At 35.8% G+C, this 72,089-nt stretch overlaps 1 protein-coding gene across 4 annotated transcripts; it reads left to right on the forward strand.

Moving 5' to 3' along the window:
• Positions 1-8,151: 8,151 nt before the first annotated feature.
• On the forward strand, positions 8,152-43,644 carry LOC127871689 (ethanolamine kinase 1-like). Of its 4 annotated transcripts, XR_008045514.1 has the most exons (10): positions 8,152-8,377; positions 16,613-16,744; positions 19,912-20,033; positions 20,337-20,474; positions 22,819-22,961; positions 29,502-29,585; positions 30,517-30,677; positions 33,676-33,749; positions 40,653-42,668; positions 42,703-43,644. XR_008045514.1 is itself a non-coding variant. In XM_052414819.1 (9 exons), the coding sequence occupies exons 1-9, from the start codon at positions 8,228-8,230 to the stop codon at positions 40,723-40,725; spliced, it is 1,077 nt and encodes a 358-aa protein (XP_052270779.1). In that variant the 5' UTR covers positions 8,152-8,227; the 3' UTR covers positions 40,726-43,644. The 4 variants fall into 4 exon arrangements, 3 of the variants coding, with proteins under 3 accessions (XP_052270779.1, XP_052270791.1, XP_052270800.1); XM_052414819.1 differs by having other exon boundaries at positions 40,653-43,644; XM_052414840.1 differs by lacking the exon at positions 8,152-8,377 and adding an exon at positions 8,434-8,643 and having other exon boundaries at positions 40,653-43,644.
• The last annotated feature ends 28,445 nt before the right edge of the window (positions 43,645-72,089 follow it).

Below are 72,089 nucleotides of genomic sequence, written 5' to 3' on the forward strand. Positions count from 1 at the left end.
TTATTTGATGCTTAGATCTGAAATCATGTTGACAAGAATGGGTTTATATGATCCGTTATTTCTTATTACATTGTACAAGATCTCCCTGGGGCATTTACGTACAAGAAAACAGATCAAAAGTTACGGTGTAGCGCATTTGAAAGACAATTTTAAAACTGTGATCAACAGTCATTGATGGATTATTTTGGTGCCAACCTTCATTGAAAGCTTCAAGACTGGCAGCCGTCATGAGTTGGTTTGGAAGTTGATTCCACAGTCGGGAAGAAGGCGTGCCTATGGTAGTCAGCCCTTCAGTATGTTATGATTTACCTGATACTGCTGCATTGTTTGGATGATATACCAGGGCGGAGATTGGGGTCCGATGGAACATCAATCAGGTCATTTATGATACGGTACATCAAAGTGACCTTAGCTGTTTTACGTCTCTCTTGTAGGGGCTACCAGCAAATGTCACCAATCATCTGTGAGCCGCTGCTTGTGGTTCTACATTCCCCGTGTACGTAACGAGTAGCTCGGCTTTGAACGGCTTCAAGCGGGTCAATTCACGTCTTTGTGTGTAGGGGAACCATGCAGTTGCAGCTAATCCAATGTTGGTCACACTAAAGCAGTGCATGTTCGAGCTTTGGGTTAGGTGGGCAGCTGGAAAGGTTGCCACGCAGAAAGCCAAGGATGTTGCTTGCCTTATAGCTGACTGCTGCTACATGAGATTTCCAAGACATGCTCTTCGATCGCGATTGTCACTCCAATGTATTTCCTTTCCTAAACAGCTGCAAGCTTCTGTCAATGGAATACATTTCCGGACTAATTGGGCTGCACTTTTTGGGGATATGCAAAACTTGGTGGATTGAAGGACATCTGCTAGTATTTTTCCATTTTCTGCAGGATGTCAAGGTCGAGTTGAAGTATTCTTGAATCCTAAGATTTACTAATCTTTCTGTACACGTGGGAGCAGTGGTCTAATGGTAGGACGCTGGCTTGGGGATCGAGAGGTCCCGGGTTCGAATCCCGCCCTGACCGCTGAAATTTCCTTGAGCAAGAAATTTATCCCACATCTGTTCCTCTCTACCCAGGTGTATAAATGGGTACCCGCGAGGGAAATAAGTCAATGTGCCGTGGCTGCCTTGTGCGCCATATGTAAACGGACGACTTAAATCCCAGTGATCGGGGGGTAAATGTCAAAGTCGATTGAATCATAGTGAGTAATCAGACTATAAAAGCATGCCTTTACCTTAACAGAAGACTGTCGTCGACAAAGAGCCGTGTTTGTATGGTAACAGTGCCTGGTAGGTCGTTAATAAACAAAATAAATAGCAGTTGTCAAAGGACAGAGTCCGGAGGGATGCTTGGTATAACGTCGGCCAAGTTTAAGAAGTGTTCTTTAACTATGACCTGTTGGCTTTGTACAGTTTGGACGCTCTTTATCCATGTTAGGACATGCACTCTGGTACCGTTTTGTCTCAGTTTCACGATGAGTAGCTGATGCGGGTGAGCATCCACGGATTTGGAAAAGTCGAAAAGAATTGCAGCTATCTGTTCACCAGCGTCAGGGGATGCAACAAAGCCCTGTATGGTGAAGCTGCGTCTTTGTCGATAGCCGTGTTGTTGATTGACCAGGATGTTGTTTTTGTCTAATTTAGAAATGATCTTGTTGGGGAGGATGTGTTCCATCAGTTTGCAGCAAACGGACGTTAGGGAGATTTATCGATAGTTAGTCGGGTTGCTCCTGTCCCCTTTCTTTATGACTGGGGTCACATACGCCAACTTCCATTCAACTGGGACGTGTTATTGCTGTAGTGATGCGAAAAAGACTAGAGTAAGCGCCGGGGCTTTTTCTATTGCAATATCCATCAGGAATCGTATAAGGATCGCGTCAGGTCCTGTCGCCTTGTGGGAGTGAATGGGGCCTCATAACTTCCTCGATTCCAACAGATAATAATTTTATTTTTATATATGTACATACAATTAAGGAAGCCCAGACAAGGCCGCGAATGACACCACCATGAATCAGTAGGGGCGTCACACGGACCATACCATCAAGACAATATCCTGGAGCTTAAATTGACTGAAACAAAAATTGTTAGACGTAGACTTTATCGACCATCTACAACGATTTGATATACATGTAGTTTTATTTTCTGAAACATGGTTAAATAAAAAATAATTCTTTTAATTTTGAAAAACCAAAGAAGTGAACATTGCTAACATATAAACTTAAAACACATTAACCATTAACGTAATTTACACGTAAACTAAAACGTAAATTATGACGATGTAGCGGTGGAATATCTGTTTATTTCAAAACATGTTTAAAATAGACTCGCGAAATTTAGTAATAATTTAAAGAAAAAAACACTTACCATCAAGCCAACCGGAAAGCCAAAACAAGTCGTCTCGTGTGTCTGTATTTCGAAGTGTATGATATCTTTCCGCGCAAGAGGCTGCTGTATGATATCCTTCCGCGCAAGAGGCTGCTGTATGATATCCTTTCGCGCAAGAGGCTGCTGTATGATATCCTTCCGCGCAAGAGGCTGCTTTATGTGACGATCAAGAGTTTGCCCCAGCACTCCTACCTAATGAACGTACTAGACTAGCTTAAATTTGAATACAAGTCTGAAATTGTACAACAAAAAGATTGATTCTGCTAATTCGTTTCAAATTGAAAACAATTACACAGCCTCCACCTGATAATATCTTAAATTTCAGAATGTAGATATCACCGAAATATGTTATTATTGGTTTGGCGTAGAAATATCGGAGACAGAACTACGTTCATCGATCAATGCTCAAAACAACAATTAGAGTCCTGGGATGGAACAACAAGCAGATTAAAAAAATATTGTGTCGATAGTATTATGTCAATAAACGTTATACAACCCTCTTTTATTAATTCATTAGTATCAAAAGTCGTGGGGTTAAATAACCATTACCCTATTTTCGAGATATGTGACCCTACAATAACATTGATATCCAATCAGTTTGGATTTAAAAAAATCAATTTCCGGCCGTATTTTTATTTTTAATTCAAGTATTACAAACGTTCTTTGTGAAAATAATACATTATGTTTAGTGTATTGGTCGATTACCAACAAATGTTCGTCATTTTTTAAAAATAAATTATATTATAAAAATGGTTCATATGAAGACTTTCTAGGAATTGTATGCATTAGTAATGTGAACTCATTAATGCTTCGATATGAAGATGGTATTGTGTTTAGCCGGTTTTCGCCAAATTACCAGAAACGCTTTTTTCTGCGCAGTTCTTAGCTACATCATAAGCAAATCGGGGTGTTGCGCCAGATTTCGTGGCTTATTTTGCTTTATGTGATATTATTTCTCAGATATCTATATTTACAGAATAGAAAAACACAAGAAACATGAAAATAAACGAGTGCATATAGGTCAGCCGGCAATACTCGAATCTTATTTAATTGCATAATTATAGTATAGTGAATTATTGTGCTCATGCTTAATAAACTGGTCTAAATGGATAAATATTTCTAATTATTTTTTTCAAAATTGGTCCTTATCATGCAAATGTTGAAACCATATTAAAAATCGATTGACATACCACAATAATATCGCCGAATATCTTTATTTAGTATCTTTCTGATCAAAACAGACTTCAAGTGCACAGAGTTTACGAGACGGCGTTTATATAAAGATTTCTGCAACTGACCGCAAACTGACCTTGATACCTTGCGGATTGGAATGCAATGCATTACAGTCACTACGTTATTGTCAGTAAGACCGGTGTAACACAATGATCGCAACCCCTTCTGCGAACTCCGGTGATGAACAAATGGCCGCGAATTGACCCGAAACCTCGCGGGTTGAAATGCAATGCAAGTAAGTACTAAATATGACAACATTGCCTTTAGTATAAACGCTTTTGCGCTGGTAATTCTCTGAAAATAAAAGGTCAACGCACAAACTGTATTTATGTCGAAAATTGATTGTAAAACTGTTGTATCTATTGAGCCTTTTCATTAGAGATAAAATTGTTTCATGCAGTAAAACAGTGTTACAAAGACGCGGATATGTTTCCAATGTTCTGGTGTTATACTCAAATCAGCCAATGGAATAAATGAAGTGTATTTATTCGTACCTAGCCGCGGGAAATTTTATATGAGTATTATTGGACACTTACAAAGGTCAAGTGAGGGTGAAAAGCTGGCTTAATACAGCTTACGCCGAAAAAACGCCCCAACAGAGGGATTAAGTCCGTGACGTCCCAATCGTTAGACGGACACAATAACCACTACACCCGGACTACCTATAGATATATTGTATTTAAAGGGGCCTTTTCACGTTTTGGTAAATTGAAAAAATAAAAAAAAATGTTTCAGATTCGCAAATTTTCGTTATAGTTATGATATTTGTTAGGAAATAGTAATACTGAACATTTACCATGCTCTAAAATAGCCATAATATGCATCCTTTGACGATTTGAAAACCTGAAAATTATAGAGCGTTGCAACGCGAAACGATTGAATAATTTGGAAAGTTCTGTTGTTGTCGTTACCTTTTGTGGAACTTCGAGGATTGCATAAATAAAGTAAAAAATACATCCACTCGATCGTAGCATGAGTACGGATGGCTGAGCAGGCCCGTACCTAGGCCATGGGCCCAGGGGCCCGGGCCCCCCAGCTGGCTGTCGAACTATTATTTTTTTTAATGATCGGCCCACTGCAATTTTTTCTCTCGTGCAAGGGCCCACAGTACACTTTCCCTCAAAACAAAAGAGCAGCTATGTTTTATTGTCCCTGATAAACAAGGGGATTAACGCTCGCCAATCGAGATAAGCCTCTAGGCAATGTTTTCTTGTCGCCTTGTACACACATCCCCGATCAGTCTCCCATTGTGATCATGAATGCTTCATCTATCGATGGTTGGTGAAACATGTATTTTGATGAGTGCAGCGAATCGAAGCAACTGCTACAGGAGGTCGTAGACTATGGTCTGATAATTGACATGACGCCTTATCAGTGATCGCTCCGCCCACTTAATCACGTGGCTCAGCGGGAAGAAAACCTAGACAAGCTAACACCAAAATGGCTTCTTTGCCTATAGACTGCATATAGATTTACGCGATATTCCGGATGATTTTATGGACTTGTTTAACACCATATTACACTTGTAATGGGGTTGATGCCATTTAGTTATTCTGCAAATGCAAAAAATATAGGATTAAAGAGAACATCAGCTATTTATAACGGGTAAATCGGTACATTAAACACGCTCTCAAACGCTTGCGCGCTTACCGAAATCGAACCCGTTATTACGTGTAATGGTGGTATTTGCAATAAATACACACTTCACCGGTATTTACCCGTGTTATTAACAAAATTATTACCGAAACATTCCCAGCTACCCGTGTATTTGACACGAAAAAGCGCTTTATAACTGGGAATTCGGTGAAGTTTTACGCGCTTTCTGACGCCGGTGTGGGTACCTCAATCCCACATGTTATTGCGTATAAAAGTGATATTAATCATATTAAACATTGCTTATGGGACATTTATCAATCACTATAATTTAAAGCGTAAAAACAACACAGTAAGTATGAACATTGTCTGATATAAAATTAGTGTTGTACGAAATGGAATACGGTCAGGCTATTATAAATTAATAATGCTACCAATATCAGACGCTCGCGCAGGTACCGACTTCCCCGAAGTTACCGCATTTATTGGTTAACTAATATCAGTAATAATAACTCTTTTACAATAGCATTTATCGATACGTCTTTATTAAAATAATAACAAAATGGTTTTCACTTGTTTCTGACACACACAGAAACGCGATTTTTAACGGGGATTTCGTAACGTTACACGAATTGGGTACCAAAATTCTCAATTATTTTACATGCACACGTGACATAATACAAACTTAATAATGCTTTGTTATTGCTTATATGACATTTCAAGTTTGTGAAATAAATTAATGTTCTATAGAGGAGATCTCGGTAATTCTTGAAGCTTCCACTCGCTCTTGTCAAGACCGCATTGCCGCGTTGGAAATGGTATAAATTTAAATCATCTAACTTATCTTTCTGGTTACCAAATGTCAAAGTTGCATTAACCCTTTTTACAACGTTTTTGCCATATTTCATTTCCGTTTTTTAATCCGAACAAAATAAACGAAACTCGTTTAAAAAATGAGATCCAGGCATTCGAGCTCCTAGTGTGGACTAAAAGCCTTTATTGGTGACACCACATGACTGCAAATGTGTAGATACCGTTAATAAGATAATATATCACATGTCACCTTCAAATAACATGTATGATGTCAATTAAGTGCATTACTATCAGAGTAATAAAACACAGCATGAATTAGGCTCCATGCTGGGGTTCAGTTCTCGTAAAGTAATGCAGATGAACCTCGCTTCTGTATATTAATGACCTACTAACTAACTATTTAAAAAAACGTGAAATATTATGTGATAATCAGATCGATAACATTAACTATTTAAATCTGCTAGTATATCCTATACAAATATATTATTATTTTCTTTGACAGTGTTGACGTTCAGATGTTCGTGGCGACGACCGCATGCATTTATACATCTCTTACACTTCTCAAGATCTCTTTTCGGCTTTGGAAACGATATAAATTAAATGTCACCAACTAATCTTTCAAGATATCGATTGTCCGAGTTACATAATCCCCATTGACACCGTTTAACCATTTTTAATCGTTTTTTTAAAGAGGAAAACAAAAGAAACTCGTTGGAATAAAAGTGAACCTAAACATGTAGCTTGTCTAGAAAATGGCGGACAGGTCGTTGCTAACGAGTGCGCCCGATTAATCGATCGCTGATTGGTGGATCAATTCTAGTGGGCGGAGCGATCATAGATAAGGCGTCATGTCAATTGCCGACGCAGGTTTTTTCCTTCTTTGAGAAGGCCCTAGACGTATTTTTCCCTTCTAAAAGTTTAATTGTTTTTTTTGAAACCTTTTATTGGGAATTTTTAGGTCCCAATATATACTTTTTGCATTGAGAATTTGAACCGAAACAAAAACACTGACAAAGGTTTTAAAACTGAGTATTTATAATTTTTGAAAGGAAATCACTGAAAAAGACTACGATGAGATAGTTAACATGTTTGTTTAAAAGAAAAACAGATTCATAAATTGGCAAAGCAACAGATAAGAATTTGGCAGAATTCAGTATTTAAAGTAATTGAGTACCGAGAATTGAGTAATATTAGCCTATTAATGGCTCATTGGTAAAAAAAATGAAAATTGAATCAACAAATCGATCTCATTATATAAGTTAACCTGATCCAGTGTAGAAAAATATTGTATAATTAAATTATCTCTTTTCTTGAATGTGTTTAAAAACAGTAAAATATGTTAAATTGATTAGTTAAGACTTTTATTATTTCCCCAAAAAATAAGCCGTTTCGCGCATTATTTTCCCTCAAAAATGTCAAGGTCTTTCCCAAAAAATCAGATAAAAAAACCTGTGATGTTATTGATTTGTGAAAAAAATGGTGGAAGCAATACGAGAGTTGATGTGAATAATCGTCAGTTTAAACCTGTAAGTTTCGGAAATCTAAAGCTTTTAATATTGTTGTGAATTCACACCAATGTTTAAAGCTTAAGACTTCCGAAATGTGCTGATTTACTTGTTATATTCCTTTAATTCATATCACAAAATAGGTTTTTATAAGCATTAAAATTCACCCTGCAAAGTGCCAAATTAAAAAAGCATATATATATAGGGAGGGGGGATCCCTCCCAAACCCTCCCCGGTTGGGCCCCCAGTAAAAAATCCTGGGTACGGCCCTGCTGAGTACGTGATGTGAGCGTAAGACTTACTCCAGGACTCCAGGGGTCAGTGGTTCGAGCCCAGTTGACGGTTACTTTTTTGTATTCTTGTTTTTTTTGTTCTGGATATGTTTATGTCTAATGTTTAAATTTATCAATATAAAGCATTTAATGACAAACTTCAATATATGCCAAAATCTGTGAAAAGGCCCCTTTAAGTGATTTGTTCCTAAAACGCGACCCGAACTTATACAATGTTCATCGGTTTTGCAACGCTTAATAAACGTAGATTATATTCTTAGACTTATTATAAACACGGAGAGGAGTTTTGTTAGGCCTATCTTTGAACACTTTCCATAACCTGGTATTTACAATATTTAGGTGTCGTTATCGTGATTAGTGTACAGGACAAAAAACATGTAGTGTTATCGGTACATGTATCATACATGTAGCAATGATACCCGACGTTGTAAACGTAGAAATTACTATAGATCCGTTGGAAATAAAGCGAAATTCTTTCAATGACTCAGTTTTGGAAGTGATCAAGGCTGTAAGACCTGCGTGGTTTGCAGGCGGCGATGTGCAAGACCAGGTGAAATGCAAGGTAGGGGCATTCTCATTTTCTACCCGTGTAAAAAGTCCTACGTGTCACAGCCTACTCCCACCTAGTGGGATAATATTATTATTTTCTTCTAAAATGCTTTAAAATAAAAACAACTATAACAAATATTCTTAGTAAAATAAAGTTGTGAATATTGATATTTGTTGACAGCTATTCTAATCTTTGTCATACAGTATATTTAAAATTTTTACAGCCTGTGCCCTTTGGATTGGAAAATATAGCGTGATAAACCAGGAAATGCGAAAAAAGTAAACATTATAAATATGATAATAAATAAAAGTACTTTAATTCCAATGGTTTTTAAGTGCATGTTCAACTGCATCGAACAATTTTTATTTTGAGTGATTTTTTTTCCGGCCCTAAATTACAGCCACTTACAGGCAATTTCCCAATGTAAATCATCATAACTAAATGGCAGGTGTTTTTATCTGATTTTGGGGAAAGGGCCTGGCCTCTTTTGAGGGGAATAAATTACCCTGAACGCCGGATTTTGGGGAAGATAAGTAATGTCTTAAACAATCAATTTAACATATTTCACTGTTTTTAAAACAAATTCAAGGCAACAGATAATTTAATTATGCAATATATCCTCCAAGGACCGAACATCGTCAGTGTCCGAACATCGTCCCTCTTTCTAATCTAGCGATTTTATCTCTTGATTTTGTGCTGTGAGGTCACAAACACTACGGTTTGTTGACATACGGTGCAACACAAAATGCAAAAACGAAAACATGCGTACAAAACAGGTAATACATGTATTTAAGCCCATTAAACACACAGTAAATACATTTTTTGGTACATAATTCAAGCTTTAGTATGCTTTAAAATCTATTGTTTACATTTTTGACACACATTCGTGTCGACGGGTAAGTAAGTCACGTCATCAAGTTGATGCAAAAGCTCATGACGTATTTGGGCCCAACACGGGGTATTTGTATTGTGCGCATTGCCTTTAACAGCGACACAGTTAATTAAAATCCAATTTAAGCGCTAAGACACCGTATCTTAGAATCTTTGAAGGAAATTCCATTCCAAGTACAAGAACTATTTTTTAGGAAACGTTTTTAAAGCAGTGGTTGAGGTAGAGTAAACTACGATCGATCCGTTGGGCTGCCCAAGAATATGGCATTCCATACAACTGTCAGGAAGAATAAATCATTAACCCATATGTTTGGGTTTTTTGTTACGTGTTTTTAATGTTAGGTTTAAAGTTGAATTTTTTTGACATTTGAAACCAATAAAAACTTAACATTTTTTAGAGTGGCCTGAACTACTTGTGGTAAGCTCCTTTGTAATTTGATTGGTCCGTTCAAGTCATGTGATGATGTTTGGACCCTGCAAATGGCGGACATTTTGTTTCATAATAGTGTGTTTGGAGACAGACTTAGGACTTGTGTGCATGGATTTCGATGAAATAAACTTGAGATATGCATGCTAAAAGGGATTTTCACCCAGTAAAGTGTACTTTTGTACAAATTGTCTTTATTTATACAAGATATTACTTGACCTAATTCTTAGCGTGACGATGTTAGGGCTCGGGAGGATATTTCTATTTTCTACACTGGATCAGGTTAGGGAAAATTCACCTGATGAGGGGAAAAAAATCCGAGGGGAAAGGGCGGTTTTTCGGCGGGTCACAAACAAGGAAAAAAAATCCTGAATGGCAAAAGTAACATTTTCCCCTAGTTGCAATAATCCAACTCCCAGCTTTTGACCCTCTGGGTTGCATTGAGCTGTAGGTACCTCATATAATAAAAAATGTTTGTTTTTTTTCTATCATATTTGGGGCTGGTATTTTGCCCAATTCCTAATGGAGGAAAAATTCCCAATTAAATGCCCACCCAGTTCCTAGGGTGAACTCCTCTACGATAAAATTGTGGCAAGTTACCTAAGAGACTGATATGGAAACGAGTTTAATCCTCATGGAAATTGTGCTTTTCATGCATACTATTTTCTAAACATTGTTTCGACACGTTAAACGTTTTAGCAAATTATCCTTGAAATCATAAGGCACGGCTATAAATTTATTGTCAAATTCTCAAATGACCATAATTAAATTTCTAATCCCACACTTAGTGCTACCTTGTGCTTTATAATTCATCTGTGATGATTGGACACTTTCACACATGGGAAGGTATATTTCTGTATAATCTTTTGCGAGGGGAAGTGTTGTAACATCTCAATGACTGATCGGCATGCAACTTGCCAAGTTTGCGGTTGTGCTCTTGAATATCAATCTGAACCATATTGTTTTAAAAAATAAATTTTATGTTTTCATGGTGTAAGAACCCAATGATGAAATTGAAATAAAATTTGAATTATATTGCATTAGAATTTTCCTTATTTCCATGTTCTGAGAAAAATCATGGAGAATATAAATATATAAAGCCATGCATGAGAAATATAGGTCTGTGATTTATTAACTATGAAACTAACAAAACAGAATGCTTCGATAATGGTTTTTAGTCCTAATGTTCAGCGATTTTTTAAACCCAATTGGGAAAAATATCGGTACCAATAGGAAAAATTGTGCGCAATAATCCCTGAAATTGGGAAAATTTGTGTCGTAAAGTCATCGGTCATATTGGAAAAATGGTGTATGCCATTTTTTGGTCAAAAATACTTTAAAAATGATTATTAAATTTTGTTAAGTTTTCAATATTATTATGCCCCCCTTGGTAGAAAAGGGGGTATATTGTTTTGCCAATGTTGATCCGTCGGTTGGTCTGTCCACCAAATGGTTTCCGGATGATAACTTAATAACCGTTAGGCCTAGGATGGTAAAACTTCATAGGTACATTGATCAAGACTGGCAGATGACCCCTATTGATTTTCAGGTCACTTGGTAAAAGGTCAAGGTCACAGTGACTTGAAACTGTAAAATGGTTTCCAGATGATAACTCAAGAATGCTTAGGCCTAGGATCATGAAACTTCATAGGTACATTGATCATGACTGGCAGATGACCCCTATTGATTTTCAGGTCACTAGGTTAAAGGTCAAGGTCACAGTGACTCGAAACTGTAAAATGGTTTCCAGATGATAACTCAACAATGCTTAGGCCTAGGATCATGAAACATCATAGGAGCATTGATCATGACTGGCAGATGACACCTATTGATTTTCAGGTCACTAGATCAAAGGTCAAGGTCACAGTGACTTGAATTAGTAAAATGGTTTCTGGATGATAACTTAAGAATGCTTAGGCCTAGGATCATGAAACTTCATAGGTACATTTATCTTGACATGCAGATGACCCATATTGATTTTCAGGCCACTAGGTCAAAGGTCAAGGTCACTGTGACTAAAAACAGTGAAATGGTTTCCAGATGATAACTCAAGAACACTTAGGCTTAGTCACTTCCTAGGTACATTGATCATGACTGGCAGATTACCTCTATTGATTTTCAGGTCACTAGGTCAAAGGTCAAGGTCACAGTGACCTGAAGCAGTAAAATGGTTTCTAACGTTTACAAAATGGCTGCCACTACAATTGACAGCCCATTTTGGGGGCATGCGTGTTTTACAAACAGTCCTTGTATTAATTTAGGTTCAAGCAATTGAGCTACATAGGGAAACTAACTAAATGTTGAATTTTATTAAAATGTTTATTTTTTGTTGAAACCTTCAATTGGAGATTTTTTTGACCGCAATTGGGAAAATGCTGTTTTCAGGAATTTTATAAAGAAGGAAAAAAATCGCTGATGTTAATCAAGCAATCATCATACATAATAGAAAATAGTATATGTTGAAACCTTACGCGAATTAAGTTAATTAAATGTAAAAATTATTGAAATGCATTAAATAATTTTGTAATGTAATATACATACTGTAACAGATATTGAACATCAGTCACTTGGAACTTTGATCTGGAAACAAGCATGAAAGAAAAGTCCAGTGCTCCCACTAGCCTTCAGAAAATAATAGCCATAATTTTTTTCCTTAAAAAAATAAAAGCCAAAACAGACGCGGACTTTTCAGCAAAATGGTTCTGAAGGCAAAAAGAAAAAAACAATGAATCTCATTTTATCTATGTTTTATTAAATGTTTATCTATTGAATTTAAGTTATATATATATACTTAAAAACAAGCATAATATCAGTGTGCTATTTTCTTATAAAATATTATCATGGCTTTACAATAAAGAATACAATCAAGGTTGTGGATGTGACTTCATAAACCAGATATCAGCTACAGTTACATACACATTAGAATAAAGGGCAGAGCCCCCACTCCACCCAGAGCCCTTACTTATTATACTTTTTTAAATAAATTATATCAGTTGCAATTTCTGGTGAATAAAATTTGAAATATTATAAACCACACCTTCCGCATCACCGCATGTGTATTCGTCATTCTATTTTTTCTATTATGAATTTTGAAAATAAATCATAATCGACGAAAAAAATACAGTATCCAAAATTTACGGCAATCGGAAAAATTGTACGCGTTTTGCACATGAAATTAAATGTGCATATCGTTTGACTGCTTTATCTCTTAATACGACGTTTGCCATGAGCCGCTATATTGTAGGCAGAGGCCAATATCAACTGTAAATGATTTGTTCCAACAATAACACTTTTGCAATGACAATCATGTTTACATCAAATAACATCACAGCGCGTGAGTTGAAATACACTCCCTCAGTGTAATTCCAAACACGTGTTTCGTTAAAATTACTGGCCATGACCCATATGCCGGGTCCCTTTGAATTTGGAAAAATTTGCAGCGTTTTGCATTAAAGTGGTGGATTTGTGTTGTTTCTGTTTTGCTAAAAAAATGCTTCAAATTGAGAATAGAAGTGTTTTTCAGTATTATTTTTAACCAAATTACATGGTTAAAAATTGAAATCATTATCACACATCAAGAAATGTTAAAGCAGACAACAAACATTGGTTATTACGGGGATAATTCGTTGATGGCGATAAAATAATTATTTTATCAAGAAATGTTCAACGTAATCTAATTGCAGAAAAAAACGGTGTGTAAAAAAACAAAACAAGCCGACAATATTCGCTGCGATTTTCAATAATGACATTTAAATTATAATTGGCGAAAAAATAAAAGATCTAACAGTTACAGATAATTGGTAAAGCACTGGGAGATTAAAGACGTTTTTTCCGAAATATATTACTGCTGTCGGACACTGAGAAAGACACTCTAGGCCACGATGTCGCAGAAGTTATTGACGCGTGTATGACAATACACAGGGTCGAGTGTGTACACAGGTAATCTGGTTATTAATTTTTCCTGCTTGATGACCCGATTTACAGGCGTTTTGCACTCACCGGACAACTTTTAATGGCAATTTTTTTATATAGGCGGATAAAATAATAGCCAATTTTTTCTAGACAATTTTAAGAAATAGCCAGTTGGATAAAATAATCGCCATTGGCGACAATGTCTGGCAGCAGCGTGAGCACTGAAGAAAAGCCTAACATATCTGTTTCATGGATTGACATGTGTTATGACCTGCAAAATACTAAATGAAGAAAAGTTAGTGTCAAACACTGAACAATGTATTTCTTCTTCAAAAAAAATTGAGAATTGAGAATAAAAGTGTTTTTCAGTATTATTTTTAACCAAATTACATGGTTAAATATTGAAATCATTATCACACATCAAGAAATGTTAAAGCAGACGACAAACATTGGTAATTACGGGGATAATTCGTTGATGGCGATAAAATAATTATTTTATCAAGAAATGTTCAACGTAATCTAATTGCAGAAAAAAACGGTGTGTAAAAAAACAAAACCAGTCGACAATATTCGCTGCGATTTTCAATAATGACAATTAAATTATAATTGGAGAAAAAATAAAAGATCTAACAGTTACCGATAATTGGTAAAGCACGGGGAGATTAAAGACGTTTTTTCCGAAATATATCACTGCTGTCGGACACTGAGAAAGACACTCTTGGCCACGATGTCGCAGAAGTTATTGACGCGTGTATGACAATACACAGGGTCGAGTGTGTACACAGGTAATCTGGTTATTGATTTTTCCTGCTTGATGACCCGATTTACAGGCGTTTTGCACTCACCGGACAACTTTTAATGGCAATTTTTTTATATAGGCGGATAAAATAATAGCCATTTTTTTCTAGACAATTTTAAGAAAAAGCCAGTTGGATAAAATAATCGCCATTGGCGACAATGTCTGGCAGCAGCGTGAGCACTGAAGAAAAGCCTAACATATCTGTTTCATGGATTGACATGTGTTATGACCTGCAAAATACTAAATGAAGAAAAGTTAGTGTCAAACACTGAACAATGTATTTCTTCTTCAAAAAAATTGAGAATTGAGAATAAAAGTGTTTTTCAGTATTATTTTTAACCAAATTACATGGTTAAAAATTGAAATCATTATCACACATCAAGAAATGTTAAAGCAGACGACAAACATTGGTAATTACGGGGATAATTCGTTGATGGCGATAAAATAATTATTTTATCAAGAAATGTTCAACGTAATCTAATTGCAGAAAAAAACGGTGTGTAAAAAAACAAAACCAGCCGACAATATTCGCTGCGATTTTCAATAATGACAATTAAATTATAATTGGCGAAAAAATAAAAGATCTAACAGTTACCGATAATTGGTAAAGCACGGGGAGATTAAAGACGTTTTTTCCGAAATATATCACTGCTGTCGGACACTGAGAAAGACACTCTAGGCCACGATGTCGCAGAAGTTATTGACGCGTGTATGACAATACACAGGGTCGAGTGTGTACACAGGTAATCTGGTTATTGATTTTTCCTGCTTGATGACCCGATTTACAGGCGTTTTGCACTCACCGGACAACTTTAAATGGCAATTTTTTTATATAGGCAGATAAAATAATCGCCATTTTTTTCTAGACAATTTTAAGAAAAAGCCAGTTGGATAAAATAATCGCCATTGGCGACAATGTCTGGCAGCAGCGTGAGCACTGAAGAAAAGCCTAACATATCTGTTTCATGGATTGACATGTGTTATGACCTGCAAAATACTATATGAAGAAAAGTTAGTGTCAAACACTGAACAATGTATTTCTTCTTCAAAAACCAAATTTGTCCAATAAACTCACTAATTTGTATATTGAGTTTATTTTTCAGGAATATCAATCATTATAGTACATACTTTATAGTATAGATTTAAAAATAGAGTTGTTTTAGCAAATTATTGAGTTGATCATAAAAAAAATGTGTGGATGGGGCGGGGGGATGTTAGTCAGATTTTTTTGGGGAAAGCTACTTTTTGACATTACGAAACAACAGATAAAGGGCTGTAATTTTGCACAAAAATAATAACTGGTATAATACCCTCCCCTTTTCAAAGTTATAAAACATTCATTGACTAGTGTGTTATTCAGGAAATTACTGGTGGGATATCTAATATACTGTTTGGGTACTACCAGAGCTGGGATGATTGTTTTTTTTTCAGGTATTTACTGGTGGGATATCTAATATACAGTACTGTTGTGGTACTACCATTGCTGGGATGATTGTTTTTCAGGAATTTACTGGTGGGATATCTTATGAACTGTGTGGAAACTACCAGAGCTGGGATGATTGTGTTTTTCAGGAATTTACTCGTAGGATATATAATATACTGTTTGGGTACTACCAGAGCTGGGATGATTGTGTTTTTCAGGACTTTACTGGTGGGATATCTACATGTGTTATGTACTGTTTGGGTACTACCAGAGCTGGGATGATTAGTTATTCAGGAATTTACTGGTGGGATATCTAATATAAACACTGTATTATGTGAATTGGGAATAAGACATCAATTTGGGAATAAATTGTGTTTTATCAAAAGTGCATAATATGCAGTTTTATATGTTGCATTTATCTAGTTTTACAAATTATAATTTAAACATATACTATATCATTTAAATTGATTTTACTTCAAAACTGGATTTTTTATTAATTTAATAAAAAAATCCTCATGAAATGAAACTGTGTCCATGCCGCGCATGGACACAGTTTAAAAATACACTTTAAATGATACAAATTCAATCACTGTTAATGAAAAAGTCATGGAAAATTGCTTATTAAGCTTGAAGTATAGATAAAATAGTACAAAAATAAATTCAGATCATGAAATTTGTTTGAGAAAATCATCAAAATGATGTCCATTCCCAGTTTGATGTCTTATTCCCAATTCACATAATACAGTTTTTATACTGTTTGGGTACTACCAGAGATGGGATGATTGTGTTTTTCAGGAATTTACTGGTGGGATATCTAATATACTGTTTGGGTACTACCAGAGCTGGGATGATGTGGTGCTGATGAGGGTGTACGGGGAGGGCAGTGGGCTGATGATCGACCGCGACCAGGAAAAAATCAACATCCAGGTCTGAACTGTGGCTGTCACCCTTTGCTCAGAAAGATGATTTAACTTAATGATATCCAGTCCTTCCTAAAATAAAAATTTATTGCCGGCTAGAAGGTCCTATAATCATGCAGCATTTGTCGGCCCAGACTAATTATTGCCGGTCCAAAAATAAAAATGATCATTAAAGACAAAAAAATGATATTTGTTATCAATATTTTAATATTATTATAGAAAGAAACTATTTAATATCAATATTCATAAATGTCACTGACAAATAATTAAAGTTAATTCTTTTTAACCAAATAATGTACGCCTGAAAGCTTCACTTTATTTATGACATTGAGAAAAAGTTAAAAATTCAATTTATTACTTGTTGTTGTGTTCATTTTTTAAATTAATGTAAGGAAACTGTATTGTAACTCCTGTGGCGATGTTGAGGTTTTGACAGTTTGCGATAATTTCACAATGACCGTTGTTTTGTGCCCTGCTTAGGTATGAATTAATCTAATAAAACGGGAGCTAAAATGCACATGTATTGATAGTAGTGCTGCAACAATAAACTGGTATTGGTATATATCGCAATATGCAATCTGCATATCGTATTGCGATACGATTTTCATCTTACCTGTACGAACATTTTACAAAAATTCATCCACATTTCGTCCAGAAAAGCCATCCGATAATGATATCAAGGTAAACAAAACAAAGCGGTGTTTTGTAAAAATAAATTCTTACGTAAAAATATTATTCTAAAAAGTATATTATATGGAGTAGCGTTGTTACATGGGAGCGTTTTTTGATGCTTTTGAACAAATTATCATTGAATTAATTATGCAAAACTGTAACTTTTTCTTTCGATTCTGAAATGAGCATTATTAAATTTGTAATCCGAATTCCGGAAACACGCTTTCGAATTTTAATGCTAACGCAACAACAAAAAATTCTAGCGTCAAATAAAAAGTGCTTTATCCTTTGTCTCAATAAAAAGCGCGTGAAAATTATGCAGACATGTAGAACGTCGCATGGAAAGTGTCAGTGGGTGTTTTTTGTGTTGTATTAAAAACGGGAACATCACGTCAGGCAATTTACGTGTGTTCAGTGGGAAAAAAACGCCCCGATAGGACGTAATTTCATCACATTTTTAAATAGTAACAAATGCCAAAATGTATTTGATACTTAAGAAAATTGGCGAATACTTAAGAAAATTGGCGAATGTTTGTGTTTCCTGTTATTGTTGAGCACTTGTATAGTAAATATTTACCAGAATTTGCTTTAAAACTGGAGTATACGGGATTATCGGGTAATTGGCGAGTTATACTTCTGGTACAAGTCAGCAATATATTGCGATATATTGCAATACGGGTTTTTGAACTGACAATATATTGCAATACGCTTTTTGGCGTATTGTTGAAGCACTGCTTGATAGTGATGACATAGAGTGTATTTTGCTTTGACGACGCGGCAAAAATCTGATACTTTCGATATAAAAAATACAACCAATAAAAAAGCATCAGAAAAATCCGAGGACCGACTGTATTTCGGAAGGACTGGATAACTGTCTGTATAAAATTTCAGAGATATGAATCGGGGTGAAAGATTTGAAATTGGTACAGAGTTTTGTATGTTAGTCAATTTTAATCTATATAAGTTTAATTATTTGATGTTTTTATGTCCCCCACTATAGTAGTGGGGGACATATTGTTTTTGCCCTGTCTTTTGGTCTGTTGGTTTGTTTGCGCCAACTTTAACATTTTGCAATAACTTTTGCTATATTGAAGAAAGCAACTTCATATTTGGCATGCATGTGTATCTCATGAAGCTGCACATTTTGAGTGGTGAAAGGTCAAGGTCAAGGTCATCCTTCAAGGTCAGAGGTCAAATATATGTGGCCAAAATCGCTCATTTTATGAATACTTTTGCAATATTGAAGATAGCAACTTGATATTTGGCATGCATGTGTATCTCATGGAGCTGCACATTTTGAGTGGTGAAAGGTCAAGGTCATCCTTCAAGGTCAGAGGTCAAATATATGTGGCCCAAATCGCTTATTTTATAAATTCTTTTGCAATATTGAAGATAGCAACTTGATATTTGGCATGCATGTGCATCTCATGGAGCTGCACATTTTGAGTGGTGAAAGGTCAAGGTCAAGGTCATCCTTCAAGGTCAGAGGTCAAATATATGTGGCCCAAATCGCTTATTTTATGAATACTTTTGCAATATTGAAGATAGCAACTTGATATTTGGCATGCATGTGTATCTCATGGAGCTGCACATTTTGAGTGGTGAAAGGTCAAGGTCAAGGTCATCCTTCACAAGGTCAAGGTCATCCTTCAAGGTCAAACGTCATATAGGGGGACATTGTTTTTCACAAACACATCTTGTTTTACTTTATTTTTAATGACTGTTAATGGATTTAGTTTTTCTTTATAGTGTGGATTCTGTTCAAGATATAAATAAGAATCTTTTGATTTTTGTAAATGTAACAACTGGACAAATTGTAAATGTATACATGTATACAGAGTAAGCGTTTTCTATGCAATTCTCTAAATAAGGTAATTGCTACAAATTTACCCATCTGGCTAAAGAACACTGCTTTGGCTTTAACAATTTTGTCATAAAAAACTCACCAAAAGATACAGTGCAAAGAATTTTCCTATAGTGAGGCAAACTAAGCTACAGTATAGATAATTTTGAGCAGGGGAACCCCCCCCCCCCCCCCGGATCTAATGATCGGGGGTATATTGTTTTTGGCCTGCCTGTCTATCATTCTGTAGAAAACTTTAACTTTAACCTTGGCAATATTGAAGATAGCAACTTGACATTTGGCATGCATGTGTATCTCATGGAGCTGCACATTTTGAGTGGTGAAAGGTCAAGGTGTTCCTTCAAGGTTAAAGGTTATTTTTTTTATTCAAAGCGGCGCAGTAGGGGGTATTGTGTTTCTGACAAATACATCTTTTGTTAATTAAGGCTTCACATACCAGTATAATACATCTTTGTTTGGAAATTCCGAATAGATAAATAATACTTATAGGAGAACTCCTTTTCAATTTGTGTAAAATAAAGGCAACATGTAAGACATGATGGTAGTTTAAATAACATGTATTTATATGAAGCATTTACATTACGGTATTAATGCCCTTATTTAGCAGATAGGATAAGTTCACATTTTTGCTTTGACAGATACTTCATGCAGCTGGCAGATGTGCACCATTGTATGGCACGTTCAATAATGGCGTATTGTACGGCTTTGTCCAAGGGGTGACATTGGAAGTGGACACAGTTCGAGATGAACAGATTGGAAAGTATGTCACATAGATTAATAAGAGTAACATTATAGGTAACTTATGATGAAACTTGGTCAGAACATTTCATCATTTGTTCTAATAATATCTTGGGCTGCCTAGAACAGGCCAGTCCCTTTGTATCTCAGGTGAGCCAAATCGGGCCTTTCAGGCCCCTGTTGTTTAAAAATCAAGCCCTTTGGGTCAAAGCTGGTCATCCCCTTGGAGTCACCTGATTTAAATTAATTACTTTTTTTTATAACATTAATATTAAAAAATTCTGAAGCCTCAAGGGTCAGGGGTTTTATAATGTTGTATTTGCAGATTAATAGCCCAAGAAATGATAGAGCTACATAAAGTAAAGGTGCCAAACCAGGAGGTCAGATCTGGTCTCTGGAAAAAAATGAGCAGATTTCTGGACCTGGGACCAGATGAGTTTGCAGATCCTGAAACTAATAAGAGGTAACACTGTTTTTCAGAACCATTTACTGTGCTTTGGTGGGTTGTTTGCTTTAACCCTTTGCATGCTGGGAAATTTGTTGTCTGCTAAAATGTCATCCCCTGAATTTCTAAAATTAGCATTTTCTTTGATTTTTTCCAAAGAATACTATCAGAATAGCAAACAGTTTGGATCCTGATGAGACGACATGTTCTGTGGCGTCTCATCTGGATCCAAACTGTTTGCAAGGGCCTTAAAAATTCGGTTCCAGAACTGAAAGTCTAAGTTAAGCTCACGTGAGCATAAGATGATCATAATGATCTGTTGGGATATAGTTTTATCAGTCAACTCGCCTTCAGTTGGTTTGCTTGTGAACAGTTTCTTCAAACAACATCTCCGACATAGCCACTGTGCAGAACTTGACAAATTTTCATTGAGAATTTCTTCTTCAGCAGTCGTCTTCTTAAAGTCTTCTGCAATCAAATCATATTCCTTAAATAGCATAATGTAAAGGTCTTCTGCAATCAAATCATTTTCCATAAATAGCATAATGTAAAGCCTAAGGTCTTCTGCAATCAAATCATATTCCATAAATAGCATAATGTAAAGGTCTCCTGCAATCAAATAATATTCCATAAATAGCATAATGTAAAAGTCTTCTGCAATCAAATAATATTCCATAAATAGCATAATGTAAAGGTCTTCTGCAATCAAATCATGTTCCATAAATAGCATAATGTAAAGGTCTTCTGCAATCAAATCATATTCCATAAATAGCATAATGTAAAGGTCTTCTGCAATCAAATAATATTCCATAAATAGCATAATGTAAAGGTCTTCTGCAATCAAATCATATTCCATAAATAGCATAATGTAAAGGTCTCCTGCAATCAAATAATATTCCATAAATAGCCTAATGTAAAGGTCTTCTGCAATCAAATAATATTCCATAAATAGCATAAAGGTTAAAGGTGCGGTTTATAGTCTGCTTCTATATACATATTCAGCTGACTTCACAATCAACCCCCCGATCACTAGGATCTAAGTCGTCTGTTTACATATGGCGCACCAGGCAGCCACGGCACATTGGCTTATTTCCCCCACAGGTACCCATTTATACACCTGGGTGGAGAGGAGCAGATGTGGGACAAATTTCTTGCTCAAGGAAATTACAGCGGTCAGGGCGGGATTCGAACCTGGGACCTCTCGATCCCTACACCAGCGTCCTACCATTAGACCACTGCTCCCACTGCTCCTAGCATAATGTAAAGGTCTTCTGCAATCAAATCATATTCCATAAATAGCATAATGTAAAGGTCTTCTGCAATCAAATTATATTCCATAAATAGAATAATGTAAAGGTCTTCGTCAATCAAATCATATTCCATAAATAGCATAATGTAAAGGTCTTCTGCAAAGTTACTTTAAGTAATGACCTTTGGATGGCCAGTGACCTCCCCAAGGGTGTCATCAGTTTAACATAGACTTTTATATGTTAAGGTAAAATTTTGAAAAATCCTTTGTGTGGATATGCAAAGCCCATTTTATATTTGGCATTTTGCATCATTTTCAAATTCTTTGTCAAGTTTATTCAAATTGCGTCTCATGCAGGTGTTATAAAAACTGACCATGCTTAAGGGGTCACATTTATAATACAAACATATAGGAAAATAAATTAAAAATCTAATTGTAACAATAACAAGGATCCTCTGAAAAGTTGGTTCAAATGATAATTGATGCCTGTGTTGTCTTAATTGGCCACGCCCCAGGATTCTCAATATTTATTTAGACATATATAGCAATGAAACATTTTAAAATCTCTTAGCAACAAGGCCTTGGTAAGTAAAATCATATTAGGTTTCTAATATAAGTTTGTTCCCCTGAAGCCAAAAAGTAGTACCGAACCTTAGGTCTTGAGTATTATACCACTGAGCTCCCATTTCTCAGGTGAGCGTTAAAGATTTTTTTGTATCGTTTTGTTTAGGAAGTTTGCTTAAAGCAGATAAGCTTATTTCCTTTTTGTGAAAACCTGAACCACTTGCTAAGGTTTATGCACTGCAACTCTGTTATATTAGGGTCGGTTATATCATGATGTTCAGTGTATTGCGACTCAGCTGTGGACACCATTTTTTCAACCACTTTAATTTTCTATCTAATCTGACATTCATAACTAAATCCAGTTTCGTCTAGATTGTTTGCCTTCATTGTACATCACATTCAAACTTGTGCGACAAACAATAACCCCTCTTGCCTTACTTTGAAGGTCATATATGACCTGAAATTGTTGCTGGTATGATAACATTCATGACAAAGTGGCATGCCACACTTATTGGCTTCCTTACAGATTAAATGCTGTTATTGTTTCAGGTATAAAGAAACTGTGAAATCAAAGGGAGAGCTTCGTGAAGAATTGGCTATGTTACAATCTCACCTTGAAGTTTTAGACTCACCGGTTGTGTTCTGTCACAATGATCTATTGCTCAAAAACATTTTATATGATCAAGATAAAGGTAAGATATACATAATGTTTTCTTTGCCTCCTTTATCAATTATTAGGAAGTGCACAGATTTTGCCCCGTTTGTGCGTACGTATCGAGGGACTAGCATTCAGAATGAGCCTGTTGTATTTAAATGTATGAGCTGGTTTCTGAGGAAACGAGACTTAATGCTTATGTGCAGTGCTTAGTCTTCATAAACAAATCAGATACAATACTGTCTGCTAAGACAAGATTTTTGTTAAGAAGAGTGTTCTTTTTAACAAAAAAGCAGAAAATGTCGTCCCAGAATAGTTGGTGTTGACTGCATGCATTTGGCCCTGTTTTCAAATAGACTGACTTAAATGTTTAGCATATACTACAGTTCACACACAACCGTAGATTTTTCTCTGTATGCGTGTTGGTGTCCATGTTTGCATTCTTATCTTGACAATATAAGTCGTGTTCTGAGAAAACTGGGCATAATGCATGTGCGTAAAGTGTTGTCCCAGATTAACCTGTGCAGTCAACACAGGCTTATCAGGGACGACACTTTCCGCTTTAATGAAATTTGTTTAAATAAAGTCTCTTCTTAGCAAAAATCCAATTTAGGCGAAAAGTGTCATCCCTGATTAGCCTGTGTGGATTGCACAGGCTAAACTGGGACGACACTTTACGGACATGCATTATGCCCTGTTTTGTAATAGACTGACTTAAATGTTAAGCATATACTACAGTTCACAATCTACCTTAGATTTGTCTCTGTATGTATGTATGTATGTATGTTGGTGTACTTGTTTGGATTCTTATCTTGACAATCTGTTTGGCCAGGATTGATAGATGATCATATAACTTGGCATGAATGTTAAGCCTTGTTATTTGTTCTGTTAAGTTAATAATAAATGATACTTTCTCTCAATGCCAAATGTTTTAGAGGAAACACACACAAATAAGAAATGTACAGATGCCTCACTTCTCTTTGAAATGATCGTGAAAGAAACTCATGAAGTGATATTTATAATGAAATAACTATTGATTTTTATCATGCCTTTTACAAGAATGTGGTCTGAATACATTGATTAAGATACTTATTATAAGGAGTGGGGATGAAAATTAGTTTTCTGTGGGGCAGATGCAACAGATGGTCACATGTGAAAATGTATTCATACTTGTTCAGTGCACGCCATGACTGCCTTTTTATCAGCTTAATCTTCTATCAAATGAACCATGCGTGGGTGATTTCATACAGAATTTATGTAGGTTTGTTACATAAGAACTCACTTATTAACGACAAAAATCTGTGCTATCATTTAAATGTTGTAAATACAAACCTATCAAATGCTTGAAAACTTAACCCTTGTTGTGCTGCATTGTTGATGAGGTTATATATCCCATTGCTGACTTGTTTAGGCCTGATTATTCTAAATGTACCTTCTTCACTTGCATACCATGTTACATTAGTTTTAACTGTCCAATAAATACACAATTTGCCATGTGAACTGGTCACACATTTTATTTGACAATAATCATACCGTATACACATTTGATTGTTCGGTTGCCATGGTTACCATAGAAACAACAACAAAAACCAGGTTTTTTGTGTTTAAATCATCGTTATAACAATTACATTGTCAGTTTCAATCTTATTTCTAAGAGGACATCTATATATACATCTACATATCATTTGTACTTTTGTTAAGTTCAGATATTGATAATACATATTACAGAAATTTCATAATATAGAAGACATAGTGAACAGATTCTGCACCAAAAAATGTACAAAGAATAAGATACAAACAGTAACTTTATAACTAAACTTTATTTTCTGAAATAAACCATGGTCTGTACTTCAAATGTAGTTTTAAAGTCTTTATTCAAATTGGAGCATATCAATAATATTATGAAAAACACAATTAGTTATTCCCATAGCAACGGAACATGTTCTATTTTTCATATACATTCAAAATGTGGATTTTATAATACATTTTAGTAGACACTTAAGACCTTTTTTTACAAAAATGTTACGACAAACTTACATTTCATAAAACACTCTAAAATTTCATAATATTACAAAATAATCTTGCAATATTAAATAATACCATAATACTGTGATAGTGTAATAACACATTGTTATTTCTAATTGAATTTAATTCCCCTTATCAAATCATAATACATGTAAGTGGTTGTTGCTTATAATATAGAAAAGCTTTTACTGAAAAAATACACTGATAGGAAAATTTACATTAACCCTTCCTGTGCGGCGACCGGAATTATCTGGTCAGACAATTCTTAACCCGGCTTATGTGGCAACCGGATAAATCCATCAAATCATTAAACTATTAATTACTACCGGTAAATACATAATTCAAACTCTGCATTTTTCAGTAGTATGAATTTAACCTTGTGAATGACTTTTAATAAATTTCATATTAGGAACAAATTCAAAAGTACTTAAAATATACATATTATTAAATGCATTTTGTTCTTGCAGTGCTCCAGCTGGGCTTGTATGGAAGGGCGCCCTGCCCTGCACTTCCCAGACCCTGCCTTTTTATTTCTAAGAAAAGAAAAATCTTTATTTTTTATTTTAGACATATTATAATTCTCTTATAACATTATTATTAATTATTTCTCATGATAGTAGACTTTTTATTTGCATGGTTTAATAATACTTGAAATAATATATTCTAACAATTATTAATAAAAAAAATTAATATTCAACAGTGAGTATTCCAGATATGACCGCGCACTTGAATGTGCCCTTTCTGCAAAATACTGGACGTGGAAAGTGCCCTTTTGACAAAATAGCCCCCACTGCCCTTTTCAAATCCTAGACTGTTTACCTAAATATTACTGAGTGTATAGGAAACAATTGTATCCAAAACTATGTCATTATGTTGGAATTTGTTTGTTGATAGTTTGCTATCTGTCAGCCAGGTCTTCAGGCAATTGTATGACAAAACTTCTCGTTTTAAACTTTTTGCGCTACAAATTTGCTTTTTCTGCGTGGCATAATTAAAAGGTCACGCAAAAATAAACTCAAGAAAATGTATATGGTTTAAGATTCGAAATAATAATATGAATCAAGTACAAAAAATATCGGATTGTGATAATAGCCATGAGGTGTTGCTATAAATATATGTAAGGTTTTATAAACTGCTGCAACACCCCTTTAATTTTAACACTGTTAAAATTGAGTGCATTATTATGGACTTGAACAAAGCTGATTGAAAATATACATAGCTGTTAAATCTCACATCCATGGCTTGATTACTTAAAAAAACAACTCAAACGTATCAAGTAAATTGATGCCAAATTTTTTGTGAATGAATCAACTTGTATATTTGGAAAGCAATAGTTTTATATCATTAGCAATTAACATTGTATTTGGATTAAAACTGATATCCATGCAGGCAAAAAACATTCTGGCCTTTTTCTGACCATTTTGGGATAATTTCAATTTTGGGATTGGGAATTATTTGCCAGAAAAAAACACTGATTTGGGAAAAACTAATTCTTTAACTACTTCTTAAAATTAAAAATATAACAAGTACCAAAAAACACATTATAATATAATATTTAATTGAAATAAAATTGAGATATACAGGGGCGTAGCTGGGCTGATTTTCAGTGTACGCAAACAGCATGCCGGGGGGGGGTCCGGGGTATGCTTCCCCAAAAAACAAAAAAAGCCATACATGCATTGTAGAGAGTTTTCAGACAATAATATTGATAATATTGTGCACAATAATTTTTTTTATCTCTACGAAGCTGTGCGTGCATTCTAGAGAGGTTGCAGACAATATTATAGTGCAAAGTATGACGTGATAAACTCGGATATGATACATGTACCATTAATCTTCAACTTTAAAACGTGATTTTCCCTTAAGATTTATATTCTAGAATTATGTCGGGGTATATCATTTAATGTATGTATAAATAAAACCATGATATGGTATGGTATAAAATAGGACATAACACTTTTGGATAAAAGTAACTCAGGGCTCGACATTAACGGTAGTACGACTGGCCGGGACAACCAAATTGTTAGTCTGGACAAGTAAATTTAGAATTTGCTAGTCCGACTGGACAAGTGGTCGTTATTATTTAATTACTTAGAAAAAATGCCTTTAAATCCGTTATTTCTGTGGAGTTACCACAAAACTTGTTTTATTATATTGTGTTTACGTTTAAACAACAAAGCACGAGTTATTCTGATAGTTCCATTTGATACTACACCGTACTGTTCACAAGCAACCCTTAACATTTTTCTTTGCCAAGAAAACAAGAATATTCTCCCTTGTAAGTTGTAGAGAATATGCATTTTACGACACCGGTACACACCTATCTTACAGACAATTAACGTAGTGACGTCATTTTCTGCTTTATGGTGGCAAAACAGAAGCTTTTGTCAGGTATCATGGCTTTGTATAATGTTTAAAAATCAATAATCTTTTTCCTGTTATTCTAGTCAGTTCTTTTTGTATTGAAATTGCCTACAATTATTTAAACATGTATTTTGAATGATTAAAGTCTTTATGATTTGAGCATTTTGTATTATTTCATTATTTTGAAAAGTACTGAGCAGAATAAGATATAATGGTCAGGACAAATTGCTTTTTGGTCAGGACAAGTAAAATTTTGGTCTACCGATAGGACAAGCAGCTTCAAAAGTTAATGTTGAGCCCTGTAACTAAAGCTTAATTTGTTGATAGAACATCGGCGGACCCTTGAAATTGCTTCCTATGCACAAAGGATAGGGTTCAACACATAACAAATGCACCTTTCAAATGTCAATGTTTTCAAACTTTAAACCAATCAAATAGTGATTGCTATAAAACTACAAGCAGTATAACAAAAACATCATTTCTAACAGCAACCTCTGAATATTTACTGATTGCAATGTTCATCTCTAAATAACAGTGCAAGCCTGTGATTATTAGCAAAAATGTCAACAATCCTATCAGGATCAAGCTCCTTCTCCCTATAAATGTTCAGAAGGCCCAAACCAGATAACCTCTGTCCCCATAGTTTTCCTCAAATAGGTCTTCACCCATCGCATTACAATCAACAATAATTATGGTAAAAACGAAAACAAAAATACATGCCTGTGGTAGAATTCGAACTCTCATCTCAAGATTACTAGTTTTCCATCCTAACAACTGAGCCATAGAAGCTATTGCGTAAGACGAAAAAATTAAATTGATATATAATCAAATGTTTGATATAATTTCACAAAAACAGCTTTTCCATATTTTGATTTAATTATTAAAATATAATAGACTAGTTTTAATTCAACATTGTAATAAAACAAAATAATAATAGTCTATTCAATAGATCTACAATTACTTTTATGCTACAGTAGATCAAACGTTCAATGGATGGGTAGATCTTGTGATAAAAGTGTGGTTTAAAAGTTTTGCGACAATTCATTGTTGCATTTACTTTTTTAGTTATTTGAAATAAAAATTTACCTTGAAGGAAATGTGAAATGTAACACGTCGGTCCATTTTTTCGTCAAAAGAGCTTTCTTTGATTCTTCATTCATATGGAAGTCTACTGCGTAAACATCACAATACGGCGGGCCAATTTTATGTTGATCCACCATTTTGAAGACTGCGTTGTAGTGTTTAAGCCTAAGTCATTAATGCCCATCAGCCAATGAGTGGTCAGTTTAAGCATTTAGGCTTAAACACTACATGCAGCGTGAAAAACGTTTGGATACAAGGGGCGTCATTAAGATAGATCTACCAACATCGTGAATAATTACCTATTAATTAACAATGTTTGTGCCCTTTTAATCGCATACGATCACAGTAGGTTAGTGTTAGGGGTTTTAAGTGAATGGAGCAGATCGTAAATAATGAATTTATACCCGATTTTTAAAACATGTGACTTTTGTCGAATAATACTGACTTAATTGAATGCCATAGACCTGACCCCCTTAGGTTAATGTTTTTATTGCATTTTTCGACCACTTTATTTTTCCATTTATGCCAACAAATTGTACTCTACGCCGCTGATATAATAATCTTAAGACATTTCACCAAAAAAATTACCTAGTTTTTTTCCAAATGGAAATTTTTTATCCAATAAGCGATGGGTCTGTTAAATGTTCCCATAGATGTGCCAGGGAAAAAAACTTACATTAATTTGCTTTTTAAAACTATACCATGTTACAACTTTTAAAGGTCTTCACATTTTTAAATGGGTTGTGACTGTATGTATCTGTATGTTTTTTATCTTTGAATCTTATCTGAATCACACTGGATTTCCTGATTTTTAAGGAAAGCTAAATAAATTGAAAGAAATATAAAACATATAAAACTTATCCAACCATGAGATATCTCCATCATTCTTTTAAAACAGGGTCCTTAACACAACCAGTAAAAATGGCTAGTGTATCAATGCATCTCAAAAAAGGGTTGATGCCAGTTATTTAGGCTGTTGATTTAGGAAACGATCAAAGTGTCAATGCTATCAATGATGCCAGGTTAATACTGTAGATTTATTAATTACAAAGATACAGTGTAAGCTTACTAAAAGCTGTAATAGTATGCATTTCTTCTATTGTAGGTTGTGTGCATTTCATCGACCAGGAATATGCAATGTATAACTATGAGCACTTTGACCTTGGCAACCATTTTTGTGAATATGCAGGTATTAGTTTACATGGACTGCCCTTAATTCTTTTGCCCAGTTTAGAATTATCACAAAGAAGATATGACCGAAATATTTCATTAAGTACTCACTTCCTGTCAAACTGTCTTGAGTTTGAGCTCATCTACACTTTTTGCGATCAGCTTAAATCTGTCAGGGTGTGTTGTGTGCCAGCAATGTTTACCTTGTAAACACTTTATAGGAAGTTTTTTTGCATTATTGTCATGACTATTTCAGAACATTTGTCCCAATTATATCTGGGGTTTGAAACTGGGTCATGTGGGGTCCAAATGTAGGTCACTAGGTCAAATTGGGTTAAAACCCTGTAGAGGCCACATCTTTTGTGAAATCTTCTTACAACTTGGTAAGTAAATTATTTCCAATAATATCTCATTATAAATTGGCCACAACAAAGAGGTCAACTAGTCAAATATCATATAAACTGAAAGTGTCATCCCTATTAAGCCTGTGCACACGCATAATGCCCAGTTTTCTCAGAACATGACTCAAATAGTGACTTAACACATTCCTTTTCACCAGAGGTGAAGTTTGCAAAATGGCTTGATACACTTGCACTCTTTTCATTCTTTGAATTCTTCTGTCCGCAGTTTTCACCTATTTTTTTCTGAATTAGGCCTTTTTTTTGAAAACGGCTCCTTTTTTACATGGACGTTCTGCTGTAACATACTAAAACTAAATGTTTATGCTACTAGGCTATGATATGCATTGATGCATGTATTCAACAGAAAAAAATCTCAATCCTCATTCTCAATATCATTATATGGCAGCAAATGTATAAAAAAATAAATAAAGAAAATACTGACAATGGTGAATCAGTTTTATCTGGTAGGGGACCATAAAGAAAAAAAAACTTTCAAAATTGCTGTTATGAAGTAATTAATACTAATATTTTTTAAATGGTTGTTTTCAGGTGTTGATGACGTTGATTTTTCCCGCTATCCGGACCGAGCACACCAGCTGAGATGGTTACGAAACTACCTGGAGTTAAAAGCTGTAGATGCTGGTCAGCCAGATACTGTAACAGACCAGGATGTAGAAAGATGCTACGTCATCACAAACAAGTTTGCTCTTGTAAATATGATTGCTTTAAATACATGCTTATACATTCTGAGGCAACCAAATTGATGTTAAACGTATTTTGGTAGAGCAATATGACATAAATGAAAGAAATTGTATGTGTAGATACTTTCAAAAAGCTGAAGATTCTATAATTTAAGTATTTCTTTTTAAGCAAATGGTTGTTCATAATAGAAAAAGTATTGTACAGAGCTCCAGATAAGGGTCGTATTTTCGTAATTACGAATTATTTTCAAGTCCGTTATGTATTTATTAACCAGGTTTTCCGAAGGAAAAAACTGGTTATTAGATTGGCGAATGCGGGCGGGATGGCTGGCTGGCTGGCGGGCTGGCTGGCTGGCTGGCGGGCTGGCGGAACAAGCTTGTCCGGGCCATAACTATGTCGTTCATTGTCAGATTTTAAAATCATTTGGCACATTTGTTCACCATCATTGGACGGTGTGTCGAGCAAAATAATTACGTTGATATCTCCAAGGTCAAGGTAACACTTTGAGTTCAAAGGTCAAAAATGGCCATAAATTAATTAGCTTGTCCTGGCCATAACTATGTCATTCATTGTGAGATTTTAAAATCATTTGGCACATTTGTTCACCATCATGGGACGGTGTATCGCACAAAAGAATCACGTCAATATCTCCAATGTCAAGGTCGCCACGACTAAAAATAGATTAAAAAAAAAAAAACTTACAAAGGGGGTTAATTTTGTTTGTTCATTTCAAAAGTTTTCAGTTTGAGTTTTCTCCCTTTATCAGATTTTTGTTCACAATGAAAACCTGGTTTTGTGACAATTTTGTCTCTTGTTTTAAAATCTTGTCGTACCATTAAGAATTACAAAATCAAGTTACAAATATTATTATTATGCCCCCCTTCGAAGAAGAGGGGGTATATTGCTTTGCTAATGTCGGTCTGTCGGTCGGTCGGTCGGTCTGTCGGTCTGTCCGTCCACCAGGTGGTTGTCAGATGATAACTCAAGAACGCTTGGGCCTAGGATCATGAAACTTCATAGGTACATTGATCATGACTCGCAGATGACCCCTATTGATTTTGAGGTCACTAGGTCAAAGGTCAAGGTCACGGTGACCCGAAATAGTAAAATGGGTTTCAGGATGATAACTCAAGAACGCATACGCCTAGGATCATAAAACTTCATGGGTAGATTTATCATGACTCGCAGATGACCTCTATTGATTTTGAGGTCACTAGGTCAAAGGTCAAGGTCACGGTGACCCGAAATAGTAAAATGGTTTAGTTTAGTTTAAACCTATTTATTTTAGCTCGATTGCATAGAAAGTAATTCCTATTTATTTGAAATGCTCTCGAGTCCGTTTCCTGGGCCTAGAACCAGTACTTGGTGTCTATATGGGAGATCGAAAGAACGCTCCCACAGCGGGGATTGAACCCGTGACCTCCCGGTCGCAAGGCGGACACCATATCCATTACACCACGGCGACCTTGTAAAATGGTTTACGGATGATAACTCAAGAACGCATACGCCTAGGATCATGAAACTTCATGGGTAGATTGATCATGACTCGCAGATGACCCCTATTGATATTGAGGTCACTAGGTCAAAGGTCACGGTGACCTGAAATAGTAAAATTGTTATCGGGTGATAACTCAAGAACGCATTCGCCTAAGATCATGAAACTTCATAGGAAGATTGATCATGACTCGCAGATGACCCCTATTGATTTTGAGGTCACAAGGTCAAAGGTCAAGGTTAAGTTGACCCGAAATAGTTAAATGATTTTCGGATGATTACTCAAGAACGCTTTTGCTTAGGATCATGACACTTCATAGGTACATTGATCGTGACTCGCAGATGACCCCTATTGATTTTCAGGTCACTAGGTCAAAGGTCAAGGTCACAGTGACAAAAAACGTATTCACACAATGGTTGCCACTACAACGGACAGCCCATATGGGGGGCATGCATGTTTTACAAACAGCCCTTGTTTTTACATCAGTTCGTATCGATTTTTATTGAGTTATTTTGCGTATTAAAGATCTTTTCAGTGCTTTTATAGAATGTTTATCGTTTTTTTTTTTAACAAAGCGCATTTTTTCCAATAAAAGCGGCTAGTACACTCTATCTGTCAAAAAACAATGGCGACGCCAAGAGAGCGTCCCAAAAACTGCAAAGTGTAAAAAAAATAGGCTTTGAAAATATTGTACGCAAAGTGAGTCGAAGTTGAATGTTAAGAAAGACATTACAGAAAAGATCTTATACGATGTTGTATGTTCAGTTGCCGACACAGTCGGAAAAGCTAAAAAAAAACGCGACACGACGGGTCCAAATTAAAAAAAAAAAAAAATTGAACAAGTGGAAGGGACAATCCCGTGGCTAATCGTTGAAACGATTGAAGGGGAGACCCGTTTTAATTGTGAAATATGTAAAAATTCATCGAAGGCATGCAATCTAAGCACAGTTTGGGCATGTGAAGGTATTTGAACAATAAAATTGTATAATACTGAATAGACACTGTTAAACTCGTATAAATAAAGTTGTTTATTTTGATGTTTTTGCATGAAAATAACCATTATAAGTTATTTTTCGGTCATTTAGAAAAGTTAAGAATTATTTTCCAAAACTTAGTAGTAACGTTAAGAATAAAATTTCACAGTTAAGTATTCTTTTTGAAAATCTGGTAGTAACGTTAAGAATTTCACAAAACCTTATCTGGAGCTCTGTTGTATTTGTTTGGCTAGATGAATTTATTTTGTTTATTTTGTCAATGTTAAATTGATTTAAACTCTCCAGCAGACATTTGCTGAACGCATTTTATTGACTGTGTTCAGCAGTCTCCTATGATATTATAGATATAGTTTAAACCAAAAAACTTATTTGTTTCCAAACTGGTTTGAAATCGCAATGTTATGCAGATATAAGATTTCAACAAAATATTTGCTGATTTTTTTTTGTTTAAATTTCGCTACTTTTGTTACAGATCGTATATAGATGTATCAACTTTTTTCTATTCCATATTTACAGGCGGGACACTTGTTCTGGGGATTGTGGGGACTGGTACAGGCAAAGAACTCTTTAATTGACTTTGGATTTTTAGAGTAAGTTGTAATGTTATGACTTATGTTGTCCCTTCATTGTCCCCTACCGGTTTCACCGGAGGGGACTTATTGTTTGCGCGCTGTGTGTATGTCAGTCTGTCTGTCACACTTTTCTGGATCCTGCGATAACTTTAAAAGTTCTTAATATTTTTTCATGAAACTTGAAACATGGATGGATGGCAATATGGACATTATGCACGTCCTTTCATTTTGTTCCTACGTCAATAATTCTGGTTGCTATGGCAACACAAAAAATAAATATATATTTCTGACAATGGTGGAGCCGGTAGGAGACAGGTATTGCTTGGTAATAGTCTTGTTTTTTAATAACACAACACAATTGAACAGTATCATTTGAAAATGGGTCAGGGTAACTCCATACCAGGAGGTATGGGTCTTCTGTAAACCCTTTACCACTTAAATACATATTATTGCGCATTTGTAGTCCCTTAGATGGTTACATTTAATTAAAGTCCCTTCTTACTAGGTTCAAGTTTAAAAGGCTTTATTTCCACCCCAAAGATACTTATGAGCATTAACAGCATAAAACCTGAACAGACAAACTCGCAAGCTGTTCTGGCTTTATGCTGTTTGCACATAGCCATTTTCACTTTGCTTCTGAATGGGAAAGGGTTAAGTCTCACAAGGTTTCCTGGTCTCACACAAAATATTACAACATGCGTACGCATGGCTTTTTATGCCCCCTTTCGAAGAAAACGGGTATATAGTTTTCGCACTGTCTGTCAGTCTGTCTGTCTGTCAGTCTGTCACACTTTTCATGTCCGCTCTCTAATTCAAATAGTTTTCATCCGATCTTTACCAAACTTGGTCAGAAGTTGTATCTAGACAATATCTAGGTCAAGTTCGAATATGGGTCATGCCGGGTCAAAAACTAGGTCAGGGGGTCACTAAGTGCATTTCAAGGATTGAGCATGGTGTCCGCTTTCTAATTGAAGTAGTTTTCATCTGATCTTTACCAAACTTGTCAGAAGTTGTATCAAGACAATATCTAGGTCAAGTTCGAATATGGGTCATGCTGGGTCAAAAACTAGGTCACGGGGTCACTTTGTGCATTTCAAGGATTAAGCATGGTGTCTGCTCTCTAATTGAAGTAGTTTTCATCTGATCTGTACCGAACTTGGTCAGAAGCTGTATCAAGACAATATCTAGGTCAAGTTCGAATATGGGTAATGCTGAGTCAAAAACTAGGTCACGGGGTCACCTAGTGCATTTCAAGAATTTAGCATGGTGTCTGCTCTCTAGTTTATGTGGCTTTCTGATTTAGACATTTTTATGCCTCCAAAGGAGGGCATATAGTGATCGGACTGTCCGTCCATCTGTCTCCGTTTGTCCGTCACACTTTGCGTTTAGATTTCAAAAAAATGCTCATAACTTCTATGTCGCTTCAGATAGCAACTATTTATTTGGCATGCATGTGAATATGGACAAGGCCTTTCTATGCGCAAACAAATTAATGACCCCTGTGACCTTGACCTTGAACTTAGGGTCAGCGCTTAGGTTTCGAAATCTGCGTTTAGGTTTGAAAAATGCTCATAACTTCTACCAAGGGTTTATAGGGGGCATAAGTCATCCTATGGTGACAGCTCTGGTTTGGGCTATTTTTATTGCCATTAATGGGTTATATCCCGAATAGCAAAACATAATTATACTCCTCTTCTAATTTGGAAATTAGTTGTTTTCCTTATCTAGATTAAGGAAACAAGAGGGCGTAAATGCTGAAATTAAGAACTTTGAAGACCATGAAGATCTTGCTAAAATTTCATGTTAACCGTTTACTTCTGAGATACATATTTTTATGCATTTGTAGTCCCTGAGAAGGTTACATTTAATTAAAGACCTTTCATACTAGATTCAAATTTTTTAGGCTTTATTTCCAACCCTTATACACTGATTTTCACTTCGCTTCTTAGTGGGAAAGGGTTAATTGACTTCACTGTGAAGATTATCGTAAAAGACAAAAGTTTGGCGCTGATGAGTTCAAACAGAATTATGGCTCTTTGTCTATTTTTCCATTATAGAATATAAAGTCCCCATATTTAGTTTTATTCATGTCCTCTTGTGGGTGGATCTCACTTAAACCTTCACAGTTGAATGACCTTAATGTGTAGATGATTGTAAAAAGAGACAAAGTTTGACTGAAACAAATGTTGGCATAATACTGACAAAATAGTGACAATATATTTTACTTTAGAATATATAGATTAAAAATATGTTGTTTTAAACTCTTTTCCAACTTTTTTTGCTAAAATTCTCCATCCATGTCTATAAGAAATTTGTCTGTTACACAATTTAGCATAATATTGACTGATATTTGGATTTGTGTGTTCAGGGTGTGGGATCACGTGACATTTTGGGATTCCACTTTTTAACTTAATAGGATTTCACACAATGATAAGCGGTGCTTTATTTCATATAACTTTTTAAAACAAGTTTTTTTTAAGAATTTCAACTAGTGCATAAAAGACAAATTGTTGTACTGCTTATGGCAATGTGAAATAAATCTGTAATTACTTAATTATGCTCCCCCAAAATTTATTTTGGGGGGAGCATATAGTCGCCGCTTCGTCTGTCCGTGCGTGTGTGGGTGTCTGTCTGTCCGTCCGTGCACAATTTTTGTCCGTGCTATTTCTCAGCAACTAATTACTGAATTCAATCATACTTTATGGGAAGCTTCACTACAAAGAGGAGATGTGCGTAATATCAGCGGGCTCTGGTCGGATGATTTTTCACAGAGTTATGGCCCTTTGAAATTTTCCATTAACTGTACATATAGTGCAATTCTTGTCCGGGCTATTTGTCAGCAACTAATGACTGAATTCAATGAAACTTTATGGGAAGCTTCCCTACCAAGAGGACATGTGCATATTATCAACGGGTTCTGGTCGGATGATTTTTTACAGAGTTATGGCCCTTTGAAATTTTCCATTAACTATTCATATAGTTCAATTCTTGTCCGGGCTATTTCTCAGCAACTGATGACCGGAATTCAATGAAACTTTATGGAAAGCTTCATTACCAAAAGGATATGTGCATATTATCAGCCAGTTCTGGTCAGATGATTTTTCACAGAGTTATGGCCCTTTGAAATTTTCCATTAACTGTACATTTAGTGCAATTCTTGTCCGGGCTATTTCTCAGCAACTAATGACCGGAATTTAATGAAACTTTATGGGAAGCTTCACTACCAAGAGTACATGTACATATTATCAGCCGGTTTTGGTCGGATGATTTTTCACAGAGTTATGGCCCTTTGAAATTTTCTATTAACTGTACATATAGTGCAATTCTTGTTCGGGCTATTTCTCAGCAACTAATGACCGGAATTCAATTTAACTTTATGGGAAGCTTCACTACCAAGAGATGTTCATATTATCAGCGGGTTCTGGTCGGATTATTTTTCACAGAGTTATGGCCCTTTGAAATTTTCCATTAAATGTACATTTAGTGCAATTCTTGTCCGGGCTATTTCTCAGCAAGTAATGACCGGAATTCAATGAAACTTTATGGGAAGCTTCACTTCCAAGAGGAGATGTGTATATTATCATCCGGTTCTGGTCAGATGATCTTCACAGAGTTATGGCCCTTTGAAATTTTAAATTGTACATACATGTATATTGCAATTCTTGTCCGAGCTATTTCTCAGCAACTTATTACGGAAATTCAATGAAACTTTATGGGAAGCTTCATTACCAACAGGAGATGTGCATATTATCAGCCAATTATGGTCGGATGATTTTTCACAGAGTTATGGCCCTTTGAAATTTTCCATTGTACATATAATGCAATTCTTGTCCGAGCTATTTCTCAGCTACTTTTCACCGGAATTCAATGAAACTTTATGGGAAGCTTCACTACCAACAGGAGATGTGCATATTATCAGCAGGTTATGGTCGGATGATTTTATCACAGAGTTATGGTCCTTTGAAATTTTCTATAAACTGTACATATAGTGCAATTCTTGTCTGGGCCATTTCTCCCCAACTACTGACTGGAATTCATTGAAGCTTAATGGAAGCTGAGGAGATGCGCACATTATTTGTGGGTTCTGGTTAGATGATTTATTTAGAGAGTTATGGCCCTTTGAAATTTTTAAGATGCTAAACCGTCCATCGTATTTTTTGTCCAAAGTTATGCCCCTCAAGACGTTTCCTTTTATCTGAATATATAGTGCAATATTGTGACAAAAAAAAACCTATTGGGGAGCATCACCCGTCTCCGACTGTTTCTTGTTTTAACAAGTTGTTATGGTTAAAGGTGAATTCAGGGAAAATTTGTTGATCTAATCTAATTAAACAATCACGATTTTTATGCCCCCTTTTGAATAAAAGAGGGTATATAGTTTTCGAACTATCCATCTGTCAGTCTGTCACACTTTTCTTGTCCGCTCTCTAATCCAAATAGTTTTCATCCGATCTTTACGAAACTTGGTCAGAAGTTGTATCTAGACAATATCTAGATCAAGTTCGAATATGGGTCATCCCAGGTCAAAACCTAGGTCATGGGGTCAGAAAAACAAATCCAAGGGAAGTAATAAGCTTAAAAATGGACATAATTATCTGACCTGCCAAATTATATATTTTTGTTAAATAAATCAAAGCGGCGCAGTAGGCGGCATTGTGTTTCCGATAAACACATCATGGTAAAAGGTCAAGGTCATTCTTCAAGGTCTCAGGTCGTCAAAAATACAAATACAAGGGAAGTTATAAGCTTTAAAGGGAGATAATTATTCAATATTGAACATAGCAACTTGATATTTGGCATGCATGTGTATCTCATGGGGCTGCACATTATTAGTGGTGAATCTACAGTCACGGTAGTGGCTTTTAATTATTTGCTACTAAAAATAGAGATTTGTTAGAGACAAGTATTTTCAAGGGAAGAAATTAATATAATTATAAATCTCAGATTATATATTTCCTTACCTAGAATTTAAGTTCTTTTCACAGTTACTGTACAGATTTTTATGTCCCCCACAATAGTAGTGAGGGGACATATTGTTTTTGCCCTGTCTGTTGGTTGGTTGGTCTGTTGGTTTGTTGGTTGGTCTGTTTGCGCCAACTTTAACATTTTGCAATAACTTTTGCTATATTGAAGATAGCAACTTCATATTTGGCATGCATGTGTATCTCATGAAGCTGCACGTTTTGAGTGGTGAAAGGTCAAGGTCAAGGTCATCCGTCAAGGTCAGAGGTCAAATATAGGTGGCCAAAATCGCTCATTTTATGAAAACTTTTGCAATATTGAAGATAGCAACTTGATATTTGGCATGCATGTGTATCTGATGGAGCTGCACATTTTGAGTGGTGAAAGGTCAAGGTCAAGGTCATCCTTCAAGGTCAGAGGTCAAATATATGTGGCCCAAATCGCTTAATTTATGAATACTTTTGCAATATTGAAGATAGCAACTTGATATTTGGCATGCATGTGTATCTCATGGAGCTGCACATTTTGAGTGGTGAAAGGTCAAGGTCAAGGTCATCCTTCAAGGTCAGAGGTCAAATATATGTGGCCCAAATCGCTTATTTTATGAATACTTTTGCAATATTGAAGATAGCAACTTGATATTTGGCATGCATGTGTATCTCATGGAGCTGCACATTTTGAGTGGTGAAAGGTCAAGGTTAAGGTCATCCTTCAAGGTCAAGTATATGGGTCTAAATTGTGCATATAATGTCACTTCTGCAATATTGAAGCTAGCAATTTTATATTTGAAATGCATGTGTATCTCAAGGAGCTGCACATTTTGAGTGGTGAAGGGTCAAGGTCAAGGTCATCCTACAAGGTCAACATCATATAGGGGGACATTGTGTTTCTCAAACACATCTTGTTGATTTTGATTTTTTATAACTCAAATGATTGATTTGTCAATTATTTTTTTAAATGATAAAATTATCATTTCTTTTCTGTACTAATTTGTGAATGGTAGGGTTCATTACATACCTGTGGACTTATGTCCATAGATTCATGATGAACTCTGGCTATGATCTCTTTGATAGACCACAGGCCTTGGTTGTCAGTGATGTCTGACTCGGTCATTTTTGACTGTCTACATACCCCCCCCCCCCACCCAGTTGGATTGGACAAAATGCAAGGGAAGTAATAAGCTTTAAAGGGAGATGATTTCTATACCTGCCAAATGATGAATAGAAATTTTATTTGAAAGCGGCGCAGTAGGGGGCATTGTGTTTCGGACGAACACATATCTTGTTATTGGATGTTTTCTCTTATGAACCAATACCTGTATGCAAGTGTCGTCAAAAATAGTCATGCCTGTTTATGAGACATTTTTAGCGTATTCCTTCATCTAGCTGGGGAGTGAATTTCAAGGTTGAGACATGGCATTGCCTCTCTAGATGAGCACAGAGCTGATGCTCAATATAGGCTAAATGCGCATGTATAGTTAACTTAAATGTTTACTTTTTCTGCAGTGGCTGCAAAGTTTAAGTGGTCATGCAGCTTTATAATTAGTGTTAAAGTCTGTTGTCATGGTGACAGCATATATTTCCATTATATTTATAATGCACAGTGTGAAAGAAAGTGTCCGGCATTGTTGCCAATGTTATTGACGAATTTTCATTTTATATGTGCTTTGCAATTCCTGACACTTTCTTTAAATAGGCTGAAGTCAAGGCATAAAGTTATGGCCTACATTTAATGCTCAATGTTTATGTTTTCACGTAACTAACGGGTAGTTTGTTTGAAATTTCTGCGCTCAATTAAGCATTGACTAGGCTTAAAATAATATTTAATGTCTGGACTCTAGAACGTTTAAATGGTATTGTTTCGCCACTGCCCAAAAGTGAACAACACAAATGGAAAATTGTTCATTAATGTGCTTAAATGTTTGAATCGCTCAAAGTTAAATTATCCTTGTCATTTCAGATATGCACAAATGAAACTGGGTGAATATTTTAACCGAAAAGAAGAGTTCCTAGCATTAAAACTACCTGAGTGACCTGGAGTCCATCTTCATATTAATCAGCAGAACAACCTGGTCACCTAGGAAACCATGAAGGAACGATTTGACCAGATTTATTTTGGCAGAAGGATGATGATTTGCTCACCCCTTTCTTCCCTTTTATGTCATTCACAATAATGAGAAATTGTAACCATGAAACAGAGAATGGAAATTTTAATCTTGGTGTTTTACATGGTCAGCTCACCTGAGCACTTAACCCTTTCAGTGCTGGAACCGAATTTTGAAGGCCTTTGCAAACAGTTTGGATCCAGATGAGACGCCACAGAACCTGGCGTCTCATCAGGATCAAAACTGTTTGCTATTCTGATAGTGTTCTTTGAAAAAAATCGAAGAAAATGCTAATTTTAGAAATTCAGCAGAAGACATTTTAGCAGACGACAAATTTCCCAGCATGCAAAGGGTTAATGTTGATGTTTAGCTTTTAGGAAACCATGTTGGCCTTGTTTGTATATCAATGCTGTTGTGAGTGCATACATGAGGGTTATAGTCTTTTCTTTTAATGACTTTTCTCTCTGAATAGCCATACACAATCCTAATGAAATCATACATATGTAAATGAAATTCAAACGGAAATTTTAAGGAGTTGAGAAGTCTTCAAGTACATTTACACACCATGTTGGAACTAATTGATTGTTTGGGAATCGTTTTAAAATTAAAATAAAACACATTAACATTCGCTTTGGATCATATTATTGTATTGCCCGGATGCACAAGAGTGTATAAAAAACAAATTTTTGTTAGCTAATTGCAATGCAACTCAATGTGTAAACTATTATAACTAGATCTGTCATTGTCATGTCAGATATACCCTTCACATTGCATCAAGTCAGATTAAAAAGACAAAAAGGCAGTGAAAGTGAAAAGCTGATTCCCGAAATTAAAACTATTCCTATAAAAATTTGGCTTGATACATCATATAACATTTGAGATATGCCCTCAACAAAATTACTACATGAAAATTTACGAGGACAATAACTAAAAGTACGACAGCAGGAGTATTTATTGTATGTGCACTTAACTTCCCAAATTTGTGATCTTCCGCTATGTAGCTTTTTTATGTCAAGAAGATACCTGGTTTATTTTGCAAATAATACCCCATTCAAATTTTATTTTAAATTCCATATTTGCATCAATACAATATATTGATGTGTTCCTCAAAAGCCTATCCAGCCATGATAAATAAAGTTGAATTTAAATGTTGTTTTTTTAAGCTGCCTGACACTGGCATCATCCCACTTCTGCATTAAAATGCACTTTCTTTTTAAAGAGTGCTTACCAGGTATCTTATTATTATGCCCCCGAAGGAGGGCATATAGTGATCGCACTGTCTGTCTGTCTGTCTGTCCATCACACTTTTGCGTTTAGGTTTTGAAAAATGCTCAAGACTTCAGATGTTACCTTCATATTTGGGATGCATGTGTATATGGACAAGGCCTATCCATGTGCACAATTGTTTTTACCCCTTTGACCTTGACACTGAACTAAGGGTCCGCGTTTAGGTTTCGAAATCTGCGTTTAGGTTTCGAAAAAGCCTTTTTTGGGGGCATATGTCTTTAGATGGAGACAGCTCTTGTTTTCTGTATTAAATGTTATCCACCAAAGCCAAGTATGTGATAATAACTGCTGTTCTGAATATGCATTGCATGTTACTTGTAATATCTACCTCCTACCTACCTATCTAAGTCTTTGGTTGTAACTTATTGCTGATATTTTTGTTGTATGTCGTGTATGGAGTCATTTGATAACACATATAACATTCCCTCATACTTTATGAGTGTTACATATATAATTGCATTTTTAACATTGCAATTCAAGAAATGGGAATTGCAGAATTCAGAGCTATTAAATATCAGCTAAAGATCAAATGTTGGTTCTATAAAGATTACAAGTTTCCTTAAATTGGTTTAGTTTTGATGTAGGTTTGTTGCCAGAGGATGTTTAGTTTTGATGTAGGTTTGTTGCCAGAGGATGTTTAGTTTTGATGTAGGTTTGTTGCCAGAGGATGTTTAGTTTTGATGTAGGTTTGTTGCCAGAGGATGTTTAGTTTTTACTCGAGAATGTCTGTGTAGAGGTAAACTTTTATGACAAAATTAGTGTCTTGTTCTGAGAAAACTGGGCTTAATTCAGTCCGCACAGGCTAATCAGGGACAATACTTTCCGCTTTTATGGTATTTTTTGTTTCAAGGACGTCCCTTCTTACTGAAAATCAAGTTTAGGCGGAAAGTGTCGTCCCTGATTAGCCTGTGTGGACTGAACAGGCTAATCTGGGACGACACTTTACGCACATGCATTAAGCCCAGTTTTATCAGAACAAGACACGTATTTATAAAGTACATCATAGAATAGGCATATTGTTTTGCATACTGGAAGGTTTCTAAAATTGGCCTTAAAAGATCATTTTAAATTTCCCTGAATTATCAAGAGAATGTTCATTGTTTTTGCTCATGAAAGAGTTATAACTGATACAAATGAAGTTACATTTGAAAATCCATAATAATTATATTCCATAGAATTTTCTGAATGATATTATATATTTTAGATTGCTTGTTTACTTTCTTTCCCTTTCAATGTGATAATGTCTGATGGTATTGATATACTTTCTATATTTCAAATAAGGCATCAGCCATGTTGTTATTTAAAGATTTCTTGACATTCATATACAATGTACACATGCAATTGCTTTGCCATGAGATAGCTGTATTGTATGAATACTTTTATTTGATGTGCAAATGTTAAAGCTGTGTTTGTACGAATCACAGAAACAATTTAGTTTTATTTGCATAGATTTTGTGAAAATGGCATTCATATCTATTGTTAATTTTAAATTTATTGCTTTACTTATGGTATTTGGTGTTACATGTATTTATCATGTTAAAATATATTTTTTTTAATTGATTTCTTATTTATTGTTTCATAACTGCATTAGTGGCTACAGTGTAATGTTACATTTGATCTATTAATCTTGTGGGTACTTTATTATAAAAAGTCTTACTTGTGGTTGTAAGTGTGATTGCAGACAGTGTAATGTTACATTTGATCTATTAATCTTGTGGGTACTTTATTATAAAAAGTCTTACTTGTGGTTGTAAGTGTGATTGCAGACAGTGTAATGTTACAGTTGATCTATAAATATTGTGGGTACTTTATTATAAAAAAGTCTTACTTGTGATTGTATTTGTGATTGAAGTTCATTAATATGAAGAAGTGAAACTCCAGCTGCTGGAGCAGTATTGAATTCTTATTATATACAATTAGTTGGTCCTTTATTGAGGGCAAGTGACCGATTGCCAAAACAGTACAAAACAGCACAATACAAATATATAAGAATATAGACATATAAGAATAAAGCTGGGGTCACCGCCTTGGACCGGTCAATGCAAAGCATTGGGGGTTTAAACCGGTTTTAGAGCGCTCAACCTCACACATGGCCCAGCAATATTCATGATACATTTAAGTGTATTTTTTTTTAACCTCATAGCCTTGTAATTCAAATTAAACAATAATAAAAGGGAATTAAAACGTATTCAATTACCATTTCATTTCTCAATGGTAGGAAAGATACCAGAGCAGGAGAGTTACAACTTTTTGAGGAACGATGAAATGAAACTATGAACAAGTATCAACTACATTCCTTCTTTATAGAAAAAGATTTAAGAATATAGCGTCATGAAGTTAATATTTCAGATCATCATCGCGCAAATACAGGAAGAAGCAGCAATAATGGGTGTTACAGATCCATATTACATAGCTTGGTTGTTTATGTGACTGCTAAAAATAAATCAAACAAGAAACGCCTGTCAGAGAGAAAACACAATTAAAATTGAACGCTTTAAACTCAATGACCTATGCATGTAGATTAAAATAGTGAAAGTATAAAGCGATGACGTCACAAAAATCTATGTAGCCAGGAGCAGAAAAAGAATATCGTATGACGTAATTGACAAGCGAATACACGATGACGTGAACAAATTCCAGGGGCAGTGCTGTAACATAAAAATATTAAAAGCCTTTTCTGGCCTTAGACTGCATAATGTCATGCACACTGGTGTTTCCCATACCTTTTACTTAATTCCATTACTTACGTCGCGGAATATGTGAAAAGTTTAGAATAATAGTTGCAATATACTGCTTATAAAATGCGTAAAAATATATAACGGTGCTTTGAACCATGCTGTTTTTGGCGAAAGGGTGCATGACAAACACTTATATCTTGTGGGGAAATAAGCCTGAATAAATATGACTAGTTACTCTTCACACCAGTATATCGTAGCCCAAGCACGAAAACGGAAGAATGTCAAAAACTATGTAATTTGATCAATGAAATCACTTCTATGAAATATACACACTTTGTTACAGTAGGTGATCTGAACTTGCCCAATATCAACTGGGATGATATGTCTACAGACAGGGGACCAGGTGACTTCAGCTTTGAATTTGTGGAGTGTGTCAGAGACAGCGTCTGGTATCAACACATACAAGAGCCAACGCGTGGAAGGGGAGACGCAGACCCATCTGTTCTAGACGTTCTATATAGCAATTAGGAAGGAATGATAAATAATGTTAGCATTGAAAATCTACAAGGGAAGAGTGATCAATCTGTTATAGTATTTAACTTTAACAGTTATTCTGAAAATCATCATACAAAAGAGAGACTTAACTTTGGAAAAGCGGATTTTGATGGAATGAAAGAGACACTTAGCATAGATTGGGAAAGTGCCATGAGAAGTAAAACAATAGATGAACAATGGCACTTTTCACTGAGAAAGTAAATGAGGCTATCCTAAAGCATATACCAAGAAAAAAGTCAAGTGCTAATAAACCAAGTAAAAAACAAGGAAAACAATTATCGAGGAAATTCAAGAGTAAAATGAGAAGAAAAGAAATACTATGGAATAGGTAAAGAAACACAGGAGATGAAATAGCTTTTGAACAGTACAAGAGAGTAAGAAATCCGGTTAGAAAGTTTACAAGATAATCTGTAAAAAAGTATGAAGATATAGCTTTCTCGGCTAAGGATAACCCAAAACGGTTTTGGGCCTATGTGAAATCAAAATCCAAGACTCAGTCACAATCTCAGATTTATACAAAGATGACAATAAAGAGTCACTAACTGAATCGGACAGTGAAAAGGCAAATGTTCTCGGGGAATTCTCGTCAGTATTCACACAAGAACCCAATGATGAACTTCCAGATATTCAGTTGAAAGATTGTCCAATTGAAGATGAGATTGACATCACAGTTGAACTAGTGAAAAAGAAACTTGTTGAATTGGTTATCGACAAATCCCCAGGTCCTGACCAGCTTAGCTCAAGAATACTGAAAGAACTTAGTAACACATTAGCATTACCAATCTGTATCATCTTCAAAAAAAGTATAGACACAGGTATTCTGCCTGATGGATGGAAAACAGCAAACATCACTGCTATTTATAAAAAGGGAGACAAAAAAGATGCCGGTAACTATAGGCCAGTTAGCCTAACATACATTCTGTGTAAACTGTTGTGTAAACTGTTGGAAAAGATCGTGAGTGAGAAAATGGTAAAACATATGAAGAAGTACAATCATTTAGTGAAAAACAATTTGGTTTCATATCTGGTCGATCCACAGTTTTACAGTTACTAGCTGTGCTTGATAAATGGACAGAGATACTAGATCGTCTAGGCTCCATCGACGTGGCATACTGTGATTACATGAAAGCCTTCGATAAAGTTTCACGCCGGCGTCTCGTGCACAAACTAAAAATATATCGATTCGGAAATAAGTTTATAAAGTGGATTGAAAACTTTCTGTCAAACAGAAGACAAAAAGTCATAGTTAATGAAAGTGAATCTGAGTCGCAACCAGTTACCAGCGGAATACCCCAGGGCTCAGTGCTCGGACCTATGCTCTTCGTCATTTTCATCAACGACATCACTGAAAACATAGAAAATGATAGCCAGCTGTATATATTTGCAGATGACACAAAAATATTCCGGGAAATTGCTTCGGAAAAAGACAAAGAAATGATCCAACAAGACATATTTAGTATTAGTAAGTGGTCTGACAAGTGGCTGCTCCGATTCCATCCGGACAAATGTAAAACAACGACTATAAGTAATAAGAAAGTGGGTGAAAGAACATACAAGACCAGAATTGAAACCAATGGAAATAAGCCATGCAGAGAAAGATATCGGGGTTATCATAGATGATAAACTGACCTTTGAACAACATTTGACTGACAAAAGTGAATAAGGCAAATTCAGTATTAGGTGCAATGCGAATATCCTTTGAATACCTTGACATTCCGACATTCAAAAAGTTATATACGGCACTGATCAGACCTCACGTTGAATATTCTCATCTCATCTGGTGTCCCTACAAGAAAAAAGACATTATAACCGTTGAAAACATGCAGATAAGAGCTTCTAGAACAGCTTTCTCCTGGGCTGAACAATCTATCACATGAAGAACGATTACTGAAACTGAATATACCAACACTAAGTTATAGAAGAGTGAGAGGGGATATGATAGAAGTTTATAAACTATTGAATGGACAATATTATTATGATGAAAAGGTTTTGTTTAAACTCAATCAAGAAAGTGTAACTAGGGGAAACAATAAGAAATTATACAAGACAAGACCTCGTTTGGACATCAGAAAGTAATCATTCAGCCATCGAGTCGTTGACATCTGGAACTCGTTACCAAACAGCGTCATTATAGCTAGATCCATAAACTCATTTGAGGCAAGACTTGATAAATACTGGAGAAACTGAGAAATTGTTTATAACTTTGAGGCCAAAATCTCAACCGGAAGAGACAAATAAAATGAAGAGCTTGAGTCAGAGGCTGAGGGCCTTCTTCAAGAATTAATCTAAGGTAATATAAGGTAAGGTAATAGTATGGGTTGCCCGGAGGAGTCCCCTTTGTCTATAATATTGACTACCGACCATACCCACTTGCGCCTGGACCGATATTCGCCATCCTATTCTTAGACTTAAGGTATGAATATGAAAAGGCTACACATTTTTCTTTTGAGGTACATTAATTGTTTTAAATGAACAATTGTGCAATTAGGGGCGTTTTATTCCATGTCATATTGGACTGCTTCATACTGTTTATACATTAAGAGTTTGAAGTATATTCTGCATTGTTGGACATACTTCTAAGAAGGATTTGTGAATAAGAGCAGAGGAATGAGAAGTTGACAAACTTCGGCTAGATGATCACATAACTATTGTGATAATCCTAATTTCATATCGCATTAAATATAAACCATATATGCGCATCAATTTTTTTGTCAATGAGAGTTGAAATGCGGTATATCTAGATACAAAAAACAACTTGTTATCACGAAAGAACTTCAGGTACTGCAAATTACTTTGTAATGTTGTCGAAATGAAGTGTGTGTGGTTGTATATCCAGATAAATGTAATTTTTAACCAGGTTTTCCGAAGGAAAAAACTGGTTATTAGATTGGCGAATGCGGGCGGGCTGGCTGGCGGGCTGGCTGGCTGGCTGGCTGGCGGGCTGGCGGGCTGGCGGAATAAGCTTGTCCGGGCCATAACTATGTCGTTCATTGTCAGATTTTAAAATCATTTGGCACATTTGTTCACCATCATTGGACGGTGTGTCGCGCGAAATAATTACGTCGATATCTCCAAGGTCAAGGTCACACTTTGAGTTCAAAGGTCAAAAATGGCCATAAATGAGCTTGTCCGAGCCATAACTATGTCGTTCATCGTCAGATTTTAAAATCATTTGGCACATTTGTTCACCATCATTGGACGGTGTGTCGCGCGAAATAATTACGTCGATATCTCCAAGGTCAAGGTCACACTTTGAGTTCAAAGGTCAAAAATGGCCATAAATGAGCTTGTCCTGGCCATAACTATGTCATTCATTGTGAGATTTTAAAATCATTTGGCACATTTGTTCACCATCATGGGACGGTGTGTCCCACGAAAGAATCACGTCAATATCTCCAATGTCAAGGTCGCCACGACTAAAAATAGATTAAAAAAAAAAAAACTTACAAAGGGGGTTAATTTTTTTTGGTCATTTCAAAAGTTCAGTTTGAGTTTTCTCCCTTTATCAGATTTTTTTTCACAATGAAAACCTGGTTTTGTGACAATTTTGTCCCTTGTCACTTTTGCAAACCAGATACTTAAAGGGGCCTTTTCACAGATTTTGGCATTTTTTAACTTATTCATTAAATGCTTTATATTGATAAATGTAAACATTGAATCGTAAAAGCTCCAGTAAAAAATCAAGAATAAAATTAAAAAAAGGAAAAGAACATTGCCCGGAGCAGGTTTCGAACCAGTGACCCCTGGAGTCCTGCCAGAGTCCTGAAGTAAAAACGCTTTAGCCTACTGAGCTATTCCGCCTAGTACACATACTCGACGTATTTTATACCTTATATAAGCAATCTTCGTAGTTTCACAAAATTTAACGACAAAAACAGAAGCTCTCCAAATTATTAAATCGTTTCGCGTTGCAACGCTTTATAATTTTTAGGTTTTAAAATCGTCAAAAGATGCATATAAAGGCTATATTAGACCATGGTAAATGTTCAGTATTACTGTTTCCTCACAAATATCATAAGATCTTTTCACGGTTTGGTAAATTGACAAAATTGAAAAAAGTTGTTTCAGATTCGCAAATTTTCGTTTTAGTTATGATATTTGTGAGGAAATAGTATTACTGAACATTAACCATAGTCCAATGTAACCATTATATGTATTTTTTTGACGATTTGAAAACCTAAAAATTATAAAGCGTTGCAACGCGAAACGATTGAATAATTTGGAAAGTTCTGTTGTTGTCGTTTAAATTTTCGAAACTACAAAGATTGCTTATATTAGGTATAACATACTTATTCTGTGTATGCCCGGCGGAATAGCCGAGAGGGCTAACGCGTTTTTGCTTCAGACTAACTCCAGGACGCCGGAGGTCACTGGTTCGAGCCCTGGTACCGGCTACTTTTTATTTCTTTTTTAAATTGTATTCTTGATTTTTTACTGGAGCTTTTAAGATCCAATGTTTACATTTATCAATATAAAGCATTTAATGACAAACTTCAAAATATGCCAAAATCTGTGAAAAGGCCCCTGTAAGACCTAAAAGAACAATTTTGTTTGGTTCTTTTGTATCCACTTTTGTAAGTCTACCATTGACAGCTTGGAGATTGGGTTCTTTGTTTGTTTATTCAAAGATTCAGTCTGCCTTCCGGGGAATTTTCTAAACAGTTTTGCATATTTCAAATCACACATGATCTCATGTTCTCATCTTCAACTGATGATATCCGTTTGTGCTTTTTTGCTCGCTTAATTGCTGATGACCCTTTCTCAAAAGCTTCACTTTTCTCATTGATTCTAAAGAATTTACTCTTCTTTTAATAAAAGATTGGTCAGTGACATTAGAACACATTGCACGTATATGTGTTTAAGTAATAATAACCAGGTGTTCCATTCGGAGATCAGCTGGAATTATCGTTTTGCAAGTATTGACAAACAGACCATACACAGCATGGGCCTGCTTTTGACGTAAAAGTGCATACTGTTGACACAAAAATCTAAAAATTTCAAGGGCATATTTTTACTGTGAGTTGTGGCTCTTCAATATCAGCATAAGGTATTTCAAACATGTTATAAATCTTTCTCTAATTGGAGACTTGACAATGTCACATACCTCTAGAAATACCAGTCCAAGCTCAACCAAGACCATACTGTAATTGTTGACCATATCTGGATTTGCTTCCTCAACATATGTACCATAAACAACCTTCTTGCTCACTGACATGATCTCATTAACTATGAGTGTAATAAAATAAATCATCCATTCTTTTATCTCGTCATCTTGCATTTGCTCAAAATTAGGAATGTTCTCGGGATTAGAATGTGTGTTTTGCAAGTTGTAGTGTTCTAAATAGGCTTGAACTAAAAAAGCTTTAATGACAGAAATGACTAGTTCTTTACAGCTGTCAAAGTGGTTGTTCACATCAAGTCCATTAGCTTCTTTTCGTAATAGGCGCACTTTCTTGCTACGAAGAGTGAAAATGTCTGTGTCATCATACAAAATGTGAAAAAAACATTGTTAACACTGCCATCTGCTGATGAAACAGCTCAAAAGTTATAGGATTAAGAGCTTTAAGCCTCTCCTTTTCTGTCAGAGCAGCTGCCCACAACCTTTTTGCCCTAGAAAATCGTTCTCTCGTGAGCTGGTCTCCCCCTTCATGTACTGGTTCAAGAACTTTACCAGACTCTAAATGGACAGTTTCACAGGTTTGCTGGTAAGAGTCTAAAATATCAACATCAGCATAATTTTGTTCATTTTTATGCAGAATTGGTAATGATATGATGCTAATTTTTTTTCAGATCCTGTGGGACAAAAGCAAAAGCTTCATTCACACAAGCAGTGGAGGGCTTCAGCCATGGGAAAAATTCCACGCGAACTCTTGCAGAAAGAACAGAAATTATTTGAAATTTCCTGCAATTCTTCCTCACATATGATAAATGTTTATGTAGGCAAAAGGCGGAGATCACACTGTGGAATATCATTATCCATAGCCTTGAAGTTGAAGTTTTGGACACTAGCTACTGATCCGAACCAGTGGTGACCTACTTTCCCCACACTTTTACGCTCTTGTGAAACACCCATCTTGAAGTTTATGCTGTCCCCCACTAAAGATACGAAAGCGTTTTCCTCATTTCAAACTGTCTATCAATTTAGAATTGAATGTCCCAGATATTGAGGTCATCGTGTCCAGCATACTCTGGTGGCATAGTGTGATCCCCAATAGTTGGAGTTGATCATAGACCTGAAGAATCCAACAGATTACTTTTTACAAATGTTTAAAGCTTAGTACATGAAATATGTCATTCAACAAACTTCCTTTCAGACTTACAAAAACTATATTTGGTCATACCAAATGTTTATGCTTTATTTGCAGAATCAATGTTTGACAGTACTGTATAGCGGTTTATTTCTGTGATGCCAAAATTTGTTCTTAAGGACATTTTGGTGGTGTCAAATTTTGGCTGAAATATTTCATGATTTTCTGGCATAGGGGTAAACTGTTCCAGCAAGTCAGTTTACTTTCTTCGTAAGAAGAAACCCGAGCAAGCTACAGAAAGACAACACAAGAAATACCCCCGAGGTCGTACGTGAGTGGGGGAGGATGATCGATTTACAAGCTAACAGGTAACGAACACGCCGGATCAACCGACAACGAATCAAAACACGGACTGGGCAAGAACATATTGTTGTGGGAAGGTGTGTAAGAATAAGGTGGGACTGAAGATTCATCGCACAAAGATGGGATGCGCACCAATCCTAAATCTGTTGCAACGCGCAAGGCAACTTGGTGAGACGGAGGAGGAGCTGTCTCAGGATGAACACCACAGTGTCCAGAGCCTCCACGCATCAGAAGAGGGTGAAGTAACCATCGATAACTCACAGAGGACTGAAGATCGAGCTGCGGTATAATCTACAGAGCGGCGGAAGAAAGTGATGTGGCCCGCAACTACAGAGAGAGCGAAGTGGAAGGCGTTTGAAGAGGAGCTGGAACTGGTGATGGAGACCGTTCTGAAAGACAAAGTAGAGAGCAAGCTGCATGTCATGTCTGAGCTGATCTAACATTTGGAAAAGAGCGATTCGGAACAGCTAAAGAGAAAGTCGGACAACCCAAGGTTGGCGGTAATAGAAGACTGCGGAAGATTTCCAACCTAAGGGGAGAACTCAGACGCTTGAAAAGCAGATACAGACAAGCAGAGGATGAGGAGAACCAAGGTCTGGGTGAACTGAGAGATGGTGTACGGAAGGAGATCCAGTGTTTACGGAGAGCAGAGAATCTGCGCAGCAAGAGACACGAGCGAAGACGAAAGAGAGCTCAGTTTACTAGCAATCCATTTCAGTTTGTGAAACGTTTGCTCGGAGAAAAGAAGACAGGCGAACTTCAATGCACAAAAGAGGAGGCAAACAAGTACATCAAAGATATGTACAGTGACAGTGACCTTCACAATGAACTGGGCGAGTGCGAAAAGTTGCTCACACCAGATGAGCCTGAACATGACTTTGATTGCGCAGAACCTAGGTTGCAAGAAGTAAAGGACATTGTAAGGAAGGCCAGAGCGTCTTCAGCACCAGGACCCAATGGAGTACCGTACAGAGTATACAAGAACTTGCTACGGTTGTGGAAGCTTATAAAGGTTGTTTGGAGCAAAGGGGAGCTTTGCAGAGAATGGCTGAAGACAGAGGGATGTTTTATTCCTAAAGAAGAGGATTCATCAACCCTTGGTCAATTCAGGACTATCTCTTTGCTGAACGTGGAAGGGAAGATACTCCTCGCTGTCCTTTCAAAAATAATGACCTCTTATTTGCTTCAGAACAAGTACATAGATACAGCTGTGCAGAAATGAGGAGTACCCGGTGTATCTGGGTGCATCGAGCATACCAGTGTCATCACCCAAATCATCAAGGAAGCACGCGAGAACAAAGGAGACATCGCAGTGATCTGGCTTGACCTAGCATATGCATATGGTTCTGTTTCGCATCAGATGATACAAAAGACTCTACAATTGTATCATGTACCCGTTCGATTTCGGCAGATGTTGCGGAACTATTTCGACGGCTTCATCATGAGATTTTCAACAAGGGCAATAACCACTGACTGGCAGAGACTGGAAGTAGGCATCGTTACCGGGTGCACAATTTCAGTGGTGCTGTTTGCTGCGGCCATGAATCTGATAGTTAAGTCAGCGGTGAAGCCATCCAGAGGACCAAAAATGACTTCGGGGTGTATCCAACCACCAACGAGGGCATTTATGGACGATATGACTATTACAGCAAAGTCGTACGTCGAGGGAATGTGGATGCTGCAAGAAATTGGCGAACTTATCGAGTGGGCCAGAATGAAGTTCAAACCCCAGAAATCAAGTAGCATGGTTTTGAGGAAAGGACAGATTCAAGAGAGTGCAATATATAGAATCAAAGATCAGCTCATCCCGACTGTTAAGGAGCAACCAGTGAAGTGCCTCGGGAAGTGGTTTCGATACTCACTCAATGATCAACAGAGTATCAAAGACACGGTAGTGCAAATGGAGAACTGGTTGAAAGATGTGGACAAGTGTGGTCTGCCAGGAAAATTCAAGGCCTGGATTTACCAACATGGCATCCTACCACGCCTATTGTGGCCGCTGCTGGTGTACAGTGTACCGTCATCAACAGTGGAAGCAATGGAGAGGACAATTAATTCATTTATCAGGATGTGGATGGGGGTGCCAAAGAGTTTCACCAGCCTCGGTTTGTACTGCATAGGCAGCAAGCTGCAGATACCTCTCAGATCACTGACGGTGGAATACAAGGTCACAAAGGCTCGGAAAGCGACGAGACAGTAGTGATGAGAAGGTTAGAGAAGCAGGAGTGCAGGTCAACACCGGGAGAAAGTGGAGGGCTGACAAGGCAGTTGAATGGGCCGAGGCTCGTCTTCGGCACGGCGACATTGTCGGTAATGTCGCACACGGGCGAATAGGTTTCGTATGCGCCACCCGTTCGCAGTGGAGCAAAGCCAGTGCAAAAGACCGACGCATCCAAGTGCAGGAAGAGGTTCGCCGAATGGAGGAAGAATCCAGGCTCACCAGAGCTGTTACCCTACGGAAACATGGAAAATGGCTGAACTGGGAGGGAGTACCCCAGAGAAAGCTTACATGGAAAGCGATCTGGACCATGGAAAGCGACAGACTTAGTTTCTTGCTCAAGTCTGTCTACGACGTGCTGCCAAGTCCAACAAACCTAGTGACTTGGGGTCTTGCCGAAAAGCCGAAAAGCCAGGCTCTGTGGAAGACCAGCGAATCTGGAACATGTCCTGAGCTCATGCAGGACAGCCCTGTCTGATGGTAGATACAGATGGCGTCACGACAGGGTTCTTGCTTCAATCGCCGATCATCTAGATCAAGCACAAAAACGCAGAAGACGACCAACAAAGGCCCCCCATTCATTTCCTTTGTCAGAGCCGGAGAAGAAGGGGCAAAGGCCAAATGCGCATGTGGGATTCTTGGAACGGCAACAGATTGGAGAATGGAAGCAGTGTTGAAGAAACAGCTCAAGTTTCTACAGTAGATCACCGTGACAAACCAGAGACCCGACATAGTACTGTGGTCAGCTGCATCAAAACAGGTTGTGATGGTGGAGCTCACAGTACCATGGGAGGAGCGGATTGAAGAGAGCTTCGAACGGAAGCGCGAAAAGTACCAGGCCCTCACAGATACCTGCACAGAGAAAGGCTGGAAGGCATGGTGTTTTCCCGTGGAGGTGGGCTGCAGAGGTTTCCCAGCGCAATCACCGTGGCGCACTTTCAGCAGACTGGGGGTTACAGGACAGGTCCGGAAAGGGGCCATATTGGTTGTTGCACGTGAAACAGAGTCTGCTTCCTTGTGGCTATGGCGGAAGAGAGAGGAGAAGTGGATAGGGGGACACAAGGCAGTCGACTAGAGACTGGCCACCGAGAGCTGGCAGATGAGGAAGTGTAGCGGAGGCTTACCATCTCCTGGCCGGAAATTGATCACTTCCGGTCGGCACACCATAGGAGGACGTAGTGGGAAGTGTCGAAACGTCCGATTAATATGGACCCACCTGATGAAGGAGATAGTTGCAGCATCACGGCTGTATCTGTCAACTGTTGATGAGCAAAATCACTTTCTATAATATATTTGGTCTTATTTGGAGATGTTTTATTTTTATGCTACCGTTCTGAACCGCCAAAATAGGCAAAATTTACACACACACACACCGCTAAAAATACCCGCTATACAGTAATTGATTTCAGTATTAATATTCATGTCATTAAAGTGATATTATGGGCATCTAACAGTTTATCGCAACCGTTGTTTATTTTTGGTGTTTTCACTTCATATACAGTTATATTTGTTAATGCAGCATCAACATACTAAAACAATATCCCGGACAGAGAAAAAAAAATATTTCGGCTTACAGGACTGGGTGAGTCACGTAAAATATGGAATATAAAATATATTTTTATAAACAACTTGTAACAAGATGAGTTGCAGATAATTGGTCAGTAACCACATTTTAACTTTTTCTTTTGACCTGTTAAGGTTCATGGGGGGATAACATTAATTAAAACTTTGCTTTGTTTTTTCTTCATTGAATGTGGTACAATATGTCAAACTATATATCATTTTAGAGCTAAAGACGGATAGAATAACATAACACATTTTTGACATTCAATATTTGTGTGCTTTATTCATATTTTAATTTAAAACCAATACTTTTTTACACTAATTTACAAAATCTCAATCTAACGTTAGGAAGGATATGCACTACCTTAAGTTGAATAAATACAAAGCTATATACATATACAAGGTCAAGTTAGCAACATTTCACAAAAACGATTGATTTTATATTTCGATTCCTTCTACCCATTTGAAAGCGTGGCTATCGCTGTGATCCGTAGAAAAACGTGCAAAACAAATCGGTCGAAACCACGTGCAGTGGTGAGAAAACCGGGTATGTGTATACACATACCTGAGATAACACATACTTATTTTGACAGTTGGGTGGCAACTAGTAAAACAACTAATAACATTTATCAGCAAGAGATCGCACTAAATAACAGAAGTGACCACGTAGAGATATCATCGCTTACCCTATTTCAAATATTTTCCAGCTGAAAATTGTCCCCCACACGTCTTTTTTAGTTAATTTGTATTGTTTTTCTGGAGCCGAAGTGCATCTCACAGAATATCCATCCAACTTCCGTTGTTTTCACTTTCGTTATTAAAAACTCCGTTTAAAAGAATTATTTATAATTTTAGATTGTTAAAGCGATGTATTATTATATATTATCAATAGAATAGTATACCGTGATGAATTGAACGGAGTAACGTATCGATCTTTCTGTCAGTCTGTAAGCGTACTATTTTATGCGCAATAATAAAGTATATGTGATTCGACAACGATTGTAAACATTGGTGAAATGCTTCTTACATAGTTATTCTTTTGAGTGTTTATGAGGTCTGATCGTGCAGTTTGCAAACATCAACGGAAAGATTACAATCCAATGCATTTGTCATTGTCAACCGTTTGGAATGTCAATTAGGCGATGAGTGAGTTTTTAGCATGTTTCTTTCTATTTTATTAATTCAAAAATGGCTGCCCCCATGGTGATGAAATGACATGTGTTCGAGTTTTGATATTTCTAGATATGCAAACTTTTTTTTTACTATTTAAGCGTAACTTGCCCTCGTCAATGTCGATATTATTCACTAGTTATATAATTTTCCGCCGAAATACGTGGAATAAACATGATTCAGATTTTTGAAAATAATGTATATTTTAGTGTTAAAATCGCTTTGTATTTTGATTGATTTTGTGGATGTTATGATACGTTGATGTACAAAATTGGTAGCATTTTGAAGGAAAAACATCCATTAAAGCATATATGTATACATTATCAATGTGGCACTCTTCCTTTAGTCAAATTTGAGTTCAATGCTAGGGGTCCCACATTTTTCAAAATGAAGCCTCTACATGAACCTTAATTCTTTCCAGTGAAAAATGCCCATACTATCACTTTAAACTAAAACATGTGAAAAATCTCAGAGCAAGCACACAACATCTTGTGTTTGTAAAATAGCTCTATATGTCAATGCCAATTTAAAAAGTATGGAAAGCTGATTCTGCCTTTAAAATGGAATTATGCATACGTTGACCAATGTATACCATTTGTAAGTACAAGATGAATTGAATCACGGATGATGTATTTACAAATGTATGCATTTGCCATCCCTGTTTGTAGTATTTTCAAATCGCCATTTAGCATATTAAAGATCAAAATCTCTTATGTGGTTATCTAGTGAAAACACATCAAATGAATATCACAAATCACAAGATCTATTCCCCAGACATGATACAGTTTCTAGCCTTATCAGGTCAAACATGTTTTATCCAAACTAATATGTTTCTAATTGAATTTTGTTTAATTCCTGCACAGATTGTGACTCAGCACAGCCACCTTATATAGTATTTCTGAAGCGCGTCAACCAAATCTATTTAGTGCTCAATGAAGTATATAATTTTTGTTCTAAGGCAGCTCCCGTATATCTTGCGGTATCTATCCTTAGAACTAATTAAGACTTAGCCTTCTTTAATCTCTTTTGAATGAGACATATAACCAAGATAAGATAACCTGGTACTTCAAACTTGCCGTGACGTTTCCTGTTTCTTGTACTCGTATATCATACTTTAGCACTCAGATATGCATTTGTAGTCCCTTAAAGTGATATGGGCATCTAACAGTTTAAAGGTGTCCAACGCAACGGTTGTTTATTTTTGGTGTGTTCACTTCATATACATCTATAGTTGTTAATGCAGAATCAATATTCTAAAACAATAACCCGGAAAGAGAAACATAATGCATTTGAATATCAACCGAACTTTCGTTTGACGACTGATCATGCATGTACAATGTGAACCTAAATTGAGTTTTAGTGCAGATTCGTTCATACGACACAAAGACACACTTTTGTTACATTATTTTTCTCTTTCCGGGATATTGTTTTAGTATGTTGATTTTGCATAAACAAATATAAGTGTATATGCAGTGAAAATACCAAAAATAAACAACGGTTGCGATAGACACCTATAAACTGTTAGATGCCCATAATATCACTTTAAAAAGTCAAATACAAATTAACACATTTTTTACTCTATTCAAATTTTAAGGGTTCTTTTACATAACCCTTTTCAAAAATACTGAAGAACAGCCAAAAACAGTATTAAACCTGAACAAATTGTAGTTCATAATTTAAAACTGTTCTGGTCTTAACCCTTTACCCCTTATAGACGCACTTTGATGGGTTTGATGTCCCTTTAAAAATCTAACATATTTCTAAATATTCTTTACAGGAATCAAGTTTTAAAGGCTTCAATTCAACTTTAAGAAACTGATGAGCAGCAAACAGCATACTAAACATCATGATTTTATAAAATGTAAGATTTTTGCTGGTTGCAAAAGCCATTTTCACTTTGCTTCTGAGGGTGAAAGGGTTCTGCTAATTCCATATAGCCATTTTCATTTAGCTTCTGAGTAGTAAAGGGTCACCAAGTAGCAATACGTAATATCATTCACAGGATACAGGTACAGGTATCCATAGCATAAAGTACACGTAAGATGCAGCGGTTAATAATTATCCTAACTGCAAGAAACTCGTTTATTGAATCAAGACATTATTTGGTTATTCCAGTTCAGGCATTAACTATAATCTATTTTCCCAACCATCTGGAACCAACTAGCTACTGCAGTTGAGACCAATTTACCCAACAGCCAGTCAAACAAAGACCAGTATGCCAAACAATAAGTAAGACACCTCCAGTGTAGTTAACGGAACTGTCTGGTTACCACCAATTAAAAGCCATTGTTTTATGTCTGTTGAATAAGAGGCATACAGGGTGGGAAACATAGCAATACACTTCTTGTCCAAAATAATAAACGGCTGTTTTTAACTGAAACAATATTTCTGAGCAATGTAGGTCTAAAGACACTGTGAATAAAGTTCAGCAGCAATTGATGGGGGTTTTTGCTGAAAAATGTTCTTCTACAATCCCGTAAAAGACTGATACTACAGCGCGTCAAGGCGATGAAAACAGTTTAATTGGAAATACAAGCCTCTATTGGATGTCTTTTGCATTACTAGTAACTCTTAAAAAGAATTTAAAAAAGGAATGTTTAAACACATTTATGATATTATTGAAATTTTTGTATGTTTAAATATGGAAGTCGTGACAATATCAACTGGATGAGTGAGTTATAACATGCTAATTGGAGAACAGACCAAAGAGATTAATCCAGTGCAAACATGCCCCAAGGGCATCCCTTGTTAATAACGTCACTTTAGCAAATTGTGGAGGACTAGAAAGGTCTGCATGAGATAGAGCTGGAAGCTTTTGTTTGATGGCACATAATTAGTAAGGTTAGGCAGAAACAAAATTGTTTGAAATCTAACTTCATTACCTCTTTACCACTTAGATACCTATTTTTATGCCTCCCCCCCCCCTTCGAAGAAGTAGGGGTATATTGTTTTGCTCATGTCAATAGGTCGGTCGGTCGGTCCGTCCGCTCACCGAATAGTTTCCGGATGATAACTCAAGAACGCTTACGCCTAGGATCATGAAACTTCATAGGTTCATTAATCATGACTCGCAGATGTCCCTATTGATTTTCAGGTCACTAGGTCAAAGGTTAAGGTCACGGTTACTCGACACAGTAAAATGGTTTCCGGATGATAACTCAAGAACGCTTACGCCTAGGATCATGAAACTACATACGTTAATTGATCGTGATTCACAGATGATCCCTATTGTTTTTCAGGTCACTAGGTCAAAGGTCAAGGTCACAGTGACTCGACATAGTAAAATGGTTTCCGGATGATAACTCAATAACGCTTATGCCTAGGATCATGAAACTTAATATGTACATTGATCATGACTCGCAGATGACCCCTATTGATTTTCAGGTCACTAGGTTCAATGTCAAGGTCACGGTGACTCGACACAGTAAAATGGTTTCCGGATGATAACTCATGAACGCTTATGCCTAGGATCATGAAACTTAATATGTACATTGATCACGACTCGCAGATGACCCCTATTGATTTTCAGGTCACTAGGTCAAGGTCACGGTGACTCGACACAGAAAAATTGTTTCCGGATGATAACTCAAGAACGCTTACGCCTAGGATCATGAATCTGAATATGTACATTGATCATGACTCGCAGATGACTCCTATTGATTTGCAGGTCACTAGGTCAAAGGTCAAGATTACGGTGACTCGAACCAGTAAAATGGTTTCCGGATGATAACTCAAGAACGCTTAAGCCTTGGATCATGAAACTTCATGTGTACATTGATCATGACTCACAGATGACCCCAATTGATTTTCAGGCCACTAGATCAAAGGTCAAGGTCACGGTGACTTGACACAGTAAAATTGTTCCCGGATGATAACTCAATAAAGGTTACGCCTTGGATTGTGAAACTTAATATGTGCATTGATCATAACTCGCAGATGACCCCTATTGATTTTCAGGTCACTAGATCAAAGGTCAAGGCCACGGTGACGCGACACAGTAAAATGGTTTCCGGATGATAACTCAAGAAAGCTTACGCCTAGGATCATGAAACTTAATATGTACATTGATCATGACTGTCAGATGACCCATATTGATTTTCAAGTCACTAGGTCAAAGGTCAAGGTAACAGTGACAAAAAAGGTATTTACATAATGGCTGCCACTACAACTGACAGCCCATATGGGGGCATGCATGATTTACAAACAGCCCTTGTTACATATTTGTAGTCCCTTAGAAAGTTAAATTTAATTAAATACCTTTCTTACTAGATTGACGTTTTAAAGGCTTCTAATTCCAACCCTTAGATACTGATTAGAAGCAAACAGCATGAAACCTGAACAAACTGCGTGAGACTGTTCTGGTTTCATGCTGTTTGCACATTCACTTTGCTTCTGAGAAGGAAAGGGTTTATATAGATTTTGAATCTTCTCACTAGTTTTTATTAGCTCACCTGAGCACAACGTGCTCATGGTGAGCTTTTGTGACCGCCTTTTGACCGCCGTGCGTCGTAAACACTTTGCCTTGTGAACACTCTAGAGGCCAAATTTATTGTCCGATCTTCATGAAACATGGTTAGAATATTTGTTCCATTGATACCTCAACTGAGTTGGAAACTGGGTCATGCTGGGTCAAAAACTAGGTCACTAGGTCAAAAAAAGAAAAACCTTGTGAACACTGTAAAATTCACATTTGATGCCCAATCTTCATAATACTTTGTCAAAATGTTTTTCTAAATGATATGTTGGTTGAGTTCAAAAAATGTTTCCGGTCCGTTGAAAAACATGGCCGCCAGGAGGCGGGGCAGTATTCATTATATGGCTATATAGAAACCTTGCGAACACTCTAGAAGTCACATTTTTGCCCAATCATTATGAAACTTGGTCAAAACATTGGTTTCATTGATATCTCGGACGGGTTCGAAAATGGTACAGATTGGTGAAAAAACATGGCCGCCTGGGGGTGGAGCAGTTTTCTGTATATGTCCATAGTAAAAACACGTAAACACCTTAGAAGTCACATTTTTGGTCCAATCTTCATGAAATTTGGTCAGAACATGTGTTTTCTGGATATGACGGTTGAGTTTGAAAATGGTTCGGATCGGTAAAAAAAAACATGGCCGCCAGGAGGGGGGGTCATTTTCCTGATATCTGTATAGTAAAAAAAGCTTGTGAACACTCTAGAAGTCACATTTTTTGCCTAATCATCATAAATTTTTGTCTAAACATCGATTTTATAGATATCTCGGACGAGTTCGAAAATGGTCATGATGGGTGGAAAAACATGGCCGCCAGGGGGTGGGGCAGTTTTCTCAATATGTATATAGTGAAAACATGTGAACAGTCTAGAAGATACATTTTTTGCCCAATATTCATGAAAGTTGGTCAGAATATTTGTTTCTTGGATATGACAGTTTGGTTCAAAAATGCTTTCGATCGGTAGAAAAACATGGCCGCCAGGGGGGTCTTTTTCCTTATATTTATATAGTAAAAAATCTTGTGAACACTCTTGTATCCTGATTTTCTGGCAGTTTTGTCTGAGCTTTCCTCTTCCTTCCTGTTGGTTTACCTCTTACAGACATTGTGTGATGCTTTTGTTATATAACTAAGAAATATCTCTGCAGATCAATGTAGATGTTTTAATTTCGATTTTTTTCTGTAGGTTTAATCATTGGAATCCAATGCCAGAAAGGAAGTGATCTCAGAACTTTATGTAATTTATAGAATGGGCAGTAACTCTTACTCAGGAATTAGAGAGAACTCTTTATTCATCAACATACTAGTATTCTCAAAATACTCTCCCTTAAAGGGTCCACATTTCAGCTATGATAAACGGGTTTTATTAGTCCCCTACCAGTTTCACCGGAGGGGACTTAAAGTTTGCGCTCTGTCTGTCAGTCAGTCAGTCAGTCAGTCTGTAAGTCAGTCTGTCAGTCACACTTTTCTGGATCCTGCGATAACTTTAAAAGTTCTTAATATTTGTTCATGAAACTTGGAACATGGATAGATGCCAATATGGACATTTCATTTCGTTCCTACATCAAAAATTATGGTTGCTATGGTAACAAATAGACTAGAAATACTGCTGAAATGGTGGTTTTCTGGATCCTGCGATAACTTTTAAAGTTCTTAATATTTTTTCATGAAACTTGAAACATGGATAGATGGCAATATGGACATTAAGCACGTCATTTCATTTTGTTCCTACGTCAAAAATTCTGGTTGCTATGGCAACAAATATATAATTAAAAAATCTGAAAATGGTGGAATGTCTGACAATGGTGGAGCCGGTAGGGGACTTATATTGCTTGACAATAGTCTTGTTGTTTAATACAATAACCCACATTATCAAAGAGTTGTGTTTTAAAACGGATTTATTGATTTTAATTGGAAACATAATTGCATGGTGAGTCTGAAAATAGTTCATTTTTGTTTATAAACAAGGCTGTCAGGGTGGTGGAAGTTTTTTTTGTATGTCAACAGTTGTTTATAGTGAAACATTGTAAATACTTTTAGTCACATTTTTAGTTCAATCTGAATGACACTTGCTGAGTGCAAATGTTGTTTTCATATCTTTATTTAGTTTACTCAATTAGTTTTGGTAATATCATCTTCAAACATGATGACAATCTTTATGAGCATAATATTGTTTGCTCATGGTAAACTTTTGTGATCATCTTTTGTCAATTGTCTGTCTTCCGTTGTGCGTCATGAATATTTGCCTTGTTAACACTGTAGCATCCACATTTATTGTCGGATTCATGAAACTTGGTCAGAAGATTTGTCTTAATGATATCTTGGACGAGTTCAGGTCTGTTGATAAACATGGCCTCCAGGGGGCCATTGGTTGTTCCTTCTTCATGAAACTTGGTTAGAACATTTATTGCATTGATATCTTGGGCTGCAAAACAGGTCATTTCTTTTTATCTCAGGTGAGCGACTTTGGGCTTTTCAGGCCCTCTTGTTCTGTTATATTGTAAGCAACAGGTAAAGTTTCCACCCTAAAATAAAGAAAACAGCATAAGAACACCATATATGGTTTACTATCATTCCAAAATCAAGCAGTTTTTTGGACGCAAAGAGTCCAACTTTGTTAATATTGGAAGGAGGATTTGGCAAACTGCAAAAACATGTTACTTTATATTGATATACAGTCGAAACCCGATGGCTCAAACTTGTTTGGCTTGAATTTCCGGTTGTCTCGAATTCTCATCAAAGCACAGATTTGTGATTGCTATATATTCATATAAAATTTTGTGGGATGGCTCGAATTCGCGAGGCTCGAATTATCGGAGGCACAGTCTCCGTCACAATTTTCACACGTTCTTTTGTTTGAATGGCTCGAACTCGCTTCGGGTCTCATAAACTGATAATCAATTAGGATTTCAGGTTTTTTGCTGTTTGCTGCTCATCTGTATCAGTTGAAAATGAAGTCTTGAAAACTTAGATCAAGTAAAGAATGTCCTAAATTAAATTGTGTGTATGATATTTAAATATTCTTTTGAGAATAATAACAAGGACGTTAAAGGACAATATGATTGTTTTATTTCATTTCATTCATGTTTTTTGCTGTTTGCTGCTCATCTGTATCAGTTGAAAATAGAGTCTTCAAAACTTAGATCAAGTAAAGAATGTCCTAAATTAAATTGTGTGTATGATATTATAATATTCTTTTGAGAATAATAACAAGGACGTTAAAGGACAATATGATTGTTTTATTTCATTTCATTCATCATACCTTCTTGCAGCAATTCTGTTTAGCATTTTCCTGCTCAGAGGCCCATTTTGATCAGTGTGGCGACCCTTATAAAATCTAATTAAATTAATAACCTTACTTAAAGTGATATTATGGGCATTTTCACAGGTGAATTGAGCTGAAAAGAATAAACAGGTCAAAGGAGTAAGTAAAAATATGGTTACTGACCAATTATCTGCAACTAATCTTGCTACCAGTTGTTTATAAAAATATATTTTATATTATATAATTAACGTGACCCACCCAGTCCTGTAAGCCGAAATGATCCGTAAAATAAAGTGGTGTCTTTGTGTCGTATAAATGAATCTGCACTTAAACTAAATTTAGGTTCACACTGTACATGCGTGATCAGTTGTCAAACGAAAGTACGGTTGATATTTAAATGGATTATTTTTCTCTTTCCGGGATATTGTTTTAGTATGTTGATGCTGCATTAACAAATATAAGTGTATATGAAGTGAAAACACCAAAAATGAACAGCGGTTGCGATAGACACCTATATACTGTTAGATTTGTGTAGATACAAATTGCTCGTTTTTATTTATTTGTGGACACAATAAATTCCATGTTAATTTCCTGCGAATATATCTATTCATACGACACACGAACACTAAAATGGTATCATGTTAAGAACGAGCATTTTGTATCCACAAACATCTATTTTAACACACCACATCTGGCAATGAAATTTCGGCATTTGCCATAAGGAACAATGATTTTTAATTGTTTACGAAATATTGTACGAAATTTACGCTGATTTTGAGTAGCAATGCTACTTTAAATCGTTGTAACCATACCACATCGTGCATTTAAATTTTGGCTATTGCAATAAGGATCATTAATTGTGTATGTGTTTAATTTGTTTTTCTAAATATTGTACGAAATATGTGTTGATTTTGAGTGCTTATGGGCTTTTAAGCTTAGAGACTACGATCTATGTGAAATAATTCCCATATTCCGATTCACTAAAATATCTTGCTGTTGTTTCAACTCACAAACGACTGCAACTAAACAATAACAGCATGACTGAATATACTGTGCTTAATATTGCGTTAAATTGTTGCAACTTAATGTGTATGAAGTCTATTTACATCCATTATAAACCTGTGTACAGTCCATGCATTTCTTTTACATCCGTATGAATTCAAATGACATGCGTTATAAAGTAAAAATACATCCGCATGAATTCCATTTGCATCATTAATCAATTCATATTACCTCCGTTTGAATTCGATTGACAACAGTAATGAATAAAATTTACATCTATTATAAAACCATGTATACCCTTTACATATTCCATTTACATACGTTATGAATTAAACGTACACGTTATTAATTTCATTTACATCCGTTATTGTTTCCATGTACCCTTTTTACGAAGTATATAGACATCCATTATAAAGTTCTATTTGTATCCGCATATTCTGAACATATGTAATATCACTACTGTTAAACCCTACCTCTCGCACTGGGGGGCGGCTATAGTGAGCTGTTAAGGCAGAAATCGCGTGGCTGTGCATTTAAGCGTTTTATAACGCATGACCCTGAATAAGGGTCATGTGAAGGCGCCTGTATTTACCCTGCATGTATGCAAGGGAAAACTTGCAAAAAAATTTTATTTTATTTTGTAAGGGAACATAACAGCTAACAACAGCTCTGTGTCAAAATATTAAAACTTAAACCGTTTGACTTTAACAAAACACATGTTAAAAGATGAAATAATAAAACAGAAAGCGCCCTGTTAGAACCTACCTTCGTATGAGGCTCAACAATATTATAGTTTTCGTACGTAATTACATAAGGGGTAAATAGAGTTGCATTTCATTGATTAAATACAACATCTTCTGAATTTTAACAATGTAAACCTATTTTATTTAATGTTAAAATGTGATTTATAGGAAAGTATCAGTCACCCAAACCGACATTTCAAACAATGAAAAAAGCAGTAAAAGTTATCAATAATTTTCACAGTTTTATAATGAATAAATGGGATTATTTGTACGTCATGTCCTTATTATTACCGCAAACGTATCATGTCTCATTGTAAAGTTAAAGACACGTAGGAAACATGAAGTAGATGTGCGATCATGAAAATTAAGGTCATGACTAAAATATAGAATCAAAGTAAAGAAATGGTGCCAGAGAATCGACGAAATTGGAATTGTATACAAGTGTATATAAATCATTATTGGGGCCTATTTTTTATTTTTAAATTGACACTGGTGTTTACAAACAATTTGTTTTTTTGTCAACAATCGATATCCAAACAGTATAAACATTTAACCTTTGAAAATGTTCTATTTGTCAGATAATTTTGCAGTAAAATTCGATCTATGTATCTCACGTTTGATGAAGAAGAGTCCTTTAAGCAATTGTTAGTAATAGACGTCGCTCAACTAGGGAATACACATTTCTATATTGAGAACAGTCTCTATAGTATGTACAATTTCTTCAATTACTCATGGGGATTAATTTCTGGCACATGTAGTGTTTCCCTCATAAAAGTGATTTCACGGAGAAAAGAACGAGGTTTAGTTTCAAATAGTTGAATATAGCAGATCTTAAGTCAATTTGAAATCACGATTGCAGTTTGTCGTTAAATAATAATAATTTATTATTTCCTTGTATTTTACATAAAAGATACCTTAACGATACTAAAGAGATGGGTTAAAGTACTGAAATTAAATAAGCATGATTGTTCGCGCTTCACATTCATGTTGCACAATGTTAATTAAAAAAGACGGGCATATGTGTTTATAGCTTTTGATATAGAGGCGATTGTTTCTCTGTGCATACAGCACAGCCTTATATCATCCGACGACACCTTCTGTCTTTCAAAGAAAGATGTCAATGAATATCGTTTAACTAGACTATACTAATCAGTATCTTAAAAATGTTGAAATCAAACTGCTAGTATTTGCCTTAACCAAAGGCGTACGTGAGCATTGCCAAAACAATAAAATATATTCTTATGACCTATTTTTTTTTAAAGTTGAACGATAAATTAAAACTTCACATCAAAACCTTAAAACAATCGCGAATATAGTTTAAATAAAGAGTACGAAAAAGATATGAAAAAATAGGCATTTTTTTTAAACATAACTTAAACAATAAATCTTGAAACATAAATCAACTATTCAATGCTGAGTTTTGCTTCTTAATTTAGCAAGTTGAATAACAAATTGAAGGTTAATAATTAGCATGCTGATCAACCATTTTATCATGGGATACAGAAAGAATAGTAACGTTATGCAAGAGGTCTTCTTAAATAGTATATAATAAGTAATATGAGTAAAAGAATTCATAATGTATTTAAAAAGTTATTGCAAACAGGAACATTTTCAACAATATTTTAAGACTGTGAGTCAAATAAAGGATTAATAATGAACAAAACGAATAACAAAGAAAATAAACTCATTTGGTATACACTGTTTCTATACATTAAATATCATTTAGACTTTGTACAATGATCCTAAACACAATTCGGCGTGGAAATTCCATGAGGAATAAATATGAACTACATCAAATTCTCCATGATTCATATGGGTTATATATATGTAAATGCTTGCCTTTCAAGTTATTGAAAAAATTACTGTTTTCTCCAGAACATACAGGTATTTCTGCAAACCAAGTCACGCTGAATATAAGTTTATCAGCTGCTGAGAAAATAGGAATATATAGTTTGTCAATTAATAAAATGTGTATTGCATTATGAAGTTTTAGATATCCATATTCTGAATGAGATATGATGTCAACTGAATTATCTTTGAAGATATGCCTCATGGGAAACCGTTTTCTGCCGAGGTAGTATTAAGGTATTAGCACTCTAATGGTACATGTTGATTTTCTCTTCTTTCTTCGCATATTTCTTAGTGTTGTGGTATTCTGCATTGATCATTAAAGTTTAAATACAATTCACCGTAAAAAAAAAAATGTGAAATTTTCAGTTTTGAACCCCCCAATTTTTTTTCTCCTTTGTTTCTGAACCATGTATTTACAAAATTCACTCTCATTAATCCAAATATTGCACAAACAACACTTTTTTAATATGTATTAATAGATAAATGCATAATATAAACAAATATGATAGTTTATAACATGTGAGAAAAGGAATAAAGAAAATATTAACAAACAAGTAATGTCATCATCCTTCGGAGTCTTTTTTTATATAAATTGTCAAAAAATGGCAAAAGGAAATTACAATCTTCGAACGTAGAAATCATCTACAATGTATGCTTGAATGAAAAATAAAGAAAAAAATGGGGGTCGCCAGTGAAAATGAAAAATTCCTGCTTTACAATCAAGGGTACCCCTTTTTTCCAGAAACGCCATACTGACTTTGAGATTTTTATATTTGAACATAAAGATGAGCTAAATGTTCAAAAATTATTATTATAAAAAGAGAAAAAAAAGAGGAAAAACCTATAATAAACTCATAAATACATTAACATACATACATCTCATATATCATGTGTGACATGTAACCTACTCGGTGCAGTAAGATTTGCTAACCTAGTTTGAAATTGCACGTAAAAAGCGTTCTTCTGTAAATAAGACTTGAACACGTTACAGGAAAATAAGAACATTATTAATTATGTAACAAGGCACTTTTAATCATTCAATCATACACGTTTAAAGGAAAATAGATCTATCAATTATACTAGTGATAACATTAAACTTATTATGACAAACAAAACAAATATATGATTGTCATGGTAGTTTTTTGAAGAACTTCGGCAGGTTGGAATACGTGTCTCCAAAAGACGCTAGGCATTGGTGACTCTGGGCTGACCGTCAGAGTTATTCATAATGAAAATGTTCTTGAGACTGTCACGTTCAAAGATCATTTTAAGATGCATAAGGTTGAGTCCAGAGCCAGCTATAATATTTATGTTGTTGCAGCATTTAACACATGGCTGTAAACAAGAACACTCAGTGACTGCCAGTTCCTAGCTTGTTTCTGGGTTGAATTTGAGTCCATAATCTGTCTGGTTTCATTTTCCTTCTGCTCAGGAAATCAGCATATCACTGAAATATAACACCATTGTTTGAAGTTGATAATGGCCTAGTAGTTATATTCAGGCAGGTTTATACGAACTTCAATAAGTTTCAGTCGAAGAAAATTATGCATAATTGCAAATTGTGTATGAGTAATTTTAACCAGTTTTATTTATTAAAATAAAAATATTTGGTCTTTCCTTATTTATGTGGCTTCAATAAGCCTTCTCAAAGTTGTTTCTATATATTGACAACATTTTCTTCGTGTTATTTAACAAAACAATCATAAACAGATGTCAAATACACAAACACTTGTATAGGAGTAAGAACTGACATTAGTGTTTCATGGGAAGTGTGACATAATCCATTATGCTATTCGTCATCGTTTTTATTTATTCAGAAATTTACGACATAGCATGTCATTACTAGTATTTTATATGATACACCCTTTTAAACTGGATTAATAAGTGAGTGTAAACACCACATATATACATTCTTTATCCAAATGTTAATACCAAATACATGTATTATCCCTACTGGATATGAAACTGACTATTAACATTACATTTTATTTATTACTTAAAAGATTGGTTCTAGATTAACAATCATATAAATCAGTAAAATACCTACTTCATTTCTATCTTATAAGCCTGTCTGCTACAAAGGAGATAGTTGAAACTTGATGAATGGTCCTACCCGCATGTATTTCCATTTTCTTTAAGTTCAACTGATCATTGGAATATTCAGTGTTGACAAAAAGTAATTAACCCTTCCTGGACCACCAATGTTGTTGATCCTTGCTGAAAAGATAATAAATATGCAGCATTTTAATTTGGAAAACCATAATACATAATTTAGGAGATCACACAAGTAGCAGTCATTGGCATATCATTTTCAGAATAGTAATTTTAGTATTTGGGACCTAGTATACTTTTGTTGTTTGTTTGTGGAAAGCATAATTACTTGGTCATAAAATTCAAATATGCTGTCCTTGATTTCCATGCGTTTACAATACAACTTTTTCCTTACACGGCATATTTTCTTTTTTTAAAATGAAAGCAAATATTAGCCTGATTATGTGTTAAAAATCACTGACAGGGTGCACTTTTCCTACAAAATCTACTTTACTCCAATTTTGAATTATTTAACTGTTATACTTGAAACACACATTGCATAATCCACGTACCTTCCTGTTCCGAGCTTTGTGTTGAACTTGATAGCAAAACAAGGCATTCCTTTCTTGAAAAGTTGAGGAGTCTTCTTTACGTGATGGGTTTTGCCGTACGATAACCCGTTCACATGGCTACAGTCATCACACAAGCATAAATCCTCTTTATCCCCTTTTACTGCTGACGAACAATATTAAATTTGGTAAGTGACACCGGTTTTAAACGTTATTCTTTACACTGACAGTGGTCAAATTTTCAAGCGTTTGACATTCGTATTTCCAGGAATCGTTTTCTTCATAAATATCAACACTGCCATGCATTAGTTGACGTTTATCATTAACTTTATTCACATTTATATCAACAACAATAACACTTTTATGAATCTTTCTCTTTCAAGATAGCAAATTGCTTTTTCTTTAAACGACCCTATCCAAGGTGCCTGAACCACGTTACTTTTTCGGCTATGTGTGGGACAATCGGATGTAAACAAAACGTCGCTTCAGGTAACGTTTTTGATAATTTTTTCATTATTTCAAAACCATTTTCAAAAAAACAAAGACGAGTGCCCGGTCATTGTCAAAAGACACAACTTTGGTAAGTTTGCGCTAAATAAATTAAGTAATTTTTCCAAAAAGTGCAACCGCGCGCTTGAAAACACACGAAGTGAAATGCTATGTGTGGTATATTTTTTATTCGATCAACAAAAACGTTGATTACAATGTTGTCGAGGGTTTAAAAAATAGGGCGGACATTGTAATTCTTCATAGAAAAGCTACATACATTGTATGTTTGCGCAAATACATCTGATTCGGAGTGTGTGTATGAAAATGTAATGATGCTATGTGTGGGACAAATTTTTTAAATGCTATGTGTGGTATGTTCTCTAAACTAGAGAATCGAACGATTGACATTAACGTCAATAATATTTAAAGTCTGTCTGAATAACAAAAGTTGGTCAATAAACATTGTTGGTAGTGTTTTGCGCGCCTTAAATATGATAATCCTACGTTCATGTTACTCGAAATTATCATGATTGTCGATAACTTATATTCATATTTTGTTTACTTTTAGAATGCCATTTGTTTGCGAACGGTGTGACAGAGAGGTCAAAACACGGCCGGGGATCTCCTAACACAAAGCCACCCACGCACGGACAGGAAAATAGTTCCGTTGGGCAAACTTTTTCTTGTTTCTATAAAATTGATTGTTACAAAATGTTGAATTTTCAGTGAATTGTTACTGCCAACTAATGCACTTGTTTAATACACAAAATCGTAAGGATTGTTTGTG

Source organism: Dreissena polymorpha, chromosome 1 (assembly GCF_020536995.1).
Source record: "Dreissena polymorpha isolate Duluth1 chromosome 1, UMN_Dpol_1.0, whole genome shotgun sequence".
In the NCBI taxonomy this organism is placed as follows: domain Eukaryota; kingdom Metazoa; phylum Mollusca; class Bivalvia; order Myida; family Dreissenidae; genus Dreissena; species Dreissena polymorpha.

Coding starts and splice junctions, on each gene's coding strand:
- LOC127871689 (XM_052414819.1), top strand. CDS start 8,228: ATGATACCCGACGTTGTAAACGTAGAAATTACTATAGATCCGTTGGAA. Junction 8,378..16,612: donor AAGACCAGGTGAAATGCAAG/GTAGGGGCATTC, acceptor TGTGTTTTTCAG/GAATTTACTGGTGGGATATC. Junction 20,034..20,336: donor CGAGATGAACAGATTGGAAA/GTATGTCACATA, acceptor TTGTATTTGCAG/ATTAATAGCCCAAGAAATGA.